The following is a 72,089-nucleotide window of genomic DNA, read 5'->3' on the forward strand; positions in this document are numbered from 1 at the left end:
TTTTAATGAGCTGCAGGATCCTTCTTCAGTGTGAGTGGAGAACAGCCAAGTCGCCTCCTGTGATAAACCTCCACATGTACCACTGAAAACAGTTAAATTAGTTTGAATCAGAAATAATGGGTCAAACTACTTGTTCTGAGACCATTTCTTTATTTTTCACACCAAACTGTTTAATAAGATAATAAGATAAACTCTACACAGACTTCATCAAATATAACTAACACTTTAACATTATCAGGATTTCATAATACAAACTTCAAATCAACAAGAAAACAGCTGCAGAACATGTGGATCAAAATTCATTAAAAAACAACATGTGGACTTCAATGACTAAATACACTAAAGTGAAAGGAGGAGCAAAAAAATAGAGGTTTAACAGAATTTGAATTACGTAAAAGTAGTCACCTGTGATCTTTAAAATGGTTCTGATGTGTGCTGCTGTTTTTAACTTTCAACATTTCTTTGCTGCCACTGTGAATAAGATTGTGTTCTTTGCCTAATTGAATAAAGGTTACACTGACTCACTGCTCCATCTTCTGGTACAAACTGGCATTACATGGAAGTACAGCCCAAAACCAGTTCAGCTTGAGTTTCTTTTTTTCTGGACATAAAGTCACAGCAGGTGTTGTTTCAAAGCTGGTGGACAGATTTAGTTCATTTTGGAGGTTTTAAGAGCAACTGCTGTGAAAATATTTGTAGTTTTGGGAGAAAAGGATTTAAGAGAAGATTTTACAACAGCAAAAGGTTAAATATGAATGAAGGATTGAAATTTAACAGAGGTAACACATTAAATGAATACATTACCCCACATTAAGTTAATTTTGGAAACACTAAGAAAGTTCAAATAAAAGAAATTGAAATATATATCCATATCTGCAATTCTGATACATTATTGGTTTGGTAAAAAAGACATTCCTATAACTTTAATAATACAGTAACAAGTACAACTACTAAACACTACTGTGTCCTAAGGGAACAAAGATTAAAATGTAACAGAGATAATTTTAGAGAATTAAAATCCCCCAAAGGAAAAAAAAACTTGATATGCATATCTATGCATATCTATACATGCAGCTTCCTAAATGTAACATTCAGAATTATTCACTGCAGCTCCAGAAATCAGAGCTACCTCATCAGATCCAAGTGTGGCATCAGCTGACACTCTTTACAGGAGATTCCATCTGAACTCTGTGGAGCCTGATCTCAAGGTTTTTAAGTCTGACCCTGAAACCAGAAGAGGATCTTTCTCTCTCTTCAGATTCATTGTGATCCAGTGATTTCAGTCCTGCATGATCAGGCTGATGTTTGCACAGAGCAGATAATGAAGTGAAGGTTTTTGCACATTGGTAACAGTGAAACAGTTTATTTACAGCGTGGGATCGTTTGTGTTCGGAGTATGAACTGAGATTCCTGAAGCTCTTGTCACACTGGTCACAGCTGAAGTTCACTTCCATGTGTGTACGTTCATGTTTGTTACGATGACCTGATTGTGAGAAGCTTTTGTCACAGTGTCTGCACTTGTATGGTGTCCCTCCTGCAGTGGTGAAGGATGACCCACACTGGTCACAGATGTGCTTTTTGAAGAGGTCATGTATTTTTAATGTAGTCAAAGGAGCTTGCAAAGAAAAGCGTCAGGACTTCTTTAAGTTGCTTGAAGACGTTTCACCTCTCATCCGAGAAGCTTCTTCAGTTCTAAGGTCAAATGGTGGAGAGTCCCAGATAAAAACCTAGTGGGAGTGACCCCCACAGAGGGACAAACGGACCCCCTGATGATCCTCTAATCACCTGAGCCAAGGTGTGAAATTGGGTGTGGGACCCAATCAGCCAGAGTTTCGGGTGTGTTCATTGTTAGTCTTGTGGTCTTGTTAGTCTTGTCCTGTGTAGCAGGACAAGACTCAGCAGTCCATCTGCATCTTAAGGATAAAGGACACTCTTTCGAGGATGCCAATGTTCACATTTTGGACAGAGAGGACAGATGGTTTGAAAGAGGAGTGAAAGAAGCCATCTATGTCCACTGTGAGCGACCATCTTTGAATAGAGTCGGGGGTTTACGACACCAACTCTCTGCCATCTATAATCCAGTTTTGAGATCCCTTCCCAGACGCCTTAACGCCCACTCACATCCTGGGCCATCTGACCTCAGGAATTCGCATGACAAGGTGGGGCCAGGTTTCACAATGAACACACCCGAAACTCTGGCTGATTGGGTCCCACACCCAATTTCACACCTTGGCTCAGGCGATTAGAGGATCATCAGGGGGTCCTTTTGTCCCTCTGTGGGGGGTTACTCCCACTAGGTTTTTATCTGGGACTCTCCACCATTTGACCTTAGAACTGAAGAAGCTTCTCGGATAAGAGGTGAAACGTCTTCAAGCAACTTAAAGAAGTCCAGGCGCTTTTCTTTGCAAGCTCCTTTGACTACGATGACCTGGATGACTGAGAACCTTCACAGACATATTTTTAATGTACTTGGTGTGTGGAAGCCTCTCCCACATTCTTTGCAGTAGTTCATTTTGTCTCCAGTGTGTCTACGTTGATGTGGTTTTAGGTCCCGTTCGTGATTGGAGGTTTTTCCACAAAGGTTAAAGAGAAACGCTTTCCCACCACCACAGTGACGACAGGGTTGAGAAATGGATCAGTGTGCTTCGCTCCACTCCTAAACAAAGACATTGTAAATCAGAGAATTCCTTCAACGTTTTTATCCTGAACGTCGCCTGAAATAAAAAGCATCTCTGCCAACGTCCAATTACATTTTACTGTTTACACTATAAAACTCAGGTTACTTCTTCATTTTTCCAAACAGTTCATTCAGTATAACTCCATAAGTTTACTGATCAGACTTTTTCCAAACAATCAGGTTAAAATTACAAGATAAAAAATCAATACATCCTCACAGTAACTGCACTTCTAGAGTTACTTTCTGGAGTGGATCTGTTGGTGTTTTTTCAGCTGATTTGGAGCTTTAAAAGTCTTCTCACACAGGTCACATTTATAAGGTCTCTCCTCAGTGTGTTGTTGTAACTGTGCATCTGTTGTAAACAGTTTCCCACACTGATCACAGCAGGAAACATCAATTCCAGTCTGAATCCGTAGGTGAATATTTCGGTACCGTTTGTCACTGAAACTTTTTCCACACAAGTCGCAGCTCTACGCCTTAATTCCAGAGTGGGTAACTAGATGCCTGTGTAAGTCGCTATTTAGAGCAAAAGCCTTACCACACAACTCACAGTTGTGTGCTTTAAGTCCACTGTGGATGAGTTGGTGTTTTTTTAAGGTTCCAGCCTGGGTAAAAGACTTACCACACAAGTCACAGCTGTAAGGTTTAAATCCACTGTGGATGAGTTGGTGTTTTTTCAAGTGTCCAGCCTGGGTAAAAGACTTTCCACACAAGTCACAGCTGTAAGGTTTAACTCCACTGTGGATGAGTTGGTGTTTTTTCAAGTGTCCAGCCTGGGTAAAAGACTTTCCACACAAGTCACAGCTGTAAGGTTTAACTCCACTGTGGATGAGTTGGTGTTTTTTCAAGTGTCCAGCCTCGGTAAAAGACTTTCCACACAAGTCACAACTGTAAGGTTTAAATCCACTGTGGATGAGTTGGTGTTTTTTCAAGTGTCCAGCCTGGGTAAAAGACTTTCCACACAAGTCACAGCTGTAAGGTTTAAATCCACTGTGGATGAGTTGGTGTTTTTTCAAGCTTCCAGCCAGGGTAAAAGACTTTCCACACAAGTCACAGCTGTAAGGTTTAACTCCACTGTGGATGAGTTGGTGTTTTTTCAAGTGTCCAGCCTGGGTAAAAGACTTTCCACACAAGTCACAGCTGTAAGGTTTAACTCCACTGTGGATGAGTTGGTGTTTTTTCAAGTTCCCAGCCAGGGTAAAAGACTTTCCACAGAAGTCACAGCTGTAAGGTTTAACTCCACTGTGGATGAGTTGGTGTTTTTTCAAGTCTCCAGCCTCGGTAAAAGACTTTCCACACAAGTCACAGCTGTAAGGTTTAACTCCACTGTGGATGAGTTGGTGTTTTTTCAAGCTTCCAGCTTCGGTAAAAGACTTTCCACACAAGTCGCAGCTGTAAGGTTTAACTCCACTGTGGATGAGTTGGTGTGTTTTTAGGCTTCCAGCCAGGGTAAAAGACTTTCCACACAAGTCACAGCTGTAAGGTTTAAATCCACTGTGGATGAGTTGATGTCTTTTTAAGTCTCCAGCCCAGGCAAAAGACTTTCCACACAACTCACAGCTGTAAGGTTTAACTCCACTGTGGATGAGTTGGTGTGTTTTTAGGTGTCCAGCCAGGGTAAAAGACTTTCCACACAACTCACAGCTGTAAGGTTTAACTCCACTGTGGATGAGTTGGTGTGTTTTTAGGCTTCCAGCCAGGGTAAAAGACTTTCCACACAAGTCACAGCTGTAAGGTTTAACTCCACTGTGGATGAGTTGGTGTGTTTTTAGGCTTCCAGCCAGGATAAAAGACTTTCCACACAAGTCACAGCTGTAAGGTTTAACTCCACTGTGGATGAGTTGGTGTGTTTTTAGGCTTCCAGCCAGGATAAAAGACTTTCCACACAAGTCACAGCTGTGAGGTTTAACTCCACTGTGGATGAGTTGGTGTTTTTTTAAGTGTCCAGCCTGGGTAAAAGACTTTCCACACAAGTCACAGCTGTAAGGTTTAACTCCAGTGTGGATGAGTTGGTGTGTTTTTAAATATCCAGCCTGGGTAAAAGACTTTCCACACAAGTCACAGCTGTGAGGTTTAACTCCACTGTGGATGAGTTGGTGTCTTTTTAAGTGTCCAGCCCGGGTAAAAGACTTTCCACACAAGTCACAGCTGTGAGGTTTAACTCCACTGTGGATGAGTTGGTGTGTTTTTAAGTGTCCAGCCCGGGTAAAAGACTTTCCACACTCATCACAGCTGTAGCTTTTCTCTCCCTTTCTTCTGTGAGGTTTGTCGGCCTCCTGAGAGCGCTGACTTCTCGCTCCATGTTGGTCCTGCAGTGACAGAGATACAAACAGAGGCAGTGAGTGAAATGCAGTCGTGGAACAAACTGAAACTCCCTTCATTGGTGGAATCAAACATGTCAACAAACACATTGTTGGTGTGTTTCCACCACCTTCTGGTGGCAGTATCACATTACAATGATGTGCTACAATGAGAGTTGTAATGAAAATGACATTATTGAAGAAATATTGATCAGCAGAGAAAATCTTTTACGCATAAGAAATTTCAAGTTCAACTGATGATATTGTTGTTTCAATGTGTGCTTATAAAATATGATCTTTGTATTTTCTTGTAACTTCTGTTACAAGAAATTAGAACTCTGAACAATATTTAAACTCCATTCAGAGTTACATACCATAAAATAATACTTTATGATTAACATAACAGTTTGATTGCTCTAATTACCTGTATTTACCTTGTGACATATTACAGGGCAAAGTACATTCTGGGTACAGTTACATCACAAAACATCAACTGTGAACACCTTATGTTACCGTGGCGTTTAAGTCCATAGGAATTATGAGTATCTACTCCCAAATTCCCATCCGGGCTACATTATTATCGGTTCATGGTATCGCTTAACTTTTACGAATATGAGTACACACACATTTTACAGTATCGGCCCCAATACCCGATACCAGCAACGGTATCGGTGCATCCCTAATTGTAACTGTGATATTTTTCTCACCTTTTGTGTTGAAGTCATTGATTGTTTCCTCTGTAGTGGCTGAGCTGAGTCCAAATGGATGAAATTGTTCCTCCGTTGCACCACCAGACTCTTCTCCTCCTGTTAATCACCTGGGGGACACACACGCAGCAGGATTTGTAAAAAGAGTTTTGATAAACACAATGCTGGACAGCAATGCTGTCATGTACATATACATATATACATGTCTATATACATATACATATATATGTCTATATATATATATACATATATAAATAATAACACCCAGCACGCCCCTGCGGGCGGTTTATCCTTCAAGCTTGGGTCCTCTACCAGAGGCCTGGGAGCATATATATATATATATATATATATATATATATGTGCAGATCCATAGAGGCTGGGGTCTATCACACCAGGCAAGACCCCAGGTGCAGGCTGTGTAAAGATGCCCCAGAGACAATCCAGCACATAACAGCAGGGTGCAAGATGCTAGCAGGCAAGGCATACATGGAACGCCATAACCAGGTGGCCGGCATAGTGTACAGGAACATCTGTGCCGAGTATAACCTGGAAGTCCCGAGGTCAAAATGGGAGATACCCCCAAGGGTGGTGGAGAATGACCGAGCTAAGATCCTGTGGGACTTCCAGATACAGACGGACAAAATGGTGGTGGCTAACCAACCGGACATAGTGGTGGTAGACAAACAGAAGAAGACGGCCGTAGTGATCAACGTAGCGGTTCCGAATGACAGCAATATCAGGAAGAAGGAACATCATATGTCACTGCATTCTTCTGCACATATGGCGTCACTCTCTTTTGCTGTGGTGGTTCCAGTTCACGAGCTCCTCTTCCTTTAGTGTTGGGGAGTAACGGAATACATGTACCGCCGTTACGTATTTAAAATACAAAATATGAGTAACTGTATTCCGTTACAGTTACCGTTTATAAAGGTGGTATTCAGAATACAGTTACTTTGTTGAAATAAATGGATTACACTGCGGTACTTTCCTGTTTCATTTTGTCGCGGGTCAGGACTGTTTGGGTTTTGTTTGACAGCTACGTTCTGTTGTTCCAGGCGGCAGCGTTACGGTTGCCATGGTTACAGGGCGACGCTCTCTTGCTCTCTGCGACTGTGTGTTTCCTGGGTGAGAGAGCGCCTTTTCGTTGTTGTTGTTGTTGTGCTAAGCTAACAGGCAGAATGCTACAAGCATAGCTCTAAAGAATGTAGCATCATGGGCAGTGTAGTCCGTGTTGCAGGGAGAATGGACTGCCATACACATTATGGGTCTGTGAGCGCGAGGAGGGAGAAAAGGGGGAGTGGAAAAGTACGAGCTGTCATCGAGGAAAAATGGGAGCTGGAAGCATGTAAATATAATAATAACCACTTCAGCCAAGAAGAGTGCCTGACGAGCCCAGTTGTAAGTAAGCTATTAAGACTCGACTGTACACCGTGTTCGTGTTTTCCTCCGAAAACAATAAGTTCTGTTGGAGCAGTCTTTCAACGCCTCTCTCTGTCTCTCGCAAGAAAAGTTGACCCACACAACAAAGTAAAGCTATTTTTCGGCTACGAGCCGACAGGGACCCCGCCGTATTAGTCAGAGGTCCCTTTACTACAGTTCGGAGTCGCGGACCTTCAGTAATAGTAATGAATCACCCAGCAATAGTACATTCACGTTGTTGTAAAAAGCATGATAATATATTAAGTAATCCAAAGTATTCAGAATACGTTAATGTCATTGAGTAACGTAACGGAATACGTTACAGAATACATTTTGGGGCATGTATTCTGTATTCTGTAATGGAATAGGGCTTTGGAGCGTGATGTCACGGGGGTGGGCGTGGAAAGGATTTTGGCCCGATCCGCCATTTTGGGGGTCTAGCGCAAGTGAAAAGGGAGCGAAGGCACAGACAACAGCCATGGTTCGTATTTGCTGTGTGGTCGGCTGCAATGTTCGATCGCACGACCAGCAAGAAAATAAGCTTGAAAATGGTTTATCTTTTCATTCTTTCCCAACCTGGAAGCAACACGAGGCAGCTCGTGTATCGATGTTACCAAACAAAGGCGTCTAGCCTGGAGAGCAGCTGTGAGACGAGCTGACGTGCAGTTCTATTCCATCTCCAAATATCTGTTGGTGCTCCAGACATTTTCATTCCGGTAAGTTCTAAATATGTTCATATCAATCTTTATAGCCTATTAGTTTTATTTTCTATGCGCTCTGAGCTCATAGCAAATGACAACAAACATTCTACTGAGTGATTTTGCAGAACTACCTTCTATTTATAGAGTTGCTAATTATTTGGCATTATTGCAGCAAACCAGCCTATTAAATGGATGAATCACATCGTGACTGGGTTCCAGTGCTACACAAGGGACCTGCTTCAAACATACCACCATGCCAATCAGATTACTTCTTCCTTGTGAGGGTGAAGAGGTGACCCTTCTGGATAAGATGGTGAAGGTTTGCTGCGTTTTGGTGAACAGTGTGATAATAAAACCAGGGAAAAATGAAACCTGCTCCTGTTAAATACTCTTAAGTCTTGTGCTGTTAAAATTGCTGTATTTTTTCAAAAGATACAGTAAATAAAGTAATGTTAGTAGTGAGTGATATCATGTAAACACTCGTGATTTTGTGTAAACATTTTGTCATTTGTAAACTATAAAATCATTTTTCTTCTTTGGCTCTCAGCGAAGGCGGTCGCACTTTTCTCCTCTCCTCCTCACCCTTATCTTCCCTGCTTAGCCTCTATGTCCTTGTCTGTTTCGTGTGCATTACTTTCCCTGGAATAGACTCACACGGTCATTCTCTAAAACCTAAAAGAGAATTATGGATTTGATTAACTGGTCTCTGAATGCTATTGACACCCTTTTCTCAACGAGAAGTCTGGGCTCGGGAGAGCCCGAGTGCCCTGGAGGGACTTTCCCTGCCGGATACACGATGGACGGGTGGCAGAACTGGAGAGTCATGTGTCTGGCGGGACTGTCGATCGAGGACGCTGAAGATATCTATCTATTCGGAACCATGATAACAGGGTTCGTGCTGATCGGAGTTGGCTTGGCCCTGGTTTATCGGAGAAATAAGAGAGCGGAACCGGCTGTTCAAACCCCCCTAAGGCTGCCCGCTGGAATTGAAGAGATGAGATGAGGCGCGACCTCTCACAACGAACGTAATATGGTCAACACCTTGGAGATGCTTACAGCTGCTGTGAAGGCTCAAGCGTATGGGGGGAAACATCAGAGAGAGGCCTGCTCAAAATGAGACCCTTGAGCGACAGTTGGACGACATCACGGAACAGATCACTGCAGCTGTGAGGTCTCAGAATCAAAAGAATGGCAACACCATGGAACAGAAGTTTGATATCATCATGGGGAGGATCGTGGCTCTCCAACGGGAGATCGAGAGGCCAGTGTCGGAGTGTTAGGGCAGCCAAAAATTCTCCTGGGCTGCTCGCATTGAAATTTACAAAATCAACATTGAGATTGCGGACCCCCATAACGGCACCAGCTGCAGGCCGGAGGCTGGAGCCGAACAATCACTCCCTGATAACGACTGTGTTACGGCTATTCTTCCCATCCCATGCAAGGACACCTGGATTGGCTGGAAGACTATTTACTTAGCCTGATAGGCCGAAGGACACTGTCTCAGCTAAACTATGGACACGCACACACACACACTTACACTGATAAGCACTCACTCATCCCCCCTCCCTTTCCAACGCCTTCGATGCTTGTGCCCTACCGGGGAAGATAGCAGTCAACTGGACCAGCACAGATGCTGCAGGACCGGATGCGCTGTCTACACCGGCTCTCTCTTACCCTTTACCCGCCCCTGTTGCTTGTCTCGTGTTTCTATGGTGTATTGATAGTCATGTGCTTTTGTGCTGAGGTGTTTTTTCTGTTATCAAACTGTTCTCCCACTAGGAGCTCAGTCTGAGTGGAGTTTTTTTTCTCCTCCTCTTACCTCATGTAGTGTATTTTCGTTGTTTTTTCCTATCAGCCTACCTTCTGACATGTCTGCCCAATGTGATGTTTGTGTAAAGTTGGTCAGAAGGTTCCTTTGTGAGTGCGCATGCGCCATTAGCGTGCTGCCTGCTGTAACCCCTAATTTCCCTCGGGATGAATAAAGTATTCTGATTCTGATAAATGACATGGATTCTACATTGTAACTGATGTGATGTTCTATAAGGTGGTTTCAATAAAATTAAAAAAAAGAGGCAAAAATTAGTTTGTTTCTTTATTCAACTTTTGAACAGTGGGACTCAGTCAGTATATATTCAGTAAATGCAAATTATTTACATGGCAGTGCACTACAGGCATAAATCTAGACCCCTAGATAAAACATTATGGTTCATTCCCACAACCCACAGCTTTACTTGTTAGGATGCCTGGGTCGTCGACCCAGGGTTTTTGGAGTTTATGATATTATTTATACTGTTGTTTTGGACTTTGTTTCTGTGTTTTCTTCTGTTTGCACTTTTTTGTTTTGTTTTGTTGTTTCTGGCTCCTTGTTTGGTTTGTTTCGAGCCCTCCGTCCTGTTTCCCCCGCCGCCCACCCTGGTTGGGTTGTTTTTTTTTTGTTTTTGATGTTTTGGTTTGGGCTGTCTGGAAGCCAGCCCTTAAGGGGGGGGGGGGGGGTACTGTTAGGATGCCTGGGTCGTCGACCCAGGGTTTTTGGAGTTTATGATATTATTTATACTTTCTAGTTTTTGGTTTCTTTGAGTTCTGTCTTATGGCTTATGTCTCTGTCTTCTTTAGTTGCTCTGTCTCCCCTATCACCTGCATCCCCTTGTCTAGTTCGTGTCTATGTGTATCTTAAGTTCCTATATCCCCGTGTTCAGTCAGTGTTTGTGTGTGCCCTGTTCCCACGTCTCTGTTCCCTTTGTAGTGCCTGCTTATGAGCCTGTGTCTGTGTTATGTGTTTCCTGTTTTACTTTGAAGGTCTCTGTCTTTTCTCAGTGTGTTCAGTTTACGCTTCTTTGGTCTCGTCAGTTCTGATTTGTCCCAGCTGTGTTTCCCTCCTGTTACCCATTCCCTGATTGCTCCCTCTGTGTTATTTGTTATTTTATATGTTATGTTTTGTATGTTGTTCAGTATATTTCTATGCAAAACAAGAGGGATTTCAGTACACAGCAGGATATTCACATTTGTAACCAGATATTTACATACACTTTAGGGAGAAAACATAAAACATTTTTACTGTACAACATCAATTTAGATTAAACTTTTGTTTTAGATAAATATTGAAATATATTTTGAATTAGTTAAATGTCAGAATAAAGAGAGACAGCTGTCTATTTTTTATCACTTTGATCAAATTTAGGAGTACATATACACTAAGTTTATTGTTAATTAATAAGAAAACTCCAGACGATTCCATTCTGAGCTGAAGAAGCTTCTGATAGGTTAGTAGAGTCCATGTGAGTAAATTGGTGGAAATGGGTAAAATCAACAGATGTCAACCAAACCAGAAAAAGAACTGTGGAGCTCCATAAGTGTGGCTCAATTTTGAATACAATTTGGTGCCATTTGCAATTAAGAAATACAGACAATTTCTCTCTTTCCTCTTAAAGTTAACAAATATGTTTTTTTATTTATCAATCTAAAAAAATAAACATTTAGTCTGATTTGATGTTACAATTAAAAAAGTGTTTGTTTTGATCTGAAGAGTTTGTAAATATCTGGTTTCAACTGTATATTTGATGATTGTCAGCACAAAGAGAGAGAGAGAGGAACAGAGAGGAGAATGAGGACAGAACAGAGATGAACAAGAGCAGGTGAGACACACATGTTAGTCAAATGGTTGTTTACCAAAAGTATCACCGTATCATAGGTACTCATGTATCTCGTACCTAGTGTTTCTTTTTAGGTTTGCTATTTTTCAAATTCTACATTTATTAAGTTATGCAGGCTTGTTTGCACAACAAGGCTAAATAATTATATAAACTTTTCTCAATCTAAATAGTGGACTTTGGTAGAATTAAAAAAACAAGTGTAGTGCAGGTCTATGATGATTTTTTAGTGCTACTATCATCTAGTTCTGATTCTTGTTCTGTCTTGGTTAAATCCTATATAGTCCTGATTTTGAACTGTTGTAGTCCAGTTTTAATTCCGGATCAGTTCTGGGTCTGGTTGAATTGGGGTTTAGTCCTCGTGTCTTGATACAACTCCGACTTTGTTCTGCCTTGCTGCTCAATTAAAAAACTAGTTTAAGGTGTTCTGCATATGAGATATATATTTTTCGCTATATGAAGTCATTCTTTTCTGAACAAAACTCAAAACAGAGCCTATTAATCTTTCAGTCATTTCTACCCCCCCCCCCCCAAAAAAAAAATAAATAAATAAATAAATAAATAAATAAAAAAAATCCCACATGCATACTACCCTTTAGGGCTAAGCCCCGGGTGTTTCAAATGTCTGGCTCCGCCTCTGCTCTACAGACTGTCTAACTCCAGTGTATACCAAGCAATCTATTATTCTTAACAGCAACAACATAAACTGAACCCACATTAAAGTTGGCTCGGTGCTTACCTTTATATGAGCCCACAAACCGAGAGAAACTCCGTGATGAAGCTGGAAGTCTTAAGAAACAGATCAGGGAGCAGAGACCCACGTGGTTCACGCTGATCTCGGCTACGATCCAGGACACAAGGGTGTGCAGTAGTGATGGGACGTTCTGTATCGAGGCTTCGGAGCGTGTGTCGAGTAATGGAGGGGGCGTTTCCGCGAAGCGCGTATCGAGGCTTGCTTCATTTATGGGAGGAGCTGAAAATAATGACGTCCGAAGCCTCGCTGCCCGGCTGTACCACGTGACTGGTTCATGAAGCGGTTCGAACTTTGCCGCAAATAATCATTTTCCATACTGCCAGCATAAATATACACAGTATACTGCCATCACTACAATATACATGTTTTACACACTCCTTTTGTTGTTGACATTTACAGGCTGTGTGCAAAATGCCACACTCTTCAAATTCATGCCAGCTATTATTTTTACGTCCAGTAGGTGTCCTGCTAGAGCAAATGAAGCTTCATGAAGCTTCGCGTTGGGGTGAACCAATTGGATGAAAAGCTCCAGTGCTTCATGGGGCTTCATCTGCCCATCACTAGTGTGCAGATCGATGCAGAAATTAATCCCAACGTTGGCAGTGGTATATGTTCCTGTAAGTTTACTACTTTACTCCCGTTTCATGAAAAAGCAGCTCTCTCTGCTCGACTGCACACACACTTTGCTCCGCCTCCTTTTCCGGCTCTGCTGTGATTTGTTGCTGTGCGGTCACGTGACTAAGCAGACCAACGTAGCCATGTGGGGTGTTATTTCAAAAGTAGCGCCTATCTCCTTTTCCTTAACTCTTTTTCTTGCCCTCGATGGAAACGTCATCGTGGGAAGGAGATTTGCTAAGGACTCAGGGAAAGAGAGGACCGGTGCTGAGAATTGGAACAGCTTTAGGCTGTATCCCAATAGTTGGGTTGCGGTCACGTGGTTCTGATGACGTGCGGAGGCAGCGCGATTTTTGAGTGGAGGGCGGAAGTAAACATGGAGGACACTGTGGAGAGTCAGGAGAGCAGCTATTGTGCAACTTTAGACCCTGTTTCTCGGGAGAGATATAAACAGACAGTTAAAAAAATATATCGGACGTGATCCGTATTCTTTGAAAATGTCCGAATACACCACAGAAGTAAAGGATTTGCCTACTATCGAGGCTGTGGATATCACCAACTACTTGGTCCTCCAGACTTCTTACTACACTAGGCAGCAAATGAAAGCTTTCAAGAGTCTGGAGGCGTACAATTTTTTTGTCAGCGGGTGGGTCCACAACCTTGGAACAAAACGTCTCCGTGATGGATACAGTTTGGTGTTTGCAAGGGTGAGTGTTTGTTCTTATATTGCTTTATCTTAAACACGCTAACAGTTAGCGGTAGCGGCTTTAACGTCAACAAACATGCCACATCCTTAGGACTTCGTTAGAGTGACAGTTGTTTGTTTCAAGGTAAACCATTCTCAGCGGTCTAACGAGACACCTCTGAAGGGTGTCTCGGGCTCTCAGCCGTCTGTTGCATATCCAAAATCGCCTCTGCACATCGATGCTGTTCTGCCTTAAGCTTCATTCTTTTCTCTCGTTTGAGAACTGATTCCGATCTGGGTTTTCGTTCGTAGCCGAGATTGACCGTCGGAGCCCAGTCCTCCGACTCTTCGTCATCCAAAGCACTTGGGCAGCCTATCCGGTTGTTCAGTGATGACGCGACGAATCCGACGAATCCTACTTCCGGGTCTAAACGCTCCTGTGTTCAATATGACACAGTGCTGTGTTCCTGGTTGTTTTAACCAATCTGGCTCAAAACAACAGTCTAATCTGTCATTTTACCGGTTTCCTTGTGAAAAGAGAGAGAAGAGGAAGTGGCTGAAGTTGATAAGGTATGTTACAACTCGTAAGTGAATGAATAAATTTGTAAGATAAGAGCTAGTGGGCTCTTACTTTAGTTAGCTAATATAGCTAGTGATGAACAATTAAAACCCGCTACTAAAAGACAAACTGGCTTTTACCAGTAATTGTACTTATATAGACAATGGATTTTATTGTGTTTTTTTTAATACAAAGACGTTGTTGCATTTTTGAAGTCATTTTTATTTCTCCAAGCAAAGATTGAGAGCTAAGGGTCACTTCGCTATATATATGAAACTTAGTTAGCTTTCGACGCTCAGAGGAATAAAAATTACGTCCAAAAAGCGATGTCTATGTAAGAAAATACATTACAATCCCCAGCCTATGTGCCAGTTAATTACCAAAATAAAGACCTAACCAACAAATAGCTAGCAAAGGTTGCCAGTTAGTGCTGGGCGATATATCGATTTTTTAAAAAATATCGATATATTTTTATACAAGACATAAGCTGTGACAATATCGTTTATATCGATATAGTCTATGTTGCGTTATAATTACACTTGTGGAGCCGCTATTTTGCCTCTCTCTCGTCTGGGTTTGTTTGCCCCGCCTCTCACCCTCACTGAACACAAACCCCCTCCCCCATCGCTAAACCTCCAGTTGGCAACAAGATGGACACAGGAGCTAGCGAAGAGGAGCTCGTCGGAAAAAAGAAAACCAATGGCTCAATTATTTGGAGATGGTTCGGGTTCAAAGTGTCAGATGAGCAGCAGAATAATGTATTCTGTAGAGAATGTCGAAAAAGCGTCGCAACGAAAGGTTCGAGCACCACTAATCTTTACCACCATTTACAACTGCGGCATAAAGTGCAGTATGAAGAGTGTGTGAAATTGCGTGCTGTAGCCCAGACCGCAAAGTCTTCCGAGGTTCCTGCCGTGAAACAGATCACCTTACAACACTCATGTGCCATATGATACAAAAAGTGAGAAGTGGGGGGAAATTACTAAAGCAGTGGCCTATCATATTGCTAAAGACATGGTCCCCATCTCAACTGTGGAACAAGAGGGCTTTATACAGCTGCTAAAAACTCTTGACCGAAGATACCAGTTACCTAGCCGGAAATACTTCACCAGAGAAGCACTGCCAAAAATGTATACTGATGTTAGACAGAGTCTCGCTGCCCAGCTCACCAAAGTGTCTCACTTCGCACTGACAACCGACATGTGGTCCAGCAGGACATGCGAGCCATATATGAGTGTGACTATACATTTCATGGAAGACTGGGAACTGAAAACTGCCTGTCTCCAGACCAGCTACTTTCCTCAAGACCACACCGGAGAGCATATAGCTGAAGCCCTGCAGGATGTGCTCAAAACCTGGAAGCTCAACCCGACGGGACTGGTTGCTATAACAACTGACAACGGGGCTAATATTGTCAAGGCGGTTCAACTGAACAAGTGGTCGAGGATCCAGTGTTTTGGTCACAGGCTTCATCTGGCCATTGGTAAGTGCAATACTGAATTTTTTGATTTGGAAAAAAAAACGCTAATAAATGAAAAGTGTATAGAGTCTCTTGTAGAGCTAAACATGCCTATGGACCACAAGACAAATATTTTTATAAGTCATAGCCAGCATATACATCTATCACTTAGAAATCGAAAGTTAGTTGAACAAATAAATAAACTATCCCTATTAAATCCAATAAACGTATTGGGGTGTATTTGTCTTTGTATTAGATTGAGTTGTGACACTAAATGAGGACCACAGCTGAGACAAGACAGGGATACATTTTTAAATACATAGTGAGATTAAAAGGTGTAAAAAAACCGAAAAAAAACATGTTCTAATCATTTGGTGATCTGGTGATTTTACCAAGATAGTTTAACTAGAACCATTTCTAGGTTATACAATACACGACACATTTTGCAAATATTGTTAAGTCTTATGCATCACATTCTATACAACTGAGATGGATGTTAATTTGCCTTTGAGTGATTTGCATCTTAACATAACAATTAAAGTGATTTTAAAAGTTTGTATTTTGTGTGTCACAGGACATGCTATGGATGATGCCCGCATTACCCGGGCTTCTTCTCTGTGTAAGAAAGTCGTCAGCAGCTTCTCCTACAGCTGGAGGAAGAGAAGAGAGCTGGCTGAAGTGCAAATACAGCTGGGTCTTCCAAGTCACCAGCTACTCACAGAGGCAACAACTCGCTGGGGATCAAGGCTTCTCATGATAGAGAGAGTTCTGGAGCAGGAAAGAGCACTTTCTAAAGTCCTCTCTGTCGACATGAAAACCAGACCTCTAGTCCCTACTTGGCAGGACATAGAGGTCCTGGAAGCAGTTCAGAAAGCTCTCAAACCCTGTCAGGACTTCACTGATGCACTTTCAGGAGAGAAGTATGTGACCCTGTCCTATGTCAGACCTGTGCTACACCTGTTTAACACTAGTCTCCTGGCACCTGGAGAGGAGGATAGTGAGCTGTGTAAATCCATCAAGACCCGCATTGTGGATTACCTCAACAATAAATATGCAGATCCATCCACCAGTGACCTGTTGGACATGGCTTCTTTTGTGGATCCACGGTTCAGGGCGAAATACATCCCTAGTGAGAAGATTAATGCACTAAAACATAAACTCATCTTGGAGGCAGAGTCTCTGCTCAGCTATCAGGGTACGTGTTTGTCTGAGCTGACTGATCCAGCCGTGCCTGAGTCTGCAGACCAAGAAGAAGCAGCAGTAGGACACACAGCTAAAAAAAAGAGATCACTGGCAAGCTTCTTCCAGCACAGCACAGCCACCAACACTGGTTTCACAAAAAGGGAAGCAATCGAAAATGAATTTTCTAGCTACCTGTTGTCAGTTTGTGTAGAGAGTGATGCTGACCCTCTCAAATGGTGGAAGGAACATGAAGTTGCCTTTCCAGCACTGAGCCTCCTGGCCAAGAAATATCTTTGTGCGCCAGCTACCAGCTCCCCTTCTGAAAGGATTTTTAGTTGCAGTGGAAACATTGTAACCTGCCACAGGGCATCGTTGAAGCCTGATAATGTTGACAGATTAGTTTTCCTGGCACAAAATCTGTAAGCTGTACAGTTGTTGGCCTTGCTTGTTTGTGTTCTTTCTATATTGTTATTGTCATTGGAGATTTGCACAAAGACCCACTGACCAAAGAATGTAATTTTGTTAATTTCATTCAATCTGTTTACATGTTTGGTTTTTTGCACAAAGTACCAGATGATTGTTCAGCAATACACACAAAGAAGCACTTTAGAAAACTTTAATTCAGTGTAAGCACTTTTTAAAGAGCAAGATGCCTTTGTTATTTTAGATCTGCATCTTTTTAGTTTACATTTTACATTTAGTTTACAATTTTTAGCTTTTTGTTATGTATGAAAAGAAAAAAAATGGAGCATTATTATTTAATAAATGCTGACAATTTATTTTTGACAATTTTTTCGTGTACATCTACAGTTGTATCTTAATAAAAGTTACATGTGTGACATCTGGGACAAGTACCTTTGACCAAGAACTCTCTTTTTGTTCTTACTTTATGGGATTAAAAAAATATCGAGATATATATCTTATATCGCCATCCAGCTAAAAAATATCGAGATATGAATTTTGGTCCATATCGCCCAGCTCTATTGCCAGTACTTATCTTTCTGGTAAGCTTAAAAGCAAATTAGTACAACGATGTGTAAGAAAAGCATCTGGACTTCTTTAAGTTTTAAGTTTCTTGAAGCTTCTCTCATCTGGATGAAAGAAGCTTCTCTCTATTATTTATCTCTATTTTTTTTTTTGTATTAATCATAACTAATGGAGGGCTAGCGTATGATCTGAAATTTCTCTCTGTCTTTTTAAACACTTCCACAGACGTGAAAACTTCACCCCAAACTGCAACTCAAGAGTCTGCAGTTGGCACTTCCCTCAAGGAAAAGCTGCGGGGCCAACAAGATTTGCATGGAACGACGGGAAGTCTTTTCAGTTCCCAGATGACCACAACCCTGTTAGAAAAAAGAAGAAAAAAGAGCAGGTCCCAGCTATTGGTGAAAATCAGAGTGAAATATCAGATGAGCCACATCATTCCAACAATGCAGCTACACAGACAGATACTGCAAGTTCCACAAGTTCTTCCCAAAGTCTTCTGGTGCTAGAGATTCAGAATGACATGCTAAGAATAGAGAATGAAAAACTTAAAAAACAAGTAGAGAAGCAGAAGCAGACTTTCTCATTCAGTCAAATATCTGACAATCCTGAAAGGGTCCAGTACTATACTGGATTGCCCGATGCTGCTTCTGTCCTGTTTTTAGAAGCGCTTCTTTCCAGATTTGATCTTAAATATCATTCTGATTGGACTGTCCAAATGATGCCCCTACTTGACCAGTTATTTCTAACCCTGATCAAGCTCAAACTTAATTTTGGTCATGAAGACCTTTCAATAAGGTTTAACTGCAGCAGAGGCACAGTAACTAATATTTTTACAACAATTGTTAGTGCACTGTATGACATTTTGTATGTTGGCATGCTGGAAAACAACATTCCCTCGAGAGCCAAGAATCAAACATCGCTGCCAGATTGCTTCCAACCATTTCCTAACTGCAGGATTGTGCTTGACTGCACGGAAGTTTCTGTTTGTAACACAGAGAGACTTGACACACAAAGTCATTTGTACAGCCAGTACAAAGGACGGACCACACTAAAGGCTCTAATTGGTGTGGCTCCTAATGGTGTAATAACCTTTGTAAGCAACTTGTACGGTGGAAGTGCCTCAGATAAGGCCATAACAGCTGACTGTGGAGTACTGCAACATCTACAACCAGGTGACATGGTCATTGCAGATAAGGGCTTCACAATTCGGGACATCCTACCAGAAGGGGTCTCACTGAACATTCCGTCCTTCCTCACCAACGGACAATTCACACAGGAGGAAGTGAACAACAACAGGAAGATTTCCTGTGCAAGAATACATGTAGAGCGTTCCATTCAAAGACTGAAACTTTTCTCAATTTTGCATCACATCCCACATCAGTTAAAAAAAAATATTAATAAGATCTTGAAAGCATGTGTGTGTCTTACAAATTTACAAACACCTATTCTCCGTGAAATTGAATAAATTATACCTGTGAGAGTTAAGAGGTAAAAGTACATTGTGTCATTTTCTAACTACTTGTGGACCAGAAAATACAACTGTTGAACAAGTTTACTTTTATTATTTATAACTCCTAAGTGTTCTGGATTGTTTTGTGTGTATACTCAGGATGTTACAACATAAAAACAACTTAGTTGCATAGTTTCAAATTGAGAATGGTCTCATTTGTGATTCGTATAATGTTTTACTCTGTTTTTATCAATGGCTTGTTACATTTTTCATTCCATTCCAGCTTCCTGATTACTGCCTAGTTTTCTTGCTATGCATTTTCAATTAAAATGAAGAATACCAGATACATGTGTTACTCTTTATTTTCAGGAACAGTTTGTCCAAAACATTTTATTTTTTCAAATCAAAAATTAATATAATTTAAGAATTTATCTGAATATATTTACAAAGTTACAATGACAAAAAATGTACAATTTCCAAATAGTTTTAAAATTAACTATAAACATTTGGACTGATAAATTACTCATGCTGATATGAATTCAAAGCTGCGATAAAATATGGGGTAAAAAAACTTCCCGGTAGAACGTTTCCAACGCTTCAATGTTAACAGCCCAAGTTTGTTCTCTATCCACATGCAAGATGAAAAAGTCACATGGAGTCCAAACAATAAAGTGACAGCTTTTCGCCCCTGTGAGATAGAGGTTGCCCTGGATCTGATGCCAGTAGTTGTGATTCTTTTTTAATACCAGGGAACCACTTGCCTCATCCAGCTGTAGGAAAAAGTCCTTACTTTCTGCAGCCTCCAATACAGTTTTGGCTCTGGCTGACCATGGGCATTTCACCTCAATGATGCACTCATTAGAGACAGTCCCATCTGGAGAACCACCAAGCAGGCCACTGTTAGATAAAAACAGTCCCCTCTCCTTGATAGCTGCACCAGTACAGTCAGTGTACAACTGCTTGGCCTTTGGCTCATGAAGGATCCCCCAATCACATGCCTTTGGGGATGAAAATACAACTTAGTCATAAAGGAATTCTTAGATGCACAGACCCGTTTTACTAACAACTTACTTTAGATCCTTCTGTCAGGTTGTACTGTCCAAGCAGAGTCTTAAATAAGGAAGGGGGGTATGAGCGCCGCTGGACTGCACTCAGGACCAAACCGAAGTTGCTGGCTGTGATTCTCTTCTTGCGATATGCTGACCTTTTATAAAGAAACACAAATTAAGAGACACAGTTAACTAAAATTTCCTACTTAACACTTAACAGAATAAATTTCAAAGCACTTTCTTACCACAATGCATTCTTCGTTTGCCCAACTGTTGCTTCCTCAATCTGTTTCTTCTCTTCGTCAGACACAGCCAGTGATGCCAAGAGATAACGAGCCTTGTCTTCTGCTTGGGGAAATCCCAGGTTCCTCAGCACTTCATCAAATGTCTTGGCTGGTTTAGCCTAGATTTAAAGCAAAAGGATTTTAAAGGTTTTAATGGAACCAAGAAATTTTGACCACAGAATAGACAAAGTCAGGTACAGAGTATATAAAATACATGTAAAAAATAAAGTGGGGACAGTGGAAGCAAACAGTCTGCTGTATGTAGTTTACAAGAGTTTACATACATGTACAATTTATACCACATGTTAAAGTAAATATCAAAGTACCTGAGAGCATTCAGGACTCAAAATCCAACCCATCCCAGTAAAACGTTGCAATTTCGATAGGGATGCCACTGCCCATTCCTTGTCCTCCTGGGAGACAGGTCTTTCGATTCCAGCTGAAAAAAAAAAACTTTTAGTAATCTGTATAAATAATAATTTTAGCATATAAAACATAATGCTTTTTAAAAAGTTAAGAAAATAATTATTATAATTAATTCAAAGGACAAATTTTAAATAAATAACTGACCTTGTGTTGTTGAGGGTGTCATCACAGACACTCTCTTGGCAGTAATTTCTTCTGCTTTGCATGATTTTACCCTCTTCCACACACATTCCACGTCAGTGCGAGACACATTCTTCTCCACCCAAATCAACAATGCCGCCATATGATGGCACTTATCATTGCCAATCGGGCACTCACAGGAGCTGAACCTGACTGACTGACCCTCAACATGCACCTACATTGAAAGAAAGTTAATGCTTACCCTAAACATTCTAACAAACACTTGCAGCGCTGCTCTGTGTACTGGTACTAGGTTAACTAGGCTAATATAACTGGTACTAGGCTAACATTACTAACTCTCCAAAACCTCCATGTTATGTAGATTTTCATCTTCGTTTACTTCCACTGTTATAGCATTGCTGTACGTGTGTGTGCTTTATGAAATACATCAGAATACAGAATATCTCATGTTTAATCGTCGGCTAGCTAGCTTACTCCTAGCTCACCTCAACATTGTAAATCTTCTTTTTCATGGATGCCTGGACACTTCCCTTTATAATTCCGCCTGGGAGAACGGTTACACTGACCACTTTACTAGAGTTGAAGGAATTAAGACCCTTTTTAACCCTAATTGGTACTTCGCTAAAGAAGGAGGTAATCGTGAACAAAGTCACTGGCTCCGCCATCGTTGTTTCTTGAGGAGCACTTAGACCCGGAAATACCTGCAACGTCATCCGTGACGTCTGACTGAACAACCGGATAGTCCCAATCAAGTCAATATTAGACTACTAACTTAAAAGCACTAAGTAAACGAGAATTTAACGACAACCTAATGCTAATAAGTTCGTTTGCAAACATAACATTACCTCTGACGAAGTGGTCGCTGCAGACACGGGCATTGGCAGACTCTGCTCCTCCCGACTGTAAGCGTAAATTTAAAATCCATTTTTTCCTACGTTTTTCGGTTAGAATTTTCCATTTTTCTCCTCTTCGTTGGGCTATTTTTGGTACCCTAAAATACCGTTTATCAGTTTCTCTGGTCGACCTACTGGAGCATCCGTAAACACAACAGGACATAGGCATTTTGCGTACTGTCTGTCTGTGATTTTGCACTTATCTTTTTCACTTCCGACCGCCAGTCAAATTTCGCGCTTTACGTCGACGTCACGTCTACGTCAAATGAAACCTAGCTATTCAGGTTCGGCAGCCCTAAAGTACGCAGCCTTAACGGTCCACAAGGGCCGCGTACTCAAAGACCGCTAAGGCCGGAAGTGCGAGGCTTGTGAAATACCGGTCGATCTCCGTCGCGCTGCCCAGGTTGCCTAGCAACCATGATACTAACCGCTGGAAACGTTTCATACAGCTTTGTTTGAGAGAAATGAAGGAGAACATATTTTGTTCATTTGTTCGTTTGTTTCTACACGAGCTTTGTGTGATTTAATAAGTATCTGAGGCTGAGACCACATGACTGTAAAACATGATTGTTGGGCTTCATTTCTGTACTGAACAGTCATTTTAAGATTAGCTAGTAAATAACAATTATGTTGTTCATGAGACTAAAGTCAGTGTAAATATAATATGGCCAATATTATAGTTATTATATTAATCATTATTAGTTATTACAGCAGTGAACTTGAACAATTCACTTTTATTGTCACATGTGCAGGTAAATGGCCTGCATTTGTATAGCGCTTTTCTAGTCCATAGGACCCCAAAGCGCTTTACACTACATTCAGTCATTCACCCATTCACACACACATTCACACACTGGCGATAGCAAGCTACATTGTAGCCACAGCTGCCCTGGGGCGCACTGACAGAGGCGAGGCTGCCGGACACAGGCGCCACCGGGCCCTCTGACCACCACCAGTAGGGGTTAGTATCTTGCCCAAGGATATTTGGCATGCAGCCAGGGTGCAGCCTGGGATCGAACCACCGACCTTCTGATTAGTGGCTGACCTGCTCTGCCACCTGAGCTACAGCCACCCCAGGTACACTGGTACAGCACATGTGAGTGAACTCTGTGTCAAACACTGAGCTTCAGTAAAGATTCAAGTTTCAGTTATTTATATTTCCCATCACCATAAATCTTCACTCAAAGACAAGAATCTTTTACAGTGTATAAATACGTATAGATGTATCATATGTAAGAGACAAATATTGTTCATTTAATTTGTTGGCATTACTAAATTTGGCTCAATGCTTACATATATGTGCAAAATGAAAATGTACGAGCTGTGATAACTGTTTCTGATAGAATGAAGAGTAGACTGATATATTAAATATTCCTTTATTGGGTGAGAAAATCAGACCATGTCATAACTGCTTTAAGTCATGTAACTACAGGGGTCCAACAAAGAATGGCCACGCATCATACTGATGTCTTCGGAAATTTATTTCTCTCTCTCTCTCACTCTTATTGTCTTCAGACACCGTGAAAACTGAAGAAACACAAAGTTTACAACATAAATGTTTTGAGCTTATCAGTCTCTCATATCAGTGTCCATAAACAGTCTTGTGCAAGCAGAACAGAGAAAATGCACAATAATGGATATCACAAAAATGTCCTCTCATTACCACTGTAGAACACGTATGCAACATTATACAAACAATATACATGAAACCATACCGTTTGCGCCTCTTGGACCACATGCAGAATAACATTAACGCTGAGGCTGTAGATGCATCAGTGGCCATGTATCCATGCTAGCTCCACAATGCCATGGTTGTGCTCTCAACCAAACTCTGGTCATGTGACAATTACAAACTTCACCTCAAACAAACTTTACAGCACTTTACATATTTAACAAACCCATATTTTGTAATCACATATTTTAGACATGTTTTTTAATTAATGTTAAACTTTTATCATCTTATCTTATAAATAAATGAACTAAATTAAGCATGAATTTATCACAGAAACATGAAATAACCAACTTTATTTTAACTGTCTCAGGGACAGTTACAAGTCATACAGAATAGATATCAGAGCCTTAAACAGGCTGACTTCTACTAAATGGGTCAAACTGGGCAGAAAGTCTACAAACACATAACATCCTTATAGAATATGATGTAACATTATAGATCAACTTACCTCAGAATATTTAAAGCATATAAACAATCACAGCAATATGATACAACAAACACAGCAGTGCTACTGATCCAAAATACTCAAAGCTTCATATAACTGAAACAAACATTTATTTTTAGCTCCATTCTGCTGCTGATATATACTTTAGGTTTCTGAACATTAAACTTGTTGCTGCCTTTCATAGTGTGTAACCTGAAGGCCCTAAGTACTTTCTCCCACACTGAAAACACTGGAATGATCAAATTATTTGAACATTACCTAATAAGACTGATTCAGGACAGACAATTAATTATTTTAAACTTATCTAGCAGTCCTTCACAAACAGGAAACAGTCTGTCTATTCTCTCCATCTGTCAGCTGCTGCTGGCTCTTCCTCCTCTTCCTCACACTGTTGAGTTTGTCCTGGTGGATCATCAGGGGTGCAAAGCCTCACAGATGATGTGCAGCAGTGGGTCCATCAGTCTGTCCTCACTCTGGACACTTGCAGTCGTCACACATGGAAATCAAATGTGTGATAAGCTGCAGGATTCAAACACAAGTGTAACTTATAAACACATGTTCATACTTTTATTCCACAATCAGAGAGAAAGAAACAGAGAGAGAGTGCAGGACAGACAGGTGACCGTCTCAGGTGTACACACTGCTGCAAAACAGCACAAAAGAAGGAGGATTTAGTTTGTGTTATTACAAAACAAGAAGAGTTTCCAGATGATACAGTGGACACATGTGTGACTGCTGTGATTAAAGCATCTTTCTTTCAGCTTAACGAGTGAACCGTCAGCTCGTTCAAACACACGTTAAAGTCCATTTGGCTCGACACCACCGAACAGAGACAGCAATATAACACAGCTAACATTAACAGTGCAGTGAATCCTGCTTGTGCCGTGATATTCAGGACTGAAAACCGAGCAGCATCACTGACTTTCATCTTGTTGTGTTTGTGGATATATGACTGACTTTAATTATCAATAAAATGATCACATTCTCTGTAAGATTAAGGTCGACTACTGAACAGCATATATTTTAAAGTAAAGACTTTTAAATCAAGTTAGTACAAACATCACTAATGTCACATGACTTTGCCGACCATTATTTGCAGCATTACGGGCGGAGGATAGTCCTCCCCCTGCTGTGGGAGATGTTCACACCTGTGCGTCCAAACTGCAAATGTATGGAAGAAATATAGTATCATCAGAATCAGACACTGAATTTTTATCCTCCAAATTTCCCTGCAAAAATATTCACCTGCAAAAAATTCACCTGAAAAAAATTCACCTGCAAAAATTCACCTGAAAAAAATTCATCTGCAAAAATTCAACTGCAAAAGTGATGAACTTTAATGACCCAAGCCAGAGCAATCAGCACCAGATCGAGTCGAGTGGCTCTCAGCCAATTAAATTACGCTGTTTGATCACATGACACCGTTAGCCAGCAGTGTGTTTCCTAAAAGAGAGCTGTTTAAAGGCGAGTGATTAAGTTTTTCTCCTAAATAGAGATCATTACAGAACGCCTAGTCCTATTTAAAATCCCAGTTATTTTTATTTTATTTTATCATCTACTCGAACTAAGGAAAACGTTTGACTAACTCAATGACAATTTCCACGCCTCCCATGCCTGACTGCAGAGGCAGTTTTGAATTTAGGAGCGCCAAGATGGCAGCGGCAAACCCTGGCGGCTCTCCGGTAAGTATATTGTTTTTCATCTTCAAGTTTGTCTTTTGAAACCTTAACTTTATTTAAATCCGTTGCTCACGTATAAAGTACACAGACGGGGTCTTTGCTCAACTCGTCTGAGGCGTGTCTCACTAAGCGCTACATGCTAGCATCCTGCTAACCGAGCTACCATTTACATGCTGTGCTTTAGAAAATAGGATACTCGTTAAAAAAATACTCCGCAGATATTGATAGATAGACGAACACTGCAAATATAATGTTGGAAACGAGAACGGCCTTTGGTGAAGGGGTAAAATACACCATGAATAAAGCCATAGAGTTAATTGGCTGCCATGGTTGCAGAACAGCCTGATTTAATGACAAGAATGGGGAAGAGTGAGGTGAAGTGAACCAAAGCCAGAAAACACGGTCAGACAAGGCGGCAAAAGGGCGGTGATCTGTCCATCAGTATGAAGTTGGTGTGTGCTTTGGTGAACAAAAACTCCAGACCGGTAGCAGGAAGATGGGAGACTCGTGTTTCACTGGAATAGTGGCGAATTAAAACATCCTTTGTTGGGGACATTTCGGTGTAAATGCATCCATACAGGTGAGACAGAGGCAGACCAGACAGTGAAGAAAACAAGGCAAACATTAGAAATATTAAAACGGAAATATAGGATTAATATAACATACAATTTGGGAAAATGTAAGGAACGCAATGTAAATGATATTGTAAAGTCATTAAAACAGCATACTCTGATTAAAAGAAACATGTAATTGGGTAGGATAATAATAATAATAATAATAATAATAATAATAATAATAATAATAAACGTGTACAAGTTGGGTATGTATACCCAGAATTTAACAACTATAAAGTTGTAGCATGCCAGACCATCTTGATTGAATGTAACTTTGCTCCACAAAGTTTTTTGTTAGACATATTCATATTGTTATCTAATAAATGATACATTCTTAGATTTTATCGAACGTTAATTCATAAATTGTTTCTGTCTTTATGTGTTTGTTTCAGATTATGCAGGATGAAATTATTCGGTCAGCAGTTGCTGACAGTTGCTAACATCATCCAACCAAACTGCTGCTGTTGCGATGAATCAGAATACAAGGTACTTCAGCAAGACTTATGAGTTAATCCTACATTCAACTAAATGGACAGCTGCACAGGTTCATACAAAATATTAGATTACGCCAATTGTCCTATACATATTTTTTGACCTAGGGGTGGGATTGATTGTGAACTGGAAAGGGAAAATTCTTTTTTTTTTTTTTTCTTTTTTTTGCCTGTCCCATTTGGTTCTTTAGCCATCAGAATTGTTGTCTGAAGACCAACAAGGATACCCAATGGATTTACTTTGCCAAATGGATCATTGTGGCATTGCTGTGTTGGTCCATTTGATCGACCTTTGTTTTTAATTATTTATTTTATTTTATTTTCAGTTGTTACAGATGGGACAGACATGAGTGAGGGATAGGAAAGGGAGAGAGAAAGAGGAAGGAAAAGAAAAACAGAAGGGGAGAGGGACAGTGAGAAAGGGGAAAAAAATAAATAAATAAAATAAAATCTCCTGGATCACCTGTTGAGAGAGAAAGAATAGAAAACAAGCAAAAAAAACCCAAAGCAAACATACTAAACACAACACCATCGCATTAATCTAGCTAAGTGTAAACAGCAGTAAATACTAAATATTCAGTGTTGTTGTGCAGCACGCAGGACAGACAGCGCACAATGTGCTTTGAAGTAGCAGCCAAGAAAGGTGTAATTTAAGTCTACGAGCAGTGAACATCCGTGTGCATACCTGTGTGGATCAGCGCGCTTGTATTCAAATGGTTTCCACATGTAATCGTCTGCAAGAGCATGTAGCCCCGTCCCCCAGGGCATGAAGCAGGCATGGAGGAGATCCAGGCCCCAGACATCCAGAGGCCCCAGAGCACGAGAGCCCAAGGAGGACCACCGGAGGAGCATCCGTGCCACCCTCATGGGAAGGGCGTAGGATCCCCAGACGAGGCGTCACCCAGTAGCCACTGAGCAGAAGCTAGAGGGGGCTGCACCGGCGTGCCCGCCGGCCCTGCCGGCAGCCAGCTGTGCCAGAGTGAACTGAGCCGCAGGCCCAGAGGCCGGAGGCCCAGAGGGCCCCCCACACCCCGGAGGAGGCCTGACCGAGCAACAGGCGCCAGCAATGCACCGACCCCTGAGAGCATCAGTCACCGGCAGGGAGTGTGGTGAGGGGAGATAGGCCTTGGAGGGCCTGTATGGGCAGAAATCTGTGCCATCAGAAACTGAATTTGAATAAGTTAAATTTGAATTTGAATTGCTCAGATTGAATCTGAATTGTAACTTGAATAAATGCTTTTGAAAACTGAATTTGAATTAGTCTAATTTGAAATTGAATTTATGGTTTGAAAATGAATTGACTTGCTTCGAAACTGCATTTTATCCTTTAAAAATTCAGCTCTCGAATAATTTCAGATTCACTTCTCACCATTCAGTTTCAGTTCTACAATTCAATTTCAGTTCCAAAATTCAGTTTTTTGGAACTTACATCCGGTTCCGGTTCAAGCGCAGATTAATAGAACTACGTTTTACTGGCGGACCGAGAGTGTTACTGACGGGAATCTACAGCGTCTTGAGCTGAATTAAGACTTCAGAAGTCATTCGTCATGTCGAATGACCAGCGGATAAACTCTCAGGTTGGTAATAAATGTATTACATGTATAAGAACAAGCGTCATGTTAACAACACTAACAACACTCTTGGTGGCGCTGTCACTTGGTGTTCGCTCGCTCTGTGGTAGAGTATCACCTCCTGTTCCTGCTCAAACACAGTGGTGTTTCTGAGTAGCTTATTTGCTTAGCGATTTAATTAACAACTTTTAAATACATTCTTCTTTCATAGTATAATCTTCACGTGCTTCATCCGAAGCACACTTTCTGTGTACTCACTACCTAATTTATAGCCAAAGTATTCACTCACTGTCTCTGTACTGTCTCGCTAGCCTAGCTTAGCTCATAGCCGACTCATTAGCACCATGGCTACTTCACCTGTCCCTCCTGCACTTTCTTGCTCATTGTGTCAGATGTTTAGTTACTCCTCGGCCTCCTTTAGCAGTAATGATATCTGTAACAAATGTAGCATATTTGCAGCGCTGGGGCCAGGATTACTGAATTGGAGACTCGGCTTCGCACCCTTCATTCACCCATAGCTAGCCAGGCCCCTGTAGCTGGTGCAGCCGAAAATAGCATAGGCCCCGCTAGCTGTTCCCCGGCAGGTCCCAAGCAGCTGGGGAATCAGGGAGGCTGGGTCACGGTGAGGAGGAATCATAGTCCTAAACAGAAGCCCCAGGTACACCACCAACCCGTTCATGTGTCTAACCGTTTTTCCCCACTCGGCGACACACCCGCCGGGGGTCAAACTCTGGTAATTGGCGATTCTGTTCTCAGACATGTGAAGCTAGAGACACCGGCAACCATAGTCAATTGTCTTCCAGGGGCCAGAGCAGGCGACATTGAAGGAAATTTAAAACTGCTGGCTAAGGGTTAACGTAAATTCAGTAAAATCATAATTCACGTCGGCAGTAATGACACCCGGTTACGCCAATCGGAGGTCACTAAAATCAATATTGAATCGGTGTGCAACTTTGCCAAAACAATGTCGGACTCTGTAGTTTTCTCTGGTCCCCTCCCCAATCAGACCAGGAGTGACATGTTTAGCCGCATGTTCTCCTTAAATTGCTGGCTGTCTGAGTGGTGTCCCAGAAACGATGTGGGCTTCATAGATAATTGGCAAACCTTCTGGAGGAAACCTGGTCTTGTTAGGAGAGACGGCATCCATCCCACTTTGGATGGAGCAGCTCTCATTTCTAGAAATATGGACAAATTTATTAAACCCCCCAAAATATGACTATCCAGAGTTGGGACCAGGAAGCAGAGTTGCAGTCTTACACGCTTCTCTTCAGCTTCTCTCCTCCTGCTACCCCCCCAAAAACCCATCTCCATAGAGACTGTGTCAGCTTCCAAAAAGACAAAAAACAAACTAAAAACCAGCAACAAACAACTTAAACATAAACAATTACAAAGAAAGAACAATACAGTATCCACATCTGAACCAAAGAGTAAAACAGTGAAATGTGGATTATTAAATATTAGGTCTCTCTCCTCCAAGTCTCTGTTAGTACATGACTTAATAATTGATCAACAAATTGATTTACTCTGCCTTACAGAAACCTGGTTGCAGCAGGATGATTATGTTAGTTTAAATGAATCAACACCCCCGAGCCATTCTAACTACCAGAAATCTCGAAGCACAGGCCGAGGGGGCGGTGTGGCAGCAATTTTTCACACCAGCCTATTAATTAATGAAAGACCAAGACAGACTTTTAATTCATTTGAAAGCCTGATGCTTAACATTGTCCACCCCAGCTGTGAAACTCAGAAACCAGTCTTACTTGTTATCATCTATTGTCCACCTGGGCCTTACACAGAGTTTCTGTCTGATTTCTCAGACTTTATATCTAATTTAGTTCTGAGCTCAGATAAAATAATTATTGTGGGTGATTTTAACATCCATGTAGATGCTAAAAATGACAGCCTCAACATGGCATTTAATCTGTTATTAGACTCAATTGGTTTCTCTCAAAATGTAAAAGAACCCACCCACCACTTTAATCACACTCTAGATCTTGTTTTAACATATGGCATCGAACCTGAACATTTAACAGTGTTTCCTGAAAACCCTCTCCTGTCTGATCATTTCCTGATAACATTTACTTTTACAATAATTGATTACACAGCGGTGAAGAGTAGACTTTATCAAAGTAGATGTCTTTCTGAAAGCACTGTAACTAAGTTTAAGAATATAATCCACCCACTGTTATCATCTCCAATGCCCTGTACCAACACAGAGCAAAGCAGCTATCTGAACGCTACCCCAACAGAGGTCGATTATCTTGTTAATAATTTCACCTCCTCACTACATACGACTCTGGATACTGTAGCTCCTGTGAAAACTAAGGCCTCAAATCAGAAGTACCTGACTCCGTGGTATAATTCTGAAACACGTACCCTAAAGCAGATGACTCGTAATTTGGAGAGGAAATGGCGTGTCACAAATCTAGAGGATCATCATTTAGCCTGGAGAAATAGTTTGCTGCTTTATAAGAAAGCCCTCCGCAAAGCCAGAACATCTTACTATTCATCACTGATTGAAGAAAATAAGAACAACCCTAGGTTTCTCTTCAGCACTGTAGCCAGGCTGACAAAAAGTCAGAGCTCTTTTGAGCCAACCATCCCTTTAACGTTAACTAGTAATGACTTCATGAACTTCTTCACAAATAAAATTTTTATCATTAGAGAAAAAATTACCAATAATCATCCCACAGATGTAATATTATCTACAGTTACTCTTAGTACCATTGATATTAAGTTAGACTCTTTTTCTCCAATTGATCTTTCTGAGTTAACTTCAATAATTACTTCCTCCAAACCATCAACGTGTCTTTTAGACCCCATTCCTACAAAACTGCTCAAAGAAGTCCTGCCATTAATTAATTCTTCGATCTTAAATATGATCAACCTATCTCTAATAATCGGCTATGTACCACAGGCCTTCAAGCTGGCTGTAGTTAAACCTTTACTCAAAAAGCCATCTCTAGACCCAGCAGTCTTAGCTAATTATAGGCCAATCTCCAACCTTCCTTTCATATCAAAAATCCTTGAAAGAGTAGTTGTCAAACAGCTAACAGATCATCTGCAGAGGAATGGTTTATTTGAAGAGTTTCAGTCAGGTTTCAGAGCTCAGCACAGCACAGAAACAGCTTTAGTGAAGGTTACAAATGATCTTCTTATGGCCTCTGACATTGGACTCATCTCTGTGCTTGTCCTGCTAGACCTCAGTGCAGCGTTCGATACTGTTGATCATAATATCCTATTAGAGCGATTAGAACATGCTGTAGGTATTACAAGTACTGCGCTGCAGTGGTTTGTATCATATCTATCTAATAGACTCCAATTCGTGCATGTAAATGGAGAGTCCTCTTCACACACTGAGGTTAATTATGGAGTTCCACAGGGTTCAGTGCTAGGACCAATTCTGTTTACATTATACATGCTTCCCTTAGGCAGTATCATTAGAAGACATAGCATACATTTTCACTGCTATGCAGATGACACCCAGCTCTATCTGTCCATGAAGCCAGATAACACACACCAATTAGTTAAACTGCAGGAATGTCTTAAAGACATAAAGACCTGGATGGCCGCTAACTTTCTGCTTCTTAATTCAGGTAAAACTGAGGTTATTGTACTCGGCCCTGAAAATCTTAGAAATATGGTATCTAATCAGATTCTTACTCTGGATGGCATTACCTTGGCCTCCAGTAACGCGGTGAGGAACCTTGGAGTCATTTTTGACCAGGACATGTCCTTCAACGCACATATTAAACAAATATGTAAGACTGCTTTCTTCCATTTGCGCAACATCTCTAAAATTAGAAATATCCTGTCTCAGAGTGACGCTGAAAAACTAGTTCATGCATTTATTACTTCCAGGCTGGACTACTGTAATTCATTATTATCAGGATGTCCAAAAAACTCACTGAAAAGCCTTCAGCTAATCCAAAATGCTGCAGCAAGAGTCCTGACAGGGACTAGAAAGAGAGAGCATATTTCTCCTGTTTTGGCTTCCCTTCATTGGCTTCCTGTTAAATCCAGAATTGAATTCAAAATCCTGCTCCTCACATACAAGGTCTTAAATAATCAGGCCCCATCTTATCTTAATGACCTTGTAGTACCATATCACCCTATTAGAGCGCTCCGCTCTCGCTCTGCAGGCCTACTTGTTGTTCCTAGAGTATTTAAAAGTAGAATGGGAGGGAGAGCCTTCAGTTTTCAGGCCCCTCTTCTGTGGAACCAGCTTCCAGTTTGGATTCGGGAGACAGACACTATCTCTACTTTTAAGATTAGGCTTAAAACTTTCCTTTTTTCTAAAGCATATAGTTAGGGCTGGACCAGGTGACCCTGAATCCTCCCATAGTTATGCTGTAATAGATGTAGGCTGCCGGGGGATTCCCATGATGCATTGAGTTTTTCCTTTCCAGTCACCTTTCTCACTCACTATGTATTAATAGACCTCTCTGCATTGAATCATATCTGTTATTAACCTCTGTCTCTCTTCCACAGCATGTCTTTATCCTGTCTTCCTTCTCTCACCCCAACCGGTCGCAGCAGATGGCCGCCCCTCCCTGAGCCTGGTTCTGCCAGAGGTTTCTTCCTGTTAAAAGGGAGTTTTTCCTTCCCACTGTCGCCAAAGTGCTTGCTCATAGGGGGTCATATGATTGTTGGGTTTTTCTCTGTATCTATGAAGCGCCTTGAGGCGACTTTTGTTGTGATTTGGCGCTATATAAATAAAATTGAATTGAATTGAATTGAAATAATAGCCGTAAGGTAACTTTTATGCTTATTGTAGCTGTTAGCTAAAAACGCTAATTTAGCGTAGTTTGCCCTGAATTCAGCTTTGACAAACAAATATGATCGACTGTTTCTAGTAGAATTCCAAAGTTGTCATCTTGGACCCTCTCAGAGTACCCCCTCTGTATGCTTGCAGAGACCCCTACAGTAGGGAAACATGCAAAAGGTTTATTTATGTCTTACACAGCATCCCAACTCTTTAGCTGACTTAATAACTTTAGCTAAAGTGAATAGTTAGTCTAATTCATTAGTGCAGCATTACTGGATCACCTCTGTTTGAAGTGATATAATATGATATACAACTATCACTGAAACAGCAAACTTTGTAAATAAGCAAACAACACTTCTCATTCTCTAAACGTTTGGCCACAGCTGTAGATTACACTATCAGTGCTTATTCACTCTTGACAATAATAACATTTCTAAATTTACTTTGTGCATTTACAGGTAAACAATATCTAATATTTTATCTAAATGACTGCTTTGTCTTTGAAAAGGGTGAAGAGCCTGAGGCCGGTGACAGTCCAGTTCTACTCTAAGTACATCCTTACAGTGGCTCACAGGACAAGGCCACATTCCTGTCCTGCCAGAAGAGAAGAGAAACTTCAGTCTTCATGCAGTTCAACCACACCTGTCATATTCCATATGACAGGGGTCTCAAACTCCAGTCCTCAAGGGTCAAAGTGCCATGCAACTTTTCCATGCCCTCGAGGACTGGAGTTTGAGACCCCTGCCGTATGGTGTTCCTGCAGTTTTCTACCCCACAGTTACAGCATGTCTGACTGCCTGTTCAGCATATGCAAAAAATATATGATGAGTTTAAGCATGTGATGACTAAGGCCTTCCATTATGGTGTTTGTCATCACATGTCACAGACATCTGGATGATCATTTGGAATAAACAAAAAAACTAAAAACTTGTTACTTCATCTTTTATCTTTATTATCATTATTGTTCTTATTTTACACTTTTCATTGTTAGGCATTAGGTTTATTTGTAGTAGTCCTTTCCAGCGTCTTTCCCTCTTCCATGTTACTGTGTCGGCTTGTCAGCATCTATTTGGGTTTGGAAGTGGAACAGAAAGTAAGGAAATCGAAAGTGCCATTAAAACCAGGAGAGGTTCTTATATTTCAGAAGAAGGGATTAATTCAAAAGAGATGACCTCAATGCCATATTTTATTTAGGAACCCTAGAGAGCACTTTGCAAAATAACACATTCTTATAATTTCACCCTCAGATGAGCCAAGCTACGACTGTCAGGGAAGGTAATGTAGGTACAGAGCATATGAGAGTGGTTAAGTTAATGTCTCTTGTCTAGATGAAGGCACAAGAGGGATCGATGGCAAGGCGTGGAGATTCAGTATCTTCAGTCTTCAGTGGACACTCCATTTCTGGTACAAAACACCTGTAAAAGATGGTAGATTTAGGAGGTGACCCGACAACTTCAGCCTGTCAAACATATTAATGGAGCAGTGTGTTTAAAAATATATATATAATCTAATTAAGCATGCACTCAGTACCCTAAGAATTATTATGGTAGTTAAACACAGTGATAGTTGTATATCATATTATATCACTTCAAACAGAGACGATCCAGTAATGCTGCACTAATGAATTAGACTAACTATTCACTTTAGCTAAAGTTATTAAGTCAGCTAAAGAGTTGGGATGCTGTGTAAGACGTAAAGCTAAAATACAAAGGTTTGGACACCGTTTTGCATGTTTCCCTACTGTAGGGGTCTCTGCAAGCATACAGAGGGGGTACTCTGAGAGGGTCCAAGATGACAACTTTGGAATTCTACTAGAAACAGTTGATCATATTTGTTTGTCAAAGCTGAATTCAGGGCAAACTACGCTAAATTAGCGTTTTTAGCTAACAGCTACAATAAGCATAAAAGTTACCTTACGGCTATCATTTGTTAACATGACGCTTGTTCTTATACATGTAATACATTTATTACCAACCTGAGAGTTTATCCGCTGGTCATTCGACATGACGAATGACTTCTGAAGTCTTAATTCAGCTCAAGACGCTGTAGATTCCCGTCAGTAACACTCTCGGTCCGCCAGTAAAACGTAGTTCTATTAATCTGCGCTTGAACCGGAACCGGATGTAAGTTCCAAAAAACTGAATTTTGGAACTGAAATTGAATTGTAGAACTGAAACTGAATGGTGAGAAGTGAATCTGAAATTATTCGAGAGCTGAATTTTTAAAGGATAAAATGCAGTTTCAAAGCAAATCAATTCATTTTCAAACCATAAATTCAATTTCAAATTAGACTAATTCAAATTCAGTTTTCAAAAGCATTTATTCAAGTTACAATTCAGATTCAATCTGAGCAATTCAAATTCAAATTTAACTTATTCAAATTCAGTTTCTGATGGCACAGATTTCTGCCCATAGGCCTGGGAGTTCCCAGAGAGGTGGAGTCTAAGACCCGACCTGACATATAGACACAGACAAACAGGCACACACAGACACAAACATGCGTTCCCACCCTCATGCACACATATACAAACACTCAGCACTCACCCAACGTAAGGACTGACATAAATGGACATGTACACACAATCACACTCCCCAAACATACTCTACACCCCGGGTCCAGGTACCCTCGCCCCCAGAGGGGGAAACAGAACCCAGACCCAAGAGATGTTACCCTTCCCCCCGGGGTGGAGGCAAGCAGACCGTCCCAGGCTCTGCAGCAGCAGGGAGGCCAATCGGATAGCCAACAGCACATCAAGAAGGCTCAGGGCCTTCTTGATGTGCTGTTCTTCTGCATCCCTGGCCGCTGTGTCAGTGGGGATGGTTTTCGCTCTGTATTGTAGCGTCCTGATCCTGATGACATCCAGTTTGTGCTCCAGTGGATGATGAGAGTCAAACCTTAGATACTGATCCGTATGCGTAGGTTTACGGTCCACGTCAGCTTTTAGATGTTCCCCATTACTGATGGAAATGATGGTGGTCTTCGATCAGTGGGTTTTGGTTAGTGGCTGTTGATCAATGGTCATGAGAGCTTTGCATATTTATGATCAAGGAACTGACTTCCCAGCCCATTGTTGATTCAGTGGGCTGGTTTCAGTCATTATGCAAATGTACTGTTTATAAGATTTGGGGAAACCTGCAGTCAGCTGAGACTGAAGAAGTCACTTGGATGAGTGACGAAACGTTTCTCCCACAAAACGCTACGTCCAGATGAACAGATTCAACTTTTGGAGATTTACTTTGCTGGATGATTGAGAATGCATCAAGACGAAATATTGTTTGCTCTGGGTCTAAACAGAGTGTGTTGTGTGTGACGTCTTCTTTTGCGCATGCGGGCCGCTTTGAGGGTTCACACTAGAGCGCGTTTGCTGTCGCATTTTATTTATAGTGTGAACAAGCAGACAAAAAAATCAGATTTGATCAAAAAATCGGAATTAAGCATTAAGACCTGCAGTGTGAATGTAGCCTAATTATTTTCTCCCCTCTCTCTGTGGGCGCTGAGTCCAGTGTCAGCTTCAGAAATATTCCCCTCTGAAACCCCTTGGTGTGAGGAACTTGTTTAAAATAAAACTGCTCTTCTCTCTGGGCTGAACCTTGACAGTTTTAGACAGCTTAATTTAACCGCAGCTATTTTATCTCTCACATGAAACTTTGAAATCACTTATCAACCAAACAGATCATGCAAAAACAAGAACAGAGAGAGGGGAAAAAATGGTTTCAGACAAACACACACACACATGCGCACGCAGCAAAAATCATTACAGGACCAGTTGGAGTAGAAAGCTGAGAGACACATACTTACTAATCACACAGAACTGCTGAGGACCCAGTTCGCTCACAGATTTCAAAAGCCTTAGTGATTATTATCCAGCATTAGTATCTGAACCTGGAATCATTTCTATGGAAACTGAATTTTATGTAAACGTTAAATTTAATCTGATGCAATCAGGTTTAAACTCACGTTCTGTTATTCACTGAAAATACAGACATTTAGAACAAACTAAGACCATCTGTGGTAGAGGAAATGTCTGCTGTGACTGCATCACTCTGCTCAGCTTTGTTGTTATTCAGCCTCTGCATGTTTACCTCTGCAGGTGAGTTTTACCTGTTAGGAGATAAATGCCATTTCAATGATAGATAAAGACAAAGAAATTGAGTAGGATTATTTCATATTCATTCCGTTTGTCTGTGTGTGTGCAGGCAACATGAGCCTGCACACATTAATTTTGTGATAAGTTTATTGAAAATTCTCTGTGTGTAAGTACAGTTTAGTGCTGTCTGATCATCACTCTGATTGACTGCTGTAGGAGTGAACAGTGTTACTTTGACCTTTAACCTCGCTGCGCGGTGTTGTTTCCTCTTTTTCAGATCACAAAATCATCACAGCTGAGTCTGGACAGGACGTCACTCTGACATGTCAAGCTCAAGCTCACATCGTCATAGTTGTAGAGTGGAGCAGAACTGACCTGGAAGATGAAGAACTTGTCCTTTTATATCAGCATCGATGACTTGTTCCAGATTACCAGCATCCATCTTTTGAGAACCAGGTGGATCTGAAGGACAGACAGATAGCTGATGGAGACGTGTCTTTGATTTTGAAGTGAAGAATGTGAGACAAGATGATGCTGGAACATACGAGTGTCATGTCATCAAGAGAGCTGGAAAACCTTTGAAGCTCATCAATCTGAAAGTTGGTTCTCCAAGTGAGTGAGGAGTGTTCAGTGTGTTTGAGATCTTCGGCTCTTTTAGCTGCGCTGCCTTATTGCTCCTAAATAGCTCTGTTTTCACAATCACTGAGATCCTTCTATTTTAGCCTAGCTGTGAATGATCTGTATTGGTAGTGTCCCGATTCGAAATATTGAGGCAAGGAACAAACCAACACTGGCCCAGAAGAGTTCAGTCAAATGATGATTTATTGAGTACACGTGTGGGAAGATGTACAATGCAACTCATCAGCATAGATCTTCTCCAAACAACTCAATTCAACTCAATTGTAAGCGTGAATGCTGTTTTAACCTTCCATTGCTCCAAATCACCTTACACAATAGATTGTGAAGACATCGCGCTTCACAGAGCTTGAAACCTTCAATAGACTGAGAATCAACTCTTATGAGCACAACTACTGATGTGACGTTCTGTATCGAGGCTTCGAAGCTTGTGTCGAGTAATGGAGGGGGCGTTTCTGCGATGCGCGTATCGAGGCTTGCTTCATTTATGGGAGGAGCTGAAAATGATGACGTCCAAAGCCTCGCTGCCCGGCTGTACCACGTGACTGGTTCATGAAGTGGTTCGAACTTTGCCGCGAGATATGACAGCGATATAAACCCCTCAGACTTCATTCAAAATGTAGGTGTTTGATGGAGAGTTGCGGTTAGTGAGAGTTTGGAGACAGTTTGGAGGTTCATGAGAGTGAGGAGAGAAAGTCTGGAGAGAATGGAGCCAGCTAAGAAGAGGAGGATGTCCTCCCCTGTGTGGGAACATTTTGATCTTATTCCTCCCAACAAGGTATGTAAATTTCTACAGAAGATGTATTTTCATAATACTGATGGTGCAATACAATTTATGTTAAGCGGCTTTACTTTTGTACAAGGTGAAGTGTTTGCTATGTGCCAGGGAGCTGGGATATAACAACAACACCTCATCCATGCTTAGGCACTACAGAGCTTTGCATGAGAATAAGGGGAACACCGATTGTGGAGCAAGACCAGGTGAGCCATCAAATGCCATGATAATATAGCATGCAGTAATGTTACTAAATGATATAACAATATTATACAGCTATTATAAGTTACGTGTGTGATATTTATATTTGTGCTTTATCTTTATTGTCTTTCCTCAGGAGAACAATCTCAAATAGATGAAGACCTGGTTAGCATGGTGATTGAGGACTCCCAGCCATTTAGCATTGTGGAGGACAAAGGATTCAAAAGATTTGTTAAATCATTAAATCCTAGCTACGTTCTCCCCAATAAAGGTTATAAAAGCAGTGAAAATTTAGTTTTTACTGAATAAAATGTGAACAGGCAGGACTGAGGCTCAAAGCCTCAGTGTGTAGCTGTCCATACCTCAACGTTACAAAAGCACAACTACTGTCCACACCCCAACCACACCTCACCTCACAGTAAATGATCATTTCCATTTTAAGCATTTCCAAATAATCATTTTCCATACTGCCAGTATAAATATACAGTGTACTGCCATCACTACAATATACATGTTTTACACACTCCTTTTGTTGTTGACATTTACAGGCTGTGTGCAAAAGGCCACACTCTTCAAATTCATGCCAACTAATATTTTTATGTCCAGTAGATGTCCTACTAGAGCAAATGAAGCTTTAAGAAGCTTTGCGCTGGGATGAACCAATTGGATGAAACGCTTCAGTGCTTCATGAAGCTTCATCTCCCCATCACTAAGCACAATATGCAAATGTGTGTATACAATGATTATGGCTGCACATGCAATAAAAATGTTAATCTGATGCCAGTAGCTGTGATAAACAGTTTAATGCAATTTAATGATAAAGTTATATCAGAATCATAATCGTGTTTATTGGCCAAGTATATGTGCAGACACATACAGTGAATTTGGTTCCGGTAGATGGTGGCTCTCAAGCACAGCAATGTAAATCTCACACACACACACACACACACACACACACACACACGTCTATATATACACATTACACATACATACACAAAGCTGTGTAAACCAACTATAAATAACGAATCTAAACTTATATACATAAAATACAGAAATGAATGAGGTGGAATGAATACTACAAAATGTACATAAGGTGCAGCTGCAGTCTGGCAGTGGGAGCAGTGTGACAGGTCAACTGTTAAGAAGGGAGATGGCGAGGGGAAAGAAACTGTTCCTGTGTCGGGTGGTCCTGGTCTGCAGGCTTCTGTACTGTCTGCCAGAGGGCAGCAGATCAAAAAGTCTGTGTGCAGGGTGTGAGGAGTCTGTGATGATTTTCCCTGCCCGTTTCCTGGTTCTTGAGAGGTACAGATCCTGGATGGAGGGCAGGGGGGCGCTGATGATCCTTTCTGCTGCCCGTACAGTCCGCTGCAGTCTGCTCCTGTCCTGTTTAGTGGCTGCTCCATACCAGACTGTGAAGGAGGAGTACAGGACAGACTCAATGACCACAGTGTAGAACTGGATCAGCAGCTCCTGTGGAAGACTGTACTTCCCCAGTTGTCTCAGGAAGTACATCCTCTGCTGGGTCTTTTTGAGGATGGAGTTGATGTTGGTCTCCCACTTCAGGTCCTGGGAGATGGTTGTACCCAGGAACTTGAAGGTCTTCACAGTTGACACAGGGCTGTCTGATATGGTGAGGGGAAGCAGAGTTGAGGGATGTCTCCTGAAGTCCACTGTCATCTCTACAGTCTTAAGAGTGTTCAGCTCCAGATTGTGCTGACTGCACCAGAGTACCAGCCGCTCAACTGCAGACTCATCACCATCTTGAATGAGGCCAATGACAGTGGTGTCATCTGCAAACTTTAGGAGTTTGACAGCCGAGTTCTTGGAGGTGCAGTCGTTAGTGTAGAGGGAGAACAGTAGTGTTGAGAGCACACATCCTTGAGGGGCACCAATACTGAGGGACCAGGTTTCAGAGGTGATCTCCCCCAGCCTCACTTGTTGCTTTCTGTCTGTCAGGAAGCTGGTGATCCACTGACAGGTAGCTGGTGACACGCTGAGCTGGGAGAGTTTGGAGGAAAGAAGTTCAGGCACAATGGTGTTAAAAGCCGAACTAAAGTCCACAAACAGGACCCTGGCATAAGTTCCCAGACGGTCAAGGTGTTGCAGGATGTAATGCAGCCCCATGTTCACTGCATCATCCACCGACCTGTTTGCCCGGTAGGCAAACTGCAGAGGGTCCAGCTGGTGGCCTGTAATGTCTTTCAGATGGGCTAACACCAGTCGTTCGAAGGATTTCATGACCACAGACGTCAAGACGACAGGTCTGTAGTCATTCAGTCCTGTGATGGTGGGTTTCTTGGGAACAGGGATGATGGTGGAGCGTTTGAAGCAGGAGGGAACTTCACACAGCTCCAGGGATCTGTTGAAGATGCGAGTAAAGATGGGAGCCAGCTGTTCAGCACAGGTTTTGAGGCAGGAGGGTGAGACGCCGTCTGGTCCGGGGGCTTTCCTGGGCTTCTGTTTCTGGAATAGTCGGCTCACATCCTGAGTGTGTATTCTGAGTTTCAGGGAGGAGGAAAGGGGGGTGAGAGGTGTGGTGGAGGTCGTTGAGTCTGGATTGGAGAGGGTGGTGGTGTTCCTGCTTTGCTGCGTTAGTCCACTTCTTCACAGTTTTGACTACAGGCTTGGCACGTTTGAGTTTTTGCCTATAAACTGGAATAAGATGGACCATGCAATGATCAGAATGTCCCAAAGCTGCCCGGGGCACAGAGCGATAGGCATATTGTTAATGTACTAAAATAATTCCTTTATTCCCACTGTTAGCAGTGTTTGATTTAGTGTTTTGATAAAAGCCTATTTCTTGTGTGTATATTAGTGCTCAGAAGAACAGACATGTGGTTTAAAGCCTAGACAAAAAAAATCCTCCTCATCAACACTTTTTTGTTTGTCAGGGGACATTTGTTTTGTAATAATTGTTGTTCTTTTGATATGATTTGAAGCAGGCCATAGTTTATTTAACACAGTGGATGGTGCAGCAGAGATACCTGACTCAAAACAGGACACTCTTTCAGGGCCAGTGAATGTCACCTCTCCTCCAGCTACAGGTAGATATGAGCAGCACTTAGATGAATTTTTTGATTTTGCTCTGACAAATATTAACATTTTAGAAATTCAATTTCCTGATCCATTTTTGATCTTTTCTATCACTTTTCCCAATGTACCTGCAATTAATTCCAGATCCTTGTCTCTGTGTCGCTCCATGTACCTGGCCTGTACCACCACAGTCACTCTCTTTACAGTTTCCGCCCTGTGAAAGCTGTTCAAACCCCACCAAGGCTGACCGCTGGAATTGAAGCGATGGGACGAGGCGCGACCTCTCACACCGAACGCAGCATGGTTAACACCTTGGAGATGCTTACAGCTGCTGTGAAGACTCAAACTAACACCATTGAGCGTATGATGGGATACATCAGAGAGGGGCCTGCTCACAATGACACCCTTGAACGAAAGTTGGATCACATCGCAGAACGGATCGCTGCAGTCGTGGGGTCTCAGAATCAAAAGAATGACAACACCACGGAACAGAAGTTTGATACCATCATGGGGAGGCTCGCGGCTCTCCAACGCGAGATCGAGAGACCAGTGTCAGAGTGCTAAATTCGGAGCTGCTCGCATAAAGGAGAAATCAACAATATTCAACTCTTTTTCATTCAACGAAACAAACCCCTCCGACACAAAAGGGCGGTAGCTCTCATCAAAGCCTTCACTTCCCACTCCATTGCTAGGTGAAGTGGAAGCTGACATAGAACGAACGAAACCCACACTTTTCGGCTTCCTCACCGTGTTGGCCTGCTCCCTGCGCTGTAGTGATGGGCAAGCAGCAACGAGGTGCCCGATTTCATGACAATAAAAACATTTGCGATCTGACATAGGAATAGCAGCAGAACGTGTCTGGCGCTTAGGGGAAACCCTATAACTTCTGACAGGACGAGTTGAGGAAGTGTACTCACGGCGCTCTGTCGAAAGTGCAGCACGATGAGTTAACACAAACTCGTCGGCAAGGACCGCGGCTTTAGATGTTAACCCCACCTTCTGCTCATTAAGATACACCACAATGTTTTCAGGGAGACATGTCTTGAACTCTTCCAGCAGGATCAACTCCTTTAGCTGAGTAAAGTCCTCCGCATGACTGGCAGCCAACCACTTGTCAAATAAGACAGTTTTCTCACGTGCAAATTCCACAAACGTCTGACTATCAAACTTGCGACAGGCACGGCCTCCGGGACTAGTTCATAAGCCCGCAAAATAGTGGATTTGACAACCTCATAATCCAAGCTGTCAGCAATAGAAAGACTCGCAATGACCTCCTGCGCTCTTCCTATTAATTTGCATTGCAGCAACAGACTCCAGACGTCCTTTGGCCATTTTAAAGTGGTTGCGATGCGCTCAAAAGCAGTGAAATATGAGTCAACCTCTCCTTCCCTAAAAGGAGGTACCAAAACAATCTGTTTGCTAGCGTTAAACTGGTCTATGGTTGGAGTGTCGGGGAGTGTACTTACAGGAACGGGAGCAGCGTCACTCGCTCGAGAACGATCAAGCTCCATAGCTCGAATGCGGAGATGCATGAGCTCGACTTCCTTAGCCTTAGCCGCCAGCTCCACCTCCTTCAAGCGAAGGGCAAGCCTGAGATCCTCCGTCACCAAACCCGCCCCAACCTGGCCAGCCGGGTCAAATTCAGGAGACTGAACGGCGACAGGAGCTTCCGCCCCCGACGGCATCCGCCCCTTGGAAGGCTTCGGGACGGCCCCAGCAGCTTCCGCCCCCACTGCCGTCTCCAAACTCCCAGACCCACTTGGCGAGGTTTTCTGCCCCCCAAACACTCCCCTGTCCACCAGTCTCTCCACCAAACATTGTTTAATATCCGCCTTCTTAGCATTCAACGGAACATCCACCCTGAATAAATTAGCCACTACCAACAAATCTGCTTTTGTGCACCGCTCCAACTTTTCAATGGAGGGATGTTGTGCAAAATCATCCATGTCAAACGACATCACGAGCAAAGCAAAAAAGGAAAACACAACTCCGCAGACACCCAACCGCATCCGCGCACTCCAGAGCCGCAAAACTCGCGCACAACGTTTCCCCCCACCACAAACGCAAAAAGGAAACGAACCAATCACACGAACGAAAAGGGACAAGCCCCCATTTATGTTACGCCCCTAGTCTAGGCGTGTAGGGACAGACATAAGGTTGGAGGAGAGAGAGACAAATCCCCGCCCTGTTTCCCAAGCCAAACATCCAAACCAGTTGTGAGTAAAGAAAGGTGATTTTATTTAAGGACAAGAAGCATAGCTCCAGGGTGAGCCAAGGCCAAAATAATAAACAAAACCAACTAAGTCCCACCAGAAAAGACTAACTAAACCCTAGGAAAGAAAAAGAACAAACAAATGACAGAGCTATCCCTCGCTCCCTGACCAAGAAAAACAGGAGAAAACGATTCCAAAAGAAAAGGCAGCTCACCCCTTCCGCTTCAGCCCACGAGTGCCTAAGCTCTCAACTAATGCACTAGGAGCGGCTTTCACAATTCACACTCCCACAAATACACAAGATAAGCACAGGCTGGGAAAACCAGGGTCAGGAATGCGACGGCTGTCAGGCTACTCGCTCGTTCCACACTCTCTCTCTCTCTTCCCCTGGAGCTGTCAGAGCGACTTTTTGAATGTGGTCACCTGTTCCATGGTCCAATCAGCTGCTCACTACTCTTCATTAGGGGAGGGACCTGTAAAGAGTCTTAAACACAGTAAAGAGACACAGAACAAACAGCCCACACAGTGTTCTTATGGCCACAGCCGTAACAACACCACGGCGCCAGCTGCTCAGGCCCAAGGCTGGAGCCCATCCTAACAGCTCCCTGATAACGACTGTGCGATGACTATTCTTCCCATCCCATGCAAGGCCACCTGGGTTGGCTGGCAGACTGTTTACTTAGCCTGATAGAGCGAAGGACACTGTCTCAGCTGGACTCTGGACACGCACACACATACACTTACACTGATAAGCACGCACTCATCCCCCTCCCTTTCCAAACGCCTTCGATGCTTGTTTCCTGTGGGGGAAGACGGCGGGTCTGTGTGCCGTGCTGAAATGGTAGCGCTGTGTAGGACGACTGCTGTGTTACCCCCCACCCCTCTATCCAACCCCTGTGGCTTGTCACGTGCTCTAATGTTGTGATGTGGACATTAATGTGATCTCTGTGCAGAGGAGGTTTTTTTTTTATTCCTGTTCTCATGCTGTCCTCCCATAGGTGCCCAGCATGAGAAGAGGTCTCTTTTTTTCCTCTTGTACTTTTCCCATTGTTGTGTAATTTTTTCAGTGTTTTCTCTGTAACGCTGCCGATCTCCGACTGTATTCCCATGTGATGTCTTTGTTGTGTGTGTAAGTCGGGGGGAGGGGGGGGGGTCCTATTCCTCTGTGGGGAAACCTGCATATGGCCAATAAAGCATTCATTCAATTCAATTCAATAAGTGCACAGGGAACCAGGTTTGCTTGAGCCCAGGTCCCTGACAGTACCCTGCATGCTGGACGCTGTGCCGTACATCGACATGCAGGACCCTCCGTTGTGCTGACTTCCTGCTCGGGCAGAGCGGGTCCCTCCGGCGTCATTGCAGCTGCAGACGATTGAACAGATGGTAATGGTGGTGTAGACGACGGGACCGGCGTACCAGGCTGTGAATTTACCAGCTGTCCGGGCCGGTGAGCAGCCTTGATTGGAGGGAGGAGGTGGAGTTAATTAAGAAATGTGTAATACCCAAGGGGAAACCACAAAGCCACTTTCCCACAACGTGATGAACCTCTTCCCCGGGCATCTCCAGATAAATAAAATAGCTGCGGCTAAATAAATATTTACATGTAAACCAAATGAATGGCCTTTTTTATGTCTGTTTTTGTGATGTACCAAGATCTGAAAGTTTTATTTATTTATTTTAATGAGAAACTGAAGTATAGCAGAAAGCTTTGTGAGCTTCTCCTGGTAATATCCTAGTAATAGTAATAGTAAAAACTAAATTTTAAAGTGTCTTAATACATGCTCAATCAAGCAGTTAAGTAAATCTCCAAAAGCTGATTCTGTTCATCTGGATGTAACGTTTTCAGTGGGAGAAACATTTTGTCACTCATCCATGTGACTTCTTCAGTCTCAGTTGACTGCAGGATTCCCCAATCTTATAAACAGTACATTTGCATAATGACTGAAACCAGCCCACTGAAGTAACAATGATCTGGGAGGTCAGTTCCTTGATCATTAATATACAAATTCTCATGACCATTGAGAACAACCACTGACCAAAGCCCACTGACCAAAGCACACTGATCAATGGCCATGAGTACCATTCACAGAGAGTTGAAAGCCATTCCCCAACTCTCTGTGAATCGATGACACAAGGATCCAGGCCCACACAGACGGTGCGTAAATCATGGGAGGCCACATCACGGACAGGAACAGAGACACAGATGGGCGGTTTAGACAGGAATAGGATAGGAATCCGTGGGAGGAAGTTGTATCCCCATCTACAAGACCACACAAAGGAGGTATATGCTCTCTGCACTGGTATGTCATCCTTTAGGAGACACAGATGGGCCGTTTAGACAGGAATAGGATAGGAATCCATGGGAGGAAGTTGTATCCCCATCTACAAGACCGCACAAAGGAGGTATATGCTCTCTGCACTGGTATGTCATCCTTTAGGAGACACAGATGGGCTTTTTAGACAGGAATAGGATAGGAATCCGTGGGAGGACGTTGTATCCCCGTCTACAAGACCACGCAAAGGAGGTATATGCTCTCTTCACTGGTATGTCATCCTTTAGGTTTATCACCATTTTCAGATCAGAATTACAACCAATATTGTTCCCATCCCACTCAAAGACCCTGCACTCATCAAACAACATTCTCTGGACAATCTCTTTTTGTTCCTCTTCCAAATGATCAAGATTCACTGGCGGATACCACGACATTGGGAGAGGTCCAGCTGACTCCACCATTATCTTGCGAACTGTTATTGCAGGTGGGCACTCGCTTGAGGCCTCAACTTCCACAATACGTTCAACTGGCTGTAAGGTGCCCAGGGCCATCTTGCTTGTCAAGGTCATATCATGTTTGGTGTCATTACTTAGAGCAATGGTGATGTATGGGTTAGCTGGATTCTGTATTTCAACTAACCCCGTCAAGACATAGAACCGCTTTAGGGCCTGGTTGCCCTCATCATCCTCAAACAGCACTAAACAATCAAGCGGATTCATGGTTGATGGAACGGGGCACATTAACCAGGTGACCTGTTCAGGAGGGATAATCACATCCCTTTCAACTGTTCTCAAGTACCCTTGTGTAATGTTTGGCTCTACTGTCTGAATGAAGCTTCTGACCACCTCACCATTCTCAGGGGGAAGACAGATGGCATTACACAGCAAGGTAACAAGAGTAGGTATCAACTGCTCTAGTTGCTCCTCAACGATCTGTTCCAAGACATTGAAACCGATCAATGGTTTGTCCACAGGCAAGGTACTGACGAGGACCGGAATACTGACGGAGAGGCTGGGGTCTTCACTCCCCGGTAAGTTGATCATGATGGGTACCCAGCAATCAAATGATATGGTTTCCCCGTTGACTGCGCAAACTTTCAACTCATCAATTTCCTTGATGATTTCAGATAGAGGTTGCATGACTAAGTCAGGCAAGTATCAGTCTTTCCAATGTTTACTTATGATGCAAACTTGAGCACATGTGTCAAGTACTGCTTTCACTGCTAAGCCATTCAAATTGCAATGTATGAGAGCTTTCTTACTGATTAGCTTAGCAACTGCCCCACATTTAGTGTGGGGTGCCATAACACCAGATGTAGCGAGTGCCTCACCCTGCTGCTGGTTAACTACTTCTGATGTGACTGGCAAGGGGAGACTTGGTTTGCTACTGTTAAGGTTAGGTTGGGTCCCATATGAAGAGGACCCACTGCTTCAACCCTGTCACCCGGTAGAGAAACTGCTGTGGTGTCTCACTTTCATCTTTTCTGGCACACATTAATTCTTGAAAGAGTTCTGTACTATTTTTCTCTCTCAGGTGGGCATGGAGAAACCCCTTCAGTTCAAGTACAGTCAAATAGTCTTTATTGATTAACATATCTTTAAAAGTTCCAGGCCTTAATATCCTGAGCACTCCACAAACTATCTCTGCATCAGGGAAGCCTTCTCTGCGTCGACCTCTTGCTGACCCAGGCCCGCTGGACCCACCGTCTTAGCAACCATGGATCAGTCTCGGCTCCAACTTTCAGCTCGCATCAGCTCCCGTCCTGTCCCAGATGTCATTTTTGGATAAGTCTCAACTGCAAAGTGTCGACAATCCTGGACGAGCCCCCAAGATTTGTTACGGGTCCCAAGGATGAAGACCATGATGACAAATATGTTACCTGTAAAAGCAGGTGAAGAGCGGAGTAAGGAAGACACCATGTGTCTCTGTATTCCTCCAGATTGTGTCTGAGTCTGATTTATTTTACACAAACAAATGCTATATAAACACTACCATGAGCTTTCAATATATAATTCAGCAGGTTCCTCATTCACATCAATTACATTTACTTATTTCACATCCTCAGTGAAATATACTCTCTTTACTGGTTCATTTTCTCTAATTAACATCTTCTTTCATAACAGTTACTTTCCTTACTCATATCAATAAACACATCACATTGTCTTCTACAGGGTCTTACTGGCTAAACAGTTCAATAACAGTGTCAGTTTTGGCCGGCGGTCATAGGTTCTGTCCAATAGTATGACGCAAGACTGGAGTAAAAGACATCCATGGATTGGCACTTTATTAATGAAGGAACATGATAGGAGCACAAGAACACTAACTATAACTAAACAAAATGGCTTCCTTTTGGGGTGGCTGTAGCTCAGGTGGCAGAGCAGGTCAGCCAGTAATCAGAAGGTTGGTGGTTCGATCCCAGGCTGCCTCCTGGCTGCATGCCAAATATCCTTGGGCAAGATACTAACTCCATGTTTGCCTACTGGTGGTGGTCAGAGGGCCTGGTGGCGCCTGTGTCCGGCAGCCTCGCCTCTGTCAGTGCGCCCCAGGGCAGCTGTGGCTACAATGTAGCTTGCCATCGCCTGTGTGTGTGAATGGGTGAATGACTGAATGTAGTGTAAAGCGCTTTGGGGTCCTATGGACTAGAAAAGCGCTATATAAATGCAGGCCATTTACCACTTTTGTACTCTCCCGGAATAGCCCAAGTATGGGGGTTAACTAATCAAAATGAAAACATAACCCTCCACACACACAAACATGCAATAACATTAAAGCACATCACAAACATATTCATATTTCCAACACGTACTATAAACAAACCAATAACATAAGCTTCACCCATTACTATATAAATTAAAACCCTCTTTATCCATACTCCCTAACCTGGCACACTGGTCTGCTCCAAGAGCCCTTAAACAGGTGATTAAGCTGCTTTCACTCTTATGCTCCACATCCTGCAAGAAGCAACCAGGACAGGTGAGTACCTTATTTAGGTTACTCACAAATGATTAACTGTAAACAGCTTTAACCTTGGCTCTTCTCTGACACAGGTAGGATGGCCAGTCCCACTGTCTCTTCACCTTTTAAAGCTGTCATTTTAGTTGTATGTCACATAAACCCAATAAAAGACTCCATAAGAACTCAAGTGTTTTTTCTTTATTACACTATTTTAAATTCCCAATCCAACAATTAATCACTAACAATACCAACCAGATAATGGAACCCCTGGTCTCCATTAAAAGCAGCAAAACAGTAAATATATGACTAGGGATGGATACCGGTATCCGGTGCCATCATGGCACCGTTTCTGACATAAACGGTAGTAACCAGACAGAAAAGCAGCGCACATTTCGGTGCTTTATTTCGGTGCTTTTTTTTCCTGACCTGTGATACACTTTAGATTCTAGCCAATCATTTTATGTTTCCGAGGATAGTAGGCGGGTCCAGGTACGTACCTTCTTTTAGATCAGAGCTACAGATTAAAAATGCCCAAGGCGAAGTGGTCAAAAGTCTGGCTGTACTTCACAGCAAAAGATGCAAACTCAGCAGCCTGCTACAAGTGCTTTAATCAGATACTGCAATACTGTCAAAGGAGGTAACACCTCAAATCTGATGAAACGCCTGGTGACGCATAGCGTTTTTTTAAAAGCCGAGAAATGCGCCGTATTTGATAGCTTGCTGAGACCTCACACCGTGTACATCTACTGCAGGTTTGGTGCCTGTTATCGGACCCGGAATTAGCAACATCCCCCAAAAACACGAAGAGTAGAGTCCTGGCCCCTAGCCCTGCCAGTGTAGCAGAAATGATGACGGACGAAGATGGCAGCAGCAGCCGTTCTTCTCTGCGTGAGTAGCTTAATGTTGTTCGTGTGTAATTCACGTTGAGTACGCTATCCATGTTATTACATTAATGCATGTAAGGTGAACTAGCAAACATCATCATAGCTACATGAGTATAATTCCCTGGAAGCACAGGCAGACGCAAGTGGTTTTCTGTCACTGGTTTATTTGAAGACTTCTCTCCAAAGCTACCGTGAAAACTATACAGCATTAACAAAATAAAACTCGGCGTAAGACACAGCACTAAAAATAACACTGTACAACAAACACGATTGTGAGGAGAAAGTTGTTGGAAGGCAAAGAAACTTACAACTCAGATATCTATTTTTTACATGCGCACGGGCGGTCACTGCTCAACCGATGTGACACAGAAAAACCGCCCAGGGCATTCAGAACATCCTTTATTTACACTTAAAGCAAGTTTCCACAGCAGTAGGAGTGGCATGTATGGAACTGATAATTTTTCCTTAGAAGGAGAAAACCTTTCGCTTATCTGCTGAAAAAGGAGGTAACTTTGTATGTATAGAAATTCAGACATTCCCATAAAAGGAGGGGGAGAGAGAGAGAGAGAGCCAGCTTGTCTGTTAAAACAGGAGGTATGGTATCGTATGTCACCGCATTCCTCTACACATATGGCTTCAATCTCTCTTCCTGTGTTGGTTCCAATTCACAAGCTCTTCTTCCTTTAAATGAAGCTACAACTAAGCATAATCACAAAACTAAAAAATCTCTCATCAACGATAAATCAATAAATACCTCGTTGGCTGCATGCTGCAAAAAGGGAATTAGCTGCCATTCTTCTGAGGTTTCCTTTAACCGTTTAACTGTGTGGTACCTCACAGGGGTACCACAACAACATCATCCAGGTAGAAAACAGCATATGCAATTTGAGGAAGCAGCTACCGCTCCATGAGGTGCTAAAAAATGGCAGAGGCTTCAAATAAGCCAAACGGAAGTGTGACGAATTGGTACGAACCATACAGAGTGGAGAAGGCCGTTTTTGTCTTTGGACTCTGCAGACAAGGGAATCTGCCAGTAAGCGTTGGTTAAATCCAGCATCATAAAATAAGACAAGCAGTGCTTAACCAGTCCAGGTCAACTCAGGCATTGGACAAGCATCAAACCATGAGACCTTGTTCACTTTCTGATAATCATCACCAATGTTCCCTCTAAACTGCGCGTGTGCTCAATTGCGCACTGCTGGCACGGTCTCTGTGCAGAAAAAATCCGTGTTGCACATAAAATAAAATTCTAACCGGAATTGAAATTGAAGTGAATACGTTAACAATTCTGTTTTGCAGTGTTAGTCAGTAAGTGACTGGCTGCTCCAGTATGGGATTAGAACAATGGCACCTCATCCCATAGTCCAGCCAATCACGTGACTGAAATTCGTATATGCGCAGCTAATCAACGTCGTTGACAGGCTATGACAGCGTCCTTATGTGCCGAAACCGGTGTTTTTTTTTTTTTTTTTTAAGTGAAACCGGTGTTTTAGCGAGCAAAGTGGTGTGACTAATGTGGAATGAAGCCACGTTAATGACAACGTGTACAACCATTGGAGATGTGAGCAGGACAGATGGAACAAGTGACGTAAAAAGAGTGGACTTTATACCAGTTTTCAAATTGTGTTGATAGGCCACATAAAAAACAGAGTTGTGATTAAAAAAAAATCCAATGTTTGGTTTTCTTCCAGAATATTGTTGTTTATATTTACTGGGGGAAGAAATGGTAAAAACTGCATTTTATAAAGAAAACGTTATAAAGCACTCTCCGCCTGTGAGCAAAGACAAAACCAAAACACCCCACCCTTTCCCATTGGTCAAAAAATGTACCATGCCGACCAATCAAAACATGGCATTTGGTTGTTAAGAAACGGAAGTTGTTAAGAAGAGGAAAATTTAGGAGTGACGGCAGTGTTTTGAGATGTGAGAGATTTGCAACGTTTAGCGCAAATCTTGTATAGTTAGTGTGTAGTGTAGTCAATAGTTTTGTTGTGTGTGTCAGAACAATGAGGCGGCTGCTAAATGTTACAGGAGTGATACATCTCCTGTTGTCAGGCCTGCAGGTATCAGGCTTTTGATGTTCTCCTTTATCTCATAGTGGACAGAAATTATTTTTTGGAGAGGCACAAATAATTTGTGTGGCATCAGATTTGATGCAGAACACCTGATTGTTCTGTAAATAGTTTGAAATGTTTGTTTAAAAAAAATCCCTTAGCAGCATTTTTAGGTAAACAGCTGCAAAAATCTTTGTTGTTTGCAATACTCAGTAACTTTTTTGAAGAAGTAACTATATAATTAATTGCCCAGCATTGGTCTTTATATATTGTATTTTGCAGAGAGAGTTACAAAGTTTCAAAGTGGTGCTCCATGAGAGTCCTGTAGACGAGCAGCAGCACGATCCTGCATTGCAACTGCAAACCGCTGTTGCAATGCAGGAACATCTGCTTTATTGGAATGTGTGAGATGTTAACTACAATGACTCTTAAAAACACTGTCTCAAAGCTTCATGCCAACAGCATGTTTTTAAGAAAAATCAAACATATTTTCCTTCAAGATCATTTTTAGAGTTTTTAATGAGCTGCAGGATCCTTCTTCAGTGTGAGTTGAGAACAGCCAAGTCGCCTCCTGTGATAAACCTCCACATGTACCACTGAAAACAGTTAAATTAGTTTGAATCGGAAATAATGGGTCAAACTACTTGTTCTGAGACCATTTCTTTATTTTTCCACACCAAACTGTTTAATAAGATAAACTCTACACAGACTTAATCAAATATAACTAACACTTTAACAGTATCAGGATTTCATAATACAAACTTCAAATCAACAAGAAAACAGCTGCAGAACATGTGGATCAAAATTCATTAAAAAAAACAATATGTGGACTTCAAGGACTAAATACACTAAAGTGAAAGGAGGAGCAAAAAATAGAGGTTTAACAGAATTAGAATTACTGTTATTGTCGGGCTATAAGCCGCTACTTTTTGCACAAGCTTTGAACCCTGCGGCTTTTAGTCAGGTGCGGCTTTTCTATGGATTATCCATGATTTTTGTCATATCGTAAGACGATTTGTTTTGTTTGTTCCGCTGTTGTACGGGCACTAAGTTGCCTGGCGGAAGGGCATGTGATCAGACACACAGTATCAGGTTCAAGAGTGGTATGTTGGTCACATGTCCATCCGCCAGGCAACATAGTGCCGTACAAGTAGCGTGAAAAACAAACTTCAAAGTAGCGCTACACGTTCAGCGGGAGTCGTGGGTGATGTGCGGCAATAAACTTGCGAAAAGCAAGTTATGCTCAACTCCACCGGTGGAATCTGACAGCGTGGAAAAGTGTGAAAACATCCATGATCACCAACGGATTTCGAAGGGCTGGACTGCTGCATGATGGAGAGGAGGACACCACGGCCCTTCTGAGGGTGTTCGACTCCGACACTGACAACGAGGATTTGTTTAGTTTTGAAAGTGACAACGAAGGAAAGGAGCTGAGAGTGGATGATGAAGCCATCCTGAGCCTGTTCGTTTCCGACACTGGAGAAGAGGACTTTGGTGGTTTTAGTGCGCAGGAAGATGGTGGTGAATGACTGACTTTTCTTCTTGTTAAAGCCGTTCCTGACAATTCCCTTTGTGCATATTCTCTTACATATGATAAGTCAACATTGAAACACCTGCGGCTTTTAGTCAGGTGCGGCTAATGTATGTACAAAACAGGATTTTCCCCTGATTTTAGCTTGTGCAGCTAATATTCAGGTGCGCTTTGTAGTCCAGGAAATACGGTAAGTAAAAGTAGTCACCTGTGATCTTTAAAATGGTTCTGATGTGTGCTGCTGTTTTTAACTTTCAACATTTCTTTGCTGCCACTGTGAATAAGATTGTGTTCTTTGCTTAATTGAATAAAGGTTACACAGCCTCACTGGTTCATCTTCTGGTACAAACTGGTATTACATGGAAGTACAGCCCAAAACCAGTTCAGCTTGAGTTTCTTTTTTTTCTGGACATAAAGTCACGGCAGGTGTTTTTTCAAAGCTGGTGTACAGATTTAGTTCATTTGTGAGGTTTTAAGAGAAACTGCTGTGAAAATATTTGTAGTTTGGGAGAAAATGATTTAAGAGAAGATTTTACCTCAGCAAAAGATTAAATATGAATGAAGGATTGAAATGGCATATGCATATCTATACATGCAGCTTCCTAAATGTAACATTCAGAATTATTCACTGCAGCTCCAGAAATCAGAGCTACCTCATCAGATCCAAGTGTGGCATCAGCTGACACTCTTTACAGGAGATTCCATCTGAACTCTGTGGAGCCTGATCTCAAGGTTTTTAAGTCTGAGCCTGAAACCAGAAGAGGATCTTTCTCTCTCTTCAGATTCATTGTGATCCAGTGATTTCAGTCCTGCATGATCAGGCTGGTGTTTGCACAGAGCAGATAATGAAGTGAAGGTTTTTGCACATTGGTAACAGTGAAACAGTTTATTTACAGTGTGAAATCGTTTGTGTTCGGAGTATGAACTGAGATTCCTGAAGCTCTTGTCACACTGGTCACAGCTGAAGTTCACTTCCATGTGTGTACGTTCATGTTTGTTACTATGACCTGATTGTGAGAAGCTTTTGTCACAGTGTCTGCACTTGTATGGTGTCCCTCCTGCAGTGGTGAAGGATGACCCACACTGGTCACAGATGTGCTTTTTGACCACACTGTGGAAGAGGTCATGTATTTTTATAGTATTTGGTGTGTGGAAGCCTCTCCCACATTCTTTGCAGTAGTTCATTTTGGCACACGTTGATGTGCTTTTAGGTCCCGTTCGTGATTGGAGGTTTTTCCACAAAGGTCAAAGAGAAACGCTTTCCCATGTTCTTTGCTCCACTCCTAAACAAAGACATTGTAAATCAGGGAATACCTTCAATGTTTTTATCCTGAACGTCGCCTGAAACAAAGAGCATCTCTGCCAACGTCCAATTACATTTTACTGTTTACATTACAACACTCAGCTTACTGAGTGAAAATAAGTCGTCATTTTTCCAAACAGTTCATTCAGTATAACTCCATAAGTTTACTGATCATATTTGTTCCAAACAATCAGGTTAAAATTACAAGATAAAAAATCAATACATCCTCACAGTAACTGCACTTCTAGAGTTACTTTCTGGTGTGGATCTGTTGGTGGCTTTTCAGCTGATTTGGAGCTTTAAAAGTCTTCTCACACAGGTCACATTTATAAGGTCTCTCCTCAGTGTGTTGTTGTAACTGTGCATCTGTTGCAAACAGTTTCCCACACTGATCACAGCAGGAAACATCAATTCCAGTGTGAATCCGTAGGTGAATATTCTGGTACTGTTTGTCACTGAAACTTTTTCCACAAAAGTCGCAGCTCTACGCCTTAATTCCAGAGTGGGTAACTAGATGCCTGTGTAAGTCGCTATTTAGAGCAAAAGCCTTACCACACAACTCACAGTTGTGTCCTTTAAATCCACTGTGGATGAGTTGGTGTTTTTTTAAGCTTCCAGCCTGGGTAAAAGACTTTCCACACAACTCACAGTTGTAAGGTTTAAATCCACTGTGGATGAGTTGGTGTCTTTTTAAGTTTCCACCGTCGGTAAAAGACTTTCCACACAAGTCACAGCTGTACGCTTTAACTCCACTGTGGATGAGTTGGTGTGTTTTTAAGTTTACAGCCTGGGTAAAAGACTTTCCACACAACTCACAGCTGTAAGGTTTAAATCCACTGTGGATGAGTTGGTGTCTTTTTAAGTTTCCACCCCCGGTAAAAGACTTTCCACACAAGTCACAGCTGTACGGGTTAACTCCACTGTGGATGAGTTGGTGTCTTTTTAAGCTTACAGCCTGGGTAAAAGACTTTCCACAGAAGTCACAGCTGTAAGGTTTAACTCCACTGTGGATGAGTTGGTGTTTTTTCAAGTGTCCAGCCAGGGTAAAAGACTTTCCACACGAGTCACAGCTGTAAGGTTTAACTCCACTGTGGATGACTTGGTGTCTTTTTAAGTCTCCAGCCTGGGTAAAAGACTTTCCACAGAAGTCACAGCTGTAAGGTTTAACTCCAGTGTGGATGAGTTGGTGTCTTTTTAAGTTTCCACCCCCGGTAAAAGACTTTCCACACAAGTAACAGCTGTAAGGTTTAACTCCACTGTGGATGAGTTGGTGTCTTTTTAAGTCTCCAGCCTGGGTAAAATACTTCCCACACTCATCACAGCTGTAGGTTTTCTCTCCTTTTCTTCTGTGAGGTTTGTCGGCCTCCTGAGAGCGCTGACTTCTCGCTCCATGTTGGTCCTGCAGTGACAGAGATACAAACAGAGGCAGTGAGTGAAATGCAGTCGTGGAACAAACTGAAACTCCCTCCATTAGTGGAATCAAACATGTCAACAAACACATTGTTGGTGTGTTTCCACCACCTTCTGGTGACAGTATCACATTACAATGATATGCTACAATGAGAGTTGTAATGAAAATGACATTATTGAAGAAATATTGATCAGCAGAGAAAATCCTTTACGCATAAGAAATTTCAAGTTCAACTGATGATATTGTTGTTTCAAGGTGTGCTTATAAAATATGATCTTTGTATTTTCTTGTAACTTCTGTGGTTTTCGGTTGTGAATGTAGATTCTGTATATATGGAGGAGCCCAGGATGCAAAAGATAAAGCTGCTGTTAACATGTTTTTAAAAACACACCAGCTGTGCACACAGTTGGAGCAATATTGTAACTAGGGATGCAACGATACCCATTTTTCCAAACCGATACGATACCGATACTTGGATCTGAGTACTTGCAGATATTGAGTACAAAAACCGATACTTCAACCACACACAAGTTAAACTTAACCAGTAGTAAAGAAACGACCCCAGACAACTCTTTAACACAAACGAAACGTTTACTGAACACATCACAACGCATCCCTTTTTAAACTCAAATAATATTCCAATTCCTTAACCAAATGAAATACACTGTACTGTATAAATGAAATAATTCCCTTTCAAATTATATTACACAACCCAACTTATGTTATCACCTTTTGGTAAGTGACTCACTAATATACACTCCAAAACACGTTATATAAATCCACTAAACACACAATATTCACACATGGGCCTCACACACACTCACATTCACACTTGTTGCAGGCCTGTTTCTGCTCACGCCAGATGATGGAGAAAAATCCTCTTCTCCCCAGTAAGAGCACAAAAGTCTGACTTACAGTTCCGTTGCTCGGTAGGTCACCGTTCACCAGTCCCACACTAAATCCACTCCACGGTGGTGCGACCGTTGAAACAAAAAGTCACTTCACCCACACTCTGTTGCGAAGCTCTCACACGGTTAGCTTTCTAGTCACACACTCTTTTGTGCTAGTTAACCTCAGTAAAACTAGCCCAGTCTCTCACTTTGGTTCAGCTAACCTCGTGCATCTCTCTATGCCGTTCTCTTCTCCTCCTCCATTGCAACAGATACACAGGTCCCGTTTTATGCTACCTTCACGGGCCTCCAGAAAATTAGAACTCTGAACAATATTTAAACTCCATTCAGAGTTACATACCATAAAATAATACTTTATGATTAACATAACAGTTTGATTGCTCTAATTACCTGTATTTACCTTGTGACATATTACAGGGCAAATTACATTCTGGGTACAGTTACATCACATAACATCAACTGTGAACACCTTATGTTACCGTGGCGTTTAAGTCCATGGGAATTATGAGTATCTACTCCCAAATTCCCATCCGGGCTATATTATTATCGGTTCATGGTATCGCTTAACTTTTACAAGTATGAGTACACACACATTTTACAGTATCGGCCCCGATACCCAATACCAGTATCGGTGCATCCCTAATTGTAACTGTGATATTTTTCTCACCTTTTGTGTTGAAGTCATTGATTGTTTCCTCTGTAGTGGCTGAGCTGAGTCCAAATGGATGAAATTGTTCCTCCGTTGCACCACCAGACTCTTCTCCTCCTGTTAATCACCTGGGGGACACACACACACAGCAGGATTTGTAAAAAGAGTTTTGATAAACACAATGCTGGACAGCAATGCTGTCATGTACACAAATACAGTGGGGCAAAAAAGTATTTACCGTATTTTCACGACCATAAGGCGCACTTAAAAGTCTTAGATTTTCTTCAAAAAGTACGGCGCGCCCTATAGCGCAGTGCGCCCTTTGTGTTGTAAGGAGGACGTAGTAGAGAACACCATGAGAACGCTAAAGGGTGAAGTGTGTGCGTTGACTTTATTGCACATACCTGTATAAAAGAACAGGCATGTGCGTTATGCAGGACACCGTTGTTTTAACAACCCTGAAAATGGCAAAGAGACACGCTTATGAAGCACAGTTTAAACTGAAGGCCATCAGCTACGCGGAGGAACATGGAAATCGAGCAGCGGCGAGAGAATTTAAGATTAATGAATCGATGGGTCGCAAGTGGAGGAAGCTGGAAAACAAGCTCCGACAGGTCAAGAATACGCAGCTGAGTTTCCGCGGACATAAGGCGATCATCGAGCAAAGAACGAGCGGGAGAAGCTTTTCGACGGTCACCATTCGGCTAAAAGCAGTTTCACTTTCACTTTTTATGAAACGGTGCCATTTTTCCATCTGGACCAGGACTACGGTAGCGCAGCAACTTCCACCGGATTATAAGGAAAAGCTGGCCATCGTCCGCTCCTACTGCAGCAAACACATCGGCGACAAACACATCCAGCGATGGATGACTGATGGAGACCACAGTTTCACCAAGAGTGGAAGGCAGCGCCGGGCGAGTTACGCCACAATTTGCCAATGGATTGTAGATGCTTGGGCTAAGATGGCTGCTGGCACTGTTGTTCGAGCTTTCGCAAAAGCCGGCATCATTTCCGAGGAGCCGCACGGCACGGAAAGTAAACCTGGCATGTTTGATGGAGATTTAGCGCAGCTGTTCAATTCAGACACGGAGGATGAGGACTTCGATGGGTTTGATTGATGATAAAAATGTGAGTACCAAACTTTGTTTTGCTCCTGCTTTATTTTTAAATACGCACACTTGTATGCTTGTGTGTTGTTGATGATGACGATTACTGGTAATAAAAATGTGAGTAAGGTACCGAACTCAGGTTTGCTCCCGCTTTATTTTTAAATACGCATACAGTACTTGTATGCGCCCTATGATCCAGTGCGCCTTATGTGTGTGTTAAATACAGTAATGGCACACATAACTGAGACTGCGCCTTTTAGCACAGTGCGTCTTATGGTCGTGAAAATACGGTAGTCAGCCACCGATTGTGCAAGTTCCCCCATTTAAAATGATGGCAGAGGTCAGTAATTTGCACCAGAGGTACACTTCAACTGTGTGAGACAGAATGTGAAAAATAAATCCATGAATTCACATGGTAGGATTTGTAAAGAATTTATTCGTAAATCAGGGTGGAAAATAAGTATTTGGTCACCTCAAACAAGGAAAATCTCTGGCTCTCACAGACCTGTAACGTCTTCTGTAAGACGCTTTTCTGTCCCCCACTCGTTACCTGTATGAATGGCACCTGTTTGAACTCATCATCTGTATAAAAGACACCTGTCCACAGCCTCAAACAGTCAGACTCCAAACTCCGCCATGGCCAAGACCAAAGAGCTTCTCTGGTGTCCTGGATTACCTGACAGGAAGACCACAATATGTACGTCTCCCACAGTGTGTGTCTGACAAGGTGATCAGCAACACAGGGGCACCACAGGGGACTGTCCTCTCCCCCTTCCTCTTCACCCTCTACACCACAGACTTCAGCCACTGCACAGAGACCTGCCATCTTCAGAAGTTTTCTGATGACTCTGCGGTGGTTGGATGCATCAGCAGGGATGATGAGACAGAGTACCGGGCTGTGGTCGACTCCTTTGTCACGTGGTGTGAGCAGAATCATCTGCAGCTCAACGTGGCAAAGACCAAGGAACTGATCGTGGACTTCAGGAAGACCAGGAAACACTTGACCCCTGTTTCAATCCAGGGGGTCAGTGTTGACACCCTCAAGGTGGTGTCGGAGAGGCGGATGCTGTCCAAGATAAAGACTATGTTGGATAACACCTCCCACCCACTCCATGACATGCTGGTCAGTCACAGGAGCACGTTCAGTGAGAGACTGAGATTACCGAAAAGCACCACTGAACGACACAGGAAATCATTCCTGCCTGTGGCCATCTCCCTGTACAACGCATCCACTTAACACACTGTTTGCTACAACTACACATGTTTCTTTTCTTTTCTTTTCCAACTATTTATTTATGAGTGACGTATGTATGTGTATATATGTATATATTGTACTATTCTTAGTTAGTGTATTGTCTGTCTTGTCTTAATGTTGGTTTAAAATGGAGCACTGTAACAAAAAATAATTTCCCCCAGGGATTAATAAAGTATTCTGATTCTGATTCTGATTACCTGTATACAGGAGTGTTAGTCAAGGAAGCTGCACAGGACTGGAAACCTGAGACGAGGGAACACTAAGCAGACGTGTTCCGTTTGCTTTCATTCAATATATTGAATTAAATCTATCCCAAAAAAGTCAATGTGAATTGTTACCTCAGATTTATTGGGTAAATTCTATAGATTAATTCTCTACAGTGTACTTAGACCTTCAGTTATGTTTTCTTTTCTCATTATTCATCACAATTTAACATTTAAAAAGTTTTAACAGATCTAATTTTATTTTCTTCTTCTCTATTATAAAAAATGTGTATGTATTTAAGAATGTTACCTGTGTGAGAGGCAGTGTGAGTAAAGATCCAACAGGTGGCAGCAGAGAAGTTAACTCATCCTCCACCAAAACAATGTTTCCACATGTTTTTTTATGTGTAATGTGTTTACCTATGTGGTATAAGTACTTACAGACTGTAGTATAGTACTGTAGAACTAATATTTTTATAAAAGACAAATATTACCAGTGTTCTAAGTATATTTATGACTTTAGTTGTACCTGCATTAACTCAGTCCTTTTTGGCCACTTAAAAATGTCTTTATGGTTACATTTATGTCATTTCTATGCCGTTGGGCAGATCACTCTTTAAAAATGCAGTTTTGATGCCAATAAGACTTTTTAAAAAAATATATAAGTAAAGGAATCCGAGCTTTAGGCGGGGACGCTCTATACTTGTAAATGCTGTTAAAATGTTCTGTGTGGATTTCATGATGTAGATGACTGATTTATAATAAGTTACATAATTTCATGAATATATATAGTTCGTGTTTAAATGTCTTTTTTGAAATGTACATGTGTAAGGTGTAAGAGTGTCTCGTGAGAATACCCTTAACGAGAGCACACGAGACTTTTCATGGACTGCGAGGGAGCAGATGTCTCTCATGAAGCGATTTTAAGCTAAAGGTTTACTAAAAGAAAGGGCAATACAAGGACTTAAGGACCTCTTTTCAGGACAAGCAGCCAACGAGGTATTTGTCATTTGAGAAATGTTTTATTTGTGTTTGGACTTAATATGTGTACTGTAAAGTTGCTAATTGGTTTGTACTGTTCGCTCGTGACCAGTTCTCACGGCGTAATGGCGTATCGGCGTACTGGTGATGGTGAAGCTGAGGAGAGAAGGCCCAAGTAATAAACACCCGTTTCAAAGAACCGACCTGTGTCTGTGTTGTTGTGAAGAGAGCTACAGTGAGAACTCGCCTGCTCAACACGGGTAGGAGAGGACAGGATCGCCGCGGATGACGAAACGACGCGGATCCAGTGCATCACGTCAGATAAGCAGAGTGCATAACGCATATCTGCACAGCATTAACAAGCAACGGTGGTTAGACTGAGTTAAAGCGCTAATTTTCACGTTTAAAATCAGGAGAAGCTCTACCACAAAGTGAAGTTAAGGTGGTGTGAGAAGTGGTTAAATGTGGAAATTGCAACTAAGGGACTCATCTGTTAATCTTGCTTGCTTAATGTAGAGATTAATCCAATATGTTTGCATTTATAGTTGTTGTACATCACAAGGTTTATAGAACAAACAAGTAAATATTTAACAAGCTCACAGGTTATGAGTAATTTTGAGTTATACAAAATTTGCTGAGTTTTAAAGGGCACCTTACAGTGGGGCAAAAAAGTATTTAGTCAGCCACCGATTGTGCAAGTTCCCCCACTTAAAATGATGACAGAGGTCAGTAATTTGCACCAGAGGTACACTTATTTCATTTTATTTCATTTTTAACCTTAATTTATATTTTATTCCTTCCTAGTTAAATTTACCCTTTTTAATTTTTCATATTTATTTCCTATCTTATTCATAGCCTTTTCCTTTTTTGTTTTCTTTAGGTCACGAGCAGTTGTCCAAGCATTTCACTACATATCGTACTGTGTATGACTGTGTATGTGACAAATAAAAATTTGAATTTGAATTTGAATTTCAACTGTGAGAGACAGAATGTGAAAAAAAAATCCATGAATTCACATGGTAGGATTTGTAAAGAATTTATTCGTAAATTAGGGTGGAAAATAAGTATTTGGTCACCTCAAACATGGAAAATCTCTGGCTTTCACAGACCTGTAACGTCTTCTGTAAGACGCTTTTCTGTCCCCCACTCGTTACCTGTATGAATGGCACCTGTTTGAACTCATCATCTGTATAAAAGACACCTGTCCACAGCCTCAAACAGTCAGACTCCAAACTCCGCCATGGCCAAGACCAAAGAGCTTCTCTGGTGTCCTGGATTACCTGACAGGAAGACCACAATATGTACGTCTCCCACAGTGTGTGTCTGACAAGGTGATCAGCAACACAGGGGCACCACAGGGGACTGTCCTCTCCCCCTTCCTCTTCACCCTCTACACCACAGACTTCAGCCACTGCACAGAGACCTGCCATCTTCAGAAGTTTTCTGATGACTCTGCGGTGGTTGGATGCATCAGCAGGGATGATGAGACAGAGTACCGGGCTGTGGTCGACTCCTTTGTCACGTGGTGTGAGCAGAATCATCTGCAGCTCAACGTGGCAAAGACCAAGGAACTGATCGTGGACTTCAGGAAGACCAGGAAACACTTGACCCCTGTTTCAATCCAGGGGGTCAGTGTTGACACCCTCAAGGTGGTGTCGGAGAGGCGGATGCTGTCCAAGATAAAGACTATGTTGGATAACACCTCCCACCCACTCCATGACATGCTGGTCAGTCACAGGAGCACGTTCAGTGAGAGACTGAGATTACCGAAAAGCACCACTGAACGACACAGGAAATCATTCCTGCCTGTGGCCATCTCCCTGTACAACGCATCCACTTAACACACTGTTTGCTACAACTACACATGTTTCTTTTCTTTTCTTTTCCAACTATTTATTTATGAGTGACGTATGTATGTGTATATATGTATATATTGTACTATTCTTAGTTAGTGTATTGTCTGTCTTGTCTTAATGTTGGTTTAAAATGGAGCACTGTAACAAAAAATAATTTCCCCCAGGGATTAATAAAGTATTCTGATTCTGATTCTGATTACCTGTATACAGGAGTGTTAGTCAAGGAAGCTGCACAGGACTGGAAACCTGAGACGAGGGAACACTAAGCAGACGTGTTCCGTTTGCTTTCATTCAATATATTGAATTAAATCTATCCCAAAAAAGTCAATGTGAATTGTTACCTCAGATTTATTGGGTAAATTCTATAGATTAATTCTCTACAGTGTACTTAGACCTTCAGTTATGTTTTCTTTTCTCATTATTCATCACAATTTAACATTTAAAAAGTTTTAACAGATCTAATTTTATTTTCTTCTTCTCTATTATAAAAAATGTGTATGTATTTAAGAATGTTACCTGTGTGAGAGGCAGTGTGAGTAAAGATCCAACAGGTGGCAGCAGAGAAGTTAACTCATCCTCCACCAAAACAATGTTTCCACATGTTTTTTTATGTGTAATGTGTTTACCTATGTGGTATAAGTACTTACAGACTGTAGTATAGTACTGTAGAACTAATATTTTTATAAAAGACAAATATTACCAGTGTTCTAAGTATATTTATGACTTTAGTTGTACCTGCATTAACTCAGTCCTTTTTGGCCACTTAAAAATGTCTTTATGGTTACATTTATGTCATTTCTATGCCGTTGGGCAGATCACTCTTTAAAAATGCAGTTTTGATGCCAATAAGACTTTTTAAAAAAATATATAAGTAAAGGAATCCGAGCTTTAGGCGGGGACGCTCTATACTTGTAAATGCTGTTAAAATGTTCTGTGTGGATTTCATGATGTAGATGACTGATTTATAATAAGTTACATAATTTCATGAATATATATAGTTCGTGTTTAAATGTCTTTTTTGAAATGTACATGTGTAAGGTGTAAGAGTGTCTCGTGAGAATACCCTTAACGAGAGCACACGAGACTTTTCATGGACTGCGAGGGAGCAGATGTCTCTCATGAAGCGATTTTAAGCTAAAGGTTTACTAAAAGAAAGGGCAATACAAGGACTTAAGGACCTCTTTTCAGGACAAGCAGCCAACGAGGTATTTGTCATTTGAGAAATGTTTTATTTGTGTTTGGACTTAATATGTGTACTGTAAAGTTGCTAATTGGTTTGTACTGTTCGCTCGTGACCAGTTCTCACGGCGTAATGGCGTATCGGCGTACTGGTGATGGTGAAGCTGAGGAGAGAAGGCCCAAGTAATAAACACCCGTTTCAAAGAACCGACCTGTGTCTGTGTTGTTGTGAAGAGAGCTACAGTGAGAACTCGCCTGCTCAACACGGGTAGGAGAGGACAGGATCGCCGCGGATGACGAAACGACGCGGATCCAGTGCATCACGTCAGATAAGCAGAGTGCATAACGCATATCTGCACAGCATTAACAAGCAACGGTGGTTAGACTGAGTTAAAGCGCTAATTTTCACGTTTAAAATCAGGAGAAGCTCTACCACAAAGTGAAGTTAAGGTGGTGTGAGAAGTGGTTAAATGTGGAAATTGCAACTAAGGGACTCATCTGTTAATCTTGCTTGCTTAATGTAGAGATTAATCCAATATGTTTGCATTTATAGTTGTTGTACATCACAAGGTTTATAGAACAAACAAGTAAATATTTAACAAGCTCACAGGTTATGAGTAATTTTGAGTTATACAAAATTTGCTGAGTTTTAAAGGGCACCTTACAGTGGGGCAAAAAAGTATTTAGTCAGCCACCGATTGTGCAAGTTCCCCCACTTAAAATGATGACAGAGGTCAGTAATTTGCACCAGAGGTACACTTATTTCATTTTATTTCATTTTTAACCTTAATTTATATTTTATTCCTTCCTAGTTAAATTTACCCTTTTTAATTTTTCATATTTATTTCCTATCTTATTCATAGCCTTTTCCTTTTTTGTTTTCTTTAGGTCACGAGCAGTTGTCCAAGCATTTCACTACATATCGTACTGTGTATGACTGTGTATGTGACAAATAAAAATTTGAATTTGAATTTGAATTTCAACTGTGAGAGACAGAATGTGAAAAAAAAATCCATGAATTCACATGGTAGGATTTGTAAAGAATTTATTCGTAAATTAGGGTGGAAAATAAGTATTTGGTCACCTCAAACATGGAAAATCTCTGGCTTTCACAGACCTGTAACGTCTTCTGTAAGACGCTTTTCTGTCCCCCACTCGTTACCTGTATGAATGGCACCTGTTTGAACTCATCATCTGTATAAAAGACACCTGTCCACAGCCTCAAACAGTCAGACTCCAAACTCCGCCATGGCCAAGACCAAAGAGCTTTCGAAGGACACCAGGAAAAGTATTGTAGACCTGCACCAGACTGGGAAGAGTGAATCTACAATAGGCAAGCAGCTTGGTGTGAAAAAATCAACTGTGGGAGCAATCATCAGAAAATGGAAGACATACAAGACCACTGATAATCTCCCACGATCTGGGGCTCCACACAAGATCTCATCCCGTGGGGTCAAAATGATCATGAGAACGGTGAGCAAAGATCCCAGAACCACATGGGGGGACCTGGTGAATGACCTGCAGAGAGCTGGGACCAAAGTAACAAAGGTCACTACAACGGCAGGGAATCAAATCCCGCAGTGCCAGACGTGTTCCGCTGCTGAAGCCAGTGCATGTCCAGGCCTGTCTGAAGTTTGCCAGAGAGCACATGGATGATACAGCAGAGGATTGGGAGAATGTCATGTGGTCAGATGAAACCAAAGTAGAACTTTTTGGTATAAACTCAACTCGTCGTGTTTGGAGGAAGAAGAATACTGAGTTGCATCCCAAGAACACCATACCTACTGTGAAGCATGGGGGTGGAAACATCATGCTATGGGGCTGTTTTTCTGCCAAGGGGACAGGACGGCTGATCCGTGTTAAGGACAGAATGAATGGGGCCATGTATCGTGAGATTTTGAGCCAAAACCTCCTTCCATCAGTGAGAACTTTGAAGATGAAACGAGGCTGAGTCTTCCAACATGACAATGATCCAAAACACACCGCCCGGGCAACAAAGGAGTGGCTCCGTAAGAAGCATTTGAAAGTCCTGGAGTGGCCTAGCCAGTCTCCAGACCTAAACCCCATAGAAAATCTGTGGCGGGAGTTGAAAGTCCGTGTTGCTCGGCGACAGCCCCAAAACATCACTGCTCTCGAGAAGATCTGCATGGAGGAATGGGCCAAAATACCAGCTACTGTGTGTGCAAACCTGGTAGAAGAAGAAGAAGAAAGTGTACTTTATTGGTCCCCGTGGGGAAAATCCCTCTCTGCATTTAACCCATTCACTCACTGAAGCAGTGGGCAGCCACTGGGCACCCGGGGAGCAGTGTGTAGGAACGGTACCTTGCTCAGGGGTACCTCAGGGTAGCTGTTCACGGGAATCGAACCCCCGACCTTCCGATCATGGGGCTACCACTCTACCTACTGAGCTATCCCTGCCCACTAAAGACCTATAGTAAACGTTTGACCTCTGTTATTGCCAACAAAGGTTATGTTACAAAGTATTGAGTTGTATTTTTGTTATTGACCAAATACTTATTTTCCACCCTGATTTACGAATAAATTCTTTACAAATCCTACCATGTGAATTCATGGATTTTTTTTTTTCACATTCTGTCTCTCACAGTTGAAGTGTACCTCTGGTGCAAATTACTGACCTCTGTCATCATTTTAGGTTGGGGAACTTGCACAATCGGTGGCTGAATAAATACTTTTTTGCCCCACTGTATGCTCAACTCCACCGTTGGAATCTGACAGTGTGGAAAAGTGTGAAAACATCCATGATCACCAACGGATGTCGAAGGGCTGGACTGCTGCATGATGGAGAGGAGGACACTGCCACGACCCTTCTGAGGGTGTTCGATTCCGACACTGACAACGAGGATTTCTTTGGTTTTGTAAGTGACAATGAAGGAAAGAAGCTGAGAGTGGATGACGTAGCCATTCTGAGCCTGTTCGTATCCGACACTGGAGAAGAGGACTTTGGTGGTTTTAGTGCGCAGGAAGATGGTGGTGAATGACTGACTTTTCTTCTTGTTAAAGCCGTGTCACTGCACCTGAGCCTAAAAGGTAGTCTGAATCTATTTTTCTGGTGTGCTGTAGGTTATCGTTATGTACTACATTTGTTACTCATTTATGAAGCACAGTACATGTTTCGTACCTGTAATTACCGCTACTTGTACATATACCTAAAAAGTTATTATTATATTTTTATATATTATATTTAAAGGTTGTCTTTTTGCGCTAGTAATGTTGTGGAGTTGTATTTTGTCTCGCATCAATTATATCGTGGGTTATATTGTTATCGCAAATTTTCAAATATATATCGTGATAAATATTTTTGGCCATATCGCCCTGCTCTAGTACCTGGTCAATCTTCAGTTCTCCTCTGTCTGCCTAGCTCTGTTTCTCCAACAGCGCACTTGCAGTAGTGATGTGTCGGTCGCGAACGAAACGGCTCTTAGAGCCGGCTCTTTGGAGTGAATGACGCGAGCCGGCTCCTTATTGGGAGCCGGTTTTTTTCTCTCTCTCTCTCTCGCACTTTTTTCCGCGTCACTCCGCACGCGAGCCTTGTGCTTTGCGCTGGAAAGAGGGGGGAGGGGCAGTAGTTACACTGGCAGTAACACAGGAACAGAGCCGGAGGGAAACAGCCAGGGACATCAACGTCACATTAGAAAGGTATAGTAATCATCCAAAACTATATTCAGTTGCGGATGATAAAGAATTCAGAAAGTTTATTCATGCAGGCCCAAATGGCAGAGAGTATGCATGTTCTTTTTGTTTTCATATTTTAATTTATATTTAATTGTGTTGTGGTTTGCAGTGTTTTGTGTTGTTTCACTTTAAATTTGTTTAAAAGGAAAAAAGCTGAAAATTTAAATAGTTAAAAGTTGAAATGTAAATAGTTGGCTTTTGTATTATATTATTTATTTATTACATTTTGTGTGGAGTGAATAAATAAAAGTATATTTACAGTGGCCCCTAGAGACAAAGCATGTAAAAACTCCAAAACACGTACAAAACACAACAGAAGTGCTCCAGGATGCTCGGGCGCAGTGTTGAGCTTTTGTTACCTAGTGGCTACACAAGCCAGCAAGTACCAACGACCGGATTTGGTGTGTGGTAGTAACAGGTAAATGAACTTTTTTTTAAATTATTTGAATATATATGAGTGCTTGTGTATAAATACACAAACAATACACACATGCTTTCAATTGTGTAATTTAAGTGATCTAGGCAGCTGTTTTGAAAGTTCAGTTAACGCTAGAAATGTGTTTTGGAGTTTGTACGTGTTTTGTCTCTAGGGGCCACCGCATATATTTATATATAAACATATATAAATAAAACCACTTTTTTTACATTAGTAATTCCTTTTGTGCATAATTTTATATTATTGTTAATAATAAATTAATTAAAGCAACAAAACAACCTGAAGAGCAGGTTTGGAGCCGAAAGAGCCGGCTCTTTTTAGTGAGCCGAGCTGAAAGAGCTGGAAATCCCATCACATCGTCACTGCGGGGCGATCGTGGCTCAAGAGTTGGGAGTTCGCCTTGTAATCGGAAGGTTGCCGGTTCGAGCCCCGGCTTGGAAAGTCTCGGTCATTGTGTCCTTGGGCAAGACACTTCACCCGTTGCCTACTGGTGGTGGTCAGAGGGCCAATGTCGGCAGCCTCGCCTCTGTCAGTGCGCCCCAGGGTGGCTGTGGCTACAAGCGCTTTGGGGTCCTTAGGGACTAGTAAAGCGCTATATAAATACAGGCCAACAATCATGTTTTTACGGTCTCAGCCTCAGATACTCAACAAATCAAACAAAGCTCATAAAAAAATAAACAGATGAACAAAAACAGTTTCTCTAAATACAGGCCATTTACCATTCACTAACTCGCAGGCAGTAGCTGCCCCGTCCTGCTTAGTGCCTGAGCTCAGATCATACCAATATTAGGATTTACGCACAGTCGTAAACACATACACATACAAATCCTGATTTACAAGTACAAAATATTTATGATCACATTTTGAGCCCATACTTGAGCTTTGCCCCAGAAAATGGCGCGTCAGGCCAAAATCCTTTCCACGCCCACCCCTGTGACATCACGCTCCAAAGCCCTTTGGCCTCCTTCTCAGCAAGCTTCCACTACTCTCACCCTGGAGTTGCGCTCCCCCACGCTTGTACCTGTGGCTTCATGTCCTGGGGGTGGGGGCTGGTTGTTCTCCTGCCCTGCACCCCATCCTTTTGTTCATATTCCAAGACTATTTTTCTTTATGTATTCTTTCCCCCAGCAACCGCCATATTATGATGTTGCAAGCAATCACAAACTCTACAGTCTGTCTAACTCCAATGTCTACCAAGCAATCTATTATTCTCAACAGAGCTAAACTCAGCATAAACTGAACCCACATTAAAGTTAGCTCGATGCTTACCTTTAGACGAGCCCACAAACCGAGAGAAACTCCGTGATGAAGCTGGAACTCTTTCCAAACACAGGAAACAGATCAGGGAGCAGAGACCCACGTGGTTCACGCTGATCTCAGCTACGATCCAGGAGACAAGGGTGTGCAGATCGATGCAGATATCGATCCAAACGTTGGTAGTGGCATATGTTCCTGTAAGTTTACTACTTTACAACCGTTTCATTGAAAAGCAGCTCTCTCTGCTCGACTCCTCTCCTGCACACACTTTGCTCCGCCCCCTTTATCTGACTGCGCTGTGATTTGTTGCTGTGCGGTCACGTGACTCAGCTGCACAACGTAACCCAGTGGAGTGTTATTTCAAAAGTAGCGCCAATCTCCTTTTCCTAAACTCTTTTCCTTGGCCTCGATGAAAACGTCATCGTGGGGAGGACAATATGGAATCAGAACGATGCCACCTTGAACCGAAAAAAAATATTGAAACCGAAAAAAAATATTGTAACTGAAATAAATGTACTGAAAAATCTTGTATTGAAACCGAAAAAAAATTGATAGTGAAAAACAATTAATTGAAATTGTAATTTTTTTGTTTTCGCTTACAATTTTTTTTTTTCGGTTTCAATCCATTTTTTTTCGGTTTCAAACCATTTTTCAGTTTCAAACCAGGGGCGGAGCGTGGGGGTGGCTTACTGAGCTTAAGCCCGGATTGTTTTGTCAGAAGCCCGGGGTCTTTTGGAGTGTAATTTTTTCATAGTTAGATGCCTGGCTGACAACTGTATAAAACAAAAAGTACACACAATATTCGAAGCACATAGTGCACACTGTGGGAATTTACGACTGTGCGTGAATCCCCCCCTGATATTGGTATGATCCAAGCTCAGGCACTAAGCGACTGAGCGAGGGGGCGGGGCAGCTGCTGCCCGTCAGTGCGCTGTTGGAGAGACGGAGCCAGCCATACTAAGGAGAGCTTAAGTTTGACCAGGTACCAAAGCAAATCATTCGTACCGTACAAATAATGTAAATATGACGGTGCATCACGAAAGATTGATATCAAACTGATCACTTGACCAATATTACGTTACTTGCTCTTCAAGTGAATCAACAAATGGCGAAATGAAAAGCCGAACAAATGCTATTTTTTTAGAGAGTCTTAGCTTACATCTGTTTATTTCATATTTTCAGTTCTTACCCTCCCCGACTAAATCGGTTTCAGTTATGTACTGAAACATAAGAATGGACATTCGAGGGTTCTTTCAAAGAAAAAACTCAGGTAAATGTTATTTTATATATTATGCTTTGTATGTTGTTCAGTATATTTCTATGCAAAACAAGAGGGATTTCAGTACACAGCAGGATATTCACATTTGTAACCAGATATTTACACTTTAGGGAGAAAACATAAAACATTTTTACTGTACAACATCAATTTAGAGTAAACTTTTGTTTTAGATAAATATTGAAATATATTTTGAATTAGTTAATGTCAGAATAAAGAGAGACAGAGCTTTCTGTTTTTTATCACTTTCATCAAATTTAGGAGTACATGTACACTAAGTTTATTGTTAATTAATAAGAAAACTCCAGACGATTCCATTCTGAGCTGAAGAAGCTTCTGATAGGTTAGTAGAGTCCATGTGAGTAAATTGGTGGCACACCTGTGGATGCATATAAGGCAAAACACAGAGCCTGTTTCTTTGACATGGGAAAATCAAGAGATGTCAACCAAAACACCAGAAAAAGAATTGTGGAGCTCCATAAGGGTGGCTCAGATTTGAATACAATTTTGTGCCATTTGCAATTAAGAAATACAGATAGTTTCTCTCTTTACTCTTAAAGTTAACAAACATGTTTTTTATATTTATCAATCTAAAAAAAATAAACATTTAGTCTGATTTGATGTTACAATTAAAAAAGTGTTTGTGTTTTTATCTGAATAGTTTGTAAATGTCTGTATATTTGATGATTGTC

At 41.9% G+C, this 72,089-nt stretch overlaps 4 protein-coding genes across 5 annotated transcripts; 1 reads left to right on the top strand and 3 right to left on the bottom strand.

The window, feature by feature from the left end:
• Positions 1–3,004: 3,004 nt before the first annotated feature.
• Positions 3,005–12,320, bottom strand: LOC147334013 (uncharacterized). Its single transcript, XM_086286488.1, has 3 exons — positions 12,191–12,320; positions 5,685–5,794; positions 3,005–4,986 (listed from the first exon to the last, which is right to left on the bottom strand). The coding sequence occupies exons 2-3, from the start codon at positions 5,700–5,702 to the stop codon at positions 3,148–3,150; spliced, it is 1,857 nt and encodes a 618-aa protein (XP_086142614.1). The 5' UTR covers positions 5,703–5,794; positions 12,191–12,320; the 3' UTR covers positions 3,005–3,147.
• Positions 12,321–13,129: 809 nt separating this feature from the next.
• On the top strand, positions 13,130–20,070 carry LOC147334014 (uncharacterized). Of its 2 annotated transcripts, none has more exons than XM_086286523.1 (2): positions 13,130–13,527; positions 17,918–20,070. In XM_086286523.1, the coding sequence occupies exons 1-2, from the start codon at positions 13,502–13,504 to the stop codon at positions 19,155–19,157; spliced, it is 1,266 nt and encodes a 421-aa protein (XP_086142649.1). In that variant the 5' UTR covers positions 13,130–13,501; the 3' UTR covers positions 19,158–20,070. The 2 variants fall into 2 exon arrangements, with proteins under 2 accessions (XP_086142649.1, XP_086142648.1); XM_086286522.1 differs by lacking the exon at positions 13,130–13,527 and adding an exon at positions 13,897–14,075.
• Positions 19,657–21,778, bottom strand: LOC147334015 (uncharacterized). The gene is made up of 5 exons (XM_086286819.1): positions 21,046–21,778; positions 20,802–20,914; positions 20,437–20,594; positions 20,214–20,346; positions 19,657–20,140 (listed from the first exon to the last, which is right to left on the bottom strand). Exons 1-5 carry the CDS (start codon positions 21,182–21,184, stop codon positions 19,682–19,684), a joined length of 1,002 nt encoding a protein of 333 aa, XP_086142945.1. The 5' UTR covers positions 21,185–21,778; the 3' UTR covers positions 19,657–19,681.
• Positions 21,779–55,665: 33,887 nt separating this feature from the next.
• LOC147334016 (uncharacterized) lies at positions 55,666–70,337 on the bottom strand. Its single transcript, XM_086286594.1, has 3 exons — positions 70,134–70,337; positions 58,171–58,280; positions 55,666–56,580 (listed from the first exon to the last, which is right to left on the bottom strand). Exons 2-3 carry the CDS (start codon positions 58,186–58,188, stop codon positions 55,666–55,668), a joined length of 933 nt encoding a protein of 310 aa, XP_086142720.1. The 5' UTR covers positions 58,189–58,280; positions 70,134–70,337.
• Positions 70,338–72,089: the final 1,752 nt, after the last annotated feature.

Source organism: Aulonocara sp. 'chitande type north' Nkhata Bay, linkage group LG3, assembly GCF_057382095.1.
Source record: "Aulonocara sp. 'chitande type north' Nkhata Bay isolate Kocher_YH1m ecotype deep benthic linkage group LG3, A_spYH_male_GT1.1, whole genome shotgun sequence".
In the NCBI taxonomy this organism is placed as follows: domain Eukaryota; kingdom Metazoa; phylum Chordata; class Actinopteri; order Cichliformes; family Cichlidae; genus Aulonocara; species Aulonocara sp. 'chitande type north' Nkhata Bay.

Coding starts and splice junctions, on each gene's coding strand:
- LOC147334015 (XM_086286819.1), bottom strand. CDS start 21,184: ATGGCGGCATTGTTGATTTGGGTGGAGAAGAATGTGTCTCGCACTGAC. Junction 20,595..20,801: donor TGAGTCCTGAATGCTCTCAG/GTACTTTGATAT, acceptor CTTTAAATCTAG/GCTAAACCAGCCAAGACATT. Junction 20,141..20,213: donor ACCTGACAGAAGGATCTAAA/GTAAGTTGTTAG, acceptor TCATCCCCAAAG/GCATGTGATTGGGGGATCCT.
- LOC147334014 (XM_086286522.1), top strand. CDS start 13,897: ATGACGCGACGAATCCGACGAATCCTACTTCCGGGTCTAAACGCTCCT. Junction 14,076..17,917: donor AAGTGGCTGAAGTTGATAAG/GTATGTTACAAC, acceptor ACACTTCCACAG/ACGTGAAAACTTCACCCCAA.